The sequence below is a fragment of the Nymphalis io genome, chromosome 30, assembly GCF_905147045.1.
Source record: "Nymphalis io chromosome 30, ilAglIoxx1.1, whole genome shotgun sequence".
NCBI lineage: Eukaryota > Metazoa > Arthropoda > Insecta > Lepidoptera > Nymphalidae > Nymphalis > Nymphalis io.
In genome coordinates this window covers 3,456,592-3,528,680 of record NC_065917.1, presented here as the reverse complement: position 1 = coordinate 3,528,680, position 72,089 = coordinate 3,456,592, and the positions used below count along the sequence as shown (strand labels likewise).

The 72,089-nt window shown below is 35.3% G+C and overlaps 6 protein-coding genes, 1 non-coding gene and 1 pseudogene across 8 annotated transcripts; 7 read left to right on the top strand and 1 right to left on the bottom strand.

The window, feature by feature from the left end:
- The first annotated feature begins 7,526 nt into the window (after positions 1 to 7,526).
- On the top strand, positions 7,527 to 10,075 carry LOC126780075 (protein artemis-like). The gene is made up of 3 exons (XM_050504336.1): positions 7,527 to 7,580; positions 8,162 to 8,615; positions 9,204 to 10,075. Exons 1-3 carry the CDS (start codon positions 7,553 to 7,555, stop codon positions 9,619 to 9,621), a joined length of 900 nt encoding a protein of 299 aa, XP_050360293.1. The 5' UTR covers positions 7,527 to 7,552; the 3' UTR covers positions 9,622 to 10,075.
- Positions 10,076 to 17,323: 7,248 nt separating this feature from the next.
- LOC126779844 (protein artemis-like) lies at positions 17,324 to 20,835 on the top strand. The gene is made up of 5 exons (XM_050503967.1): positions 17,324 to 17,693; positions 18,269 to 18,722; positions 19,311 to 19,524; positions 19,977 to 20,052; positions 20,768 to 20,835. The coding sequence occupies exons 1-5, from the start codon at positions 17,405 to 17,407 to the stop codon at positions 20,833 to 20,835; spliced, it is 1,101 nt and encodes a 366-aa protein (XP_050359924.1). The 5' UTR covers positions 17,324 to 17,404.
- A 6,694-nt stretch (positions 20,836 to 27,529) lies between these two features.
- On the top strand, positions 27,530 to 30,342 carry LOC126780034 (protein artemis-like; annotated as a pseudogene).
- Positions 30,343 to 31,290: 948 nt separating this feature from the next.
- LOC126780123 (U-Kazal-Dg21.2-like) lies at positions 31,291 to 35,219 on the top strand. The gene is made up of 6 exons (XM_050504390.1): positions 31,291 to 31,409; positions 31,493 to 31,526; positions 32,870 to 32,919; positions 33,423 to 33,638; positions 34,115 to 34,300; positions 35,151 to 35,219. The coding sequence occupies exons 1-6, from the start codon at positions 31,361 to 31,363 to the stop codon at positions 35,198 to 35,200; spliced, it is 585 nt and encodes a 194-aa protein (XP_050360347.1). The 5' UTR covers positions 31,291 to 31,360; the 3' UTR covers positions 35,201 to 35,219.
- An 85-nt stretch (positions 35,220 to 35,304) lies between these two features.
- On the top strand, positions 35,305 to 42,803 carry LOC126780065 (uncharacterized). The gene is made up of 5 exons (XM_050504325.1): positions 35,305 to 35,422; positions 39,818 to 40,367; positions 40,716 to 40,861; positions 41,679 to 41,822; positions 42,629 to 42,803. Exons 1-5 carry the CDS (start codon positions 35,395 to 35,397, stop codon positions 42,718 to 42,720), a joined length of 960 nt encoding a protein of 319 aa, XP_050360282.1. The 5' UTR covers positions 35,305 to 35,394; the 3' UTR covers positions 42,721 to 42,803.
- An 8,037-nt stretch (positions 42,804 to 50,840) lies between these two features.
- Positions 50,841 to 58,523, bottom strand: LOC126780084 (uncharacterized). 2 transcript variants are annotated; one of them, XM_050504348.1, is made up of 5 exons: positions 57,846 to 58,523; positions 55,214 to 55,411; positions 53,389 to 53,561; positions 51,642 to 51,867; positions 50,841 to 50,964 (listed from the first exon to the last, which is right to left on the bottom strand). In XM_050504348.1, exons 1-5 carry the CDS (start codon positions 58,010 to 58,012, stop codon positions 50,889 to 50,891), a joined length of 840 nt encoding a protein of 279 aa, XP_050360305.1. In that variant the 5' UTR covers positions 58,013 to 58,523; the 3' UTR covers positions 50,841 to 50,888. The 2 variants fall into 2 exon arrangements, with proteins under 2 accessions (XP_050360305.1, XP_050360306.1); XM_050504349.1 differs by having other exon boundaries at positions 55,214 to 55,405.
- Positions 58,524 to 59,000: 477 nt separating this feature from the next.
- On the top strand, positions 59,001 to 71,543 carry LOC126779906 (uncharacterized). Its single transcript, XM_050504086.1, has 13 exons — positions 59,001 to 59,295; positions 60,715 to 60,816; positions 60,945 to 61,069; positions 62,254 to 62,405; positions 63,379 to 63,506; positions 63,673 to 63,779; positions 64,823 to 64,939; positions 65,704 to 65,837; positions 66,811 to 66,916; positions 67,856 to 67,884; positions 68,420 to 68,666; positions 68,976 to 69,090; positions 69,679 to 71,543. Exons 1-13 carry the CDS (start codon positions 59,140 to 59,142, stop codon positions 70,612 to 70,614), a joined length of 2,454 nt encoding a protein of 817 aa, XP_050360043.1. The 5' UTR covers positions 59,001 to 59,139; the 3' UTR covers positions 70,615 to 71,543.
- Positions 61,500 to 61,692, top strand: LOC126780174 (U2 spliceosomal RNA). Its single transcript, XR_007670456.1, has one exon. It is a non-coding gene; the product is annotated as a U2 spliceosomal RNA (small nuclear RNA).
- Positions 71,544 to 72,089: the final 546 nt, after the last annotated feature.

Below are 72,089 nucleotides of genomic sequence, written 5' to 3'. Positions count from 1 at the left end.
ATTTTTAAATCAAGAAAACATAATTTAATAATAAATAATCAATTTATAATTAATTAATTAAAAATGCATGAGTAAATTAAGGCTCTTGAGAGTATAATATTTCTTTTACTTGCAGTTTGAATTTTTTAAGGGAGAGATGAAATATATCACATTCAATAAATGTTTTATTGTACTGTTTAGATGATCTATTAATAAATGCATTTGCTGCATATTTAGTCTTTGTCAATGGAAAATCAAAAATAGATTTATTGCGACTACCAGGGCGAGGACACTTGATATTTATTTTAGAAAGGAGATAAGGGGAATCAAATATGTTGTGGATCAATTTATATAAAAACACCATATCACGTTCAAGTCGTCTCTGTTCAGTTGTCGGTATCTTTTCTATTTGATTCAAATTATTTATAGACGAAAATTTTAAATATTTTAAAAACTTTTCCTGAATATTTTCGATGAATTCTATATATTTACTATACCGTGGATTCCAGACAGTGCAAGCGTATTCTAGAATAGGTCTCACAAATGATTTATATAAAAGAGCAAAAGTTGAAACACGCTTAAACTCTCTGGAAATCCTCAGCACAAATCCTAGCATACGAAACGCTTTAGAAGTTATGGAATTTATGTGTTCATCGAAAAGAAGTTTAGAATCGAGTGTTATTCCAAGATCTTTGACCACTGATACACGTTTTATATCATCTTCCTTAAATCGGTAGTTGTAAATGATCACTTTTCTTTTTCTGGTATATGTTATACAATTACATTTCTTTATATTCAAAAACAGCGAATTGGTAGTACAATAATCGCTAAGTAAGTTCAAATCTTTTTGCAGACTAATACAATCATCAACACTCTTAATAATTTTATAAGTTTTTGTATCATCAGCATATAATAGAAATTTAGAAGATGCAAATACCGAAACAACATCATTTATATATATATTAAAAAGCAGTGGTCCAAGATGTGAGCCTTGAGGGACTCCAGATGGAACTGGTAGAAAAGATGAGCAATATCCTTTCACAGTAACGGCTTGACTTCTATTCAATAAATATGACTTGATCCATCTAAGGAGGTCACCATGTACACCGATGAACTCCATTTTTGCTATTAAGATAGAATGAGAGATTTTGTCAAACGCTTTGGAGTAATCGGTGTACACAAAGTCCACCTGATATCCTTTGTCCATTGCAGTCAAAACATAGTCAGTGAATTCACACAAATTAGTTTCAGTTGATTTCTTGTTAATAAATCCATGCTGCTGGTCAATAATTATGGGACGTATGCTTGGAAAGATTTTGTCATAAATTATACGTTCAAAAAGTTTTGGAATTGAAATTAATTTCGAAATAGGACGATAATTTTTGATATCATGTCTATCTCCATTTTTAAAAATAGGCACAACATAAGACTGTTTCCAAATTGAAGGCATAGTACATGTATGAAGGGAAATACAAAACAATAAATGTAAAGGAAGAAAAGAAGAGAATGATGAGGTCTACTCTCCGACCTACCATGCTCCAAGCTGCTCAAGGCTCCGAAAAGTTCCAAATGGAACTTCAAAATCAATTCACCGCGTTGGAAACCATAAGCAGCATTGATGAGAGAACCGACACGCTGGTCAAAATACTGCAAAACACATCCCGCAAGTGTTTTCCGCCACAGAGAAGAGACAACGCACCAAAACTCTCTGCTGAGACACTCGAGCTCATGAGAAAACGACGAGAACTACCATCGTTTTTGTCAGATAAGGCCTTAAACCGAACAATAAAAACGCTGACGCGACGCGATCTCCGACGCTCCAATACCCGTGCCATCAAGGCTGCGATTGAGCAAAATCGGGGATCGAAAGTGTTCGCTCGCAAGTTTGGGAGGCCGCGTCTGACAAAACTTAAAACTGAAAATGGTGGGGTCGTTACCTCTAGGCCTGAGATTATCGGAGAAGTAGAGAGGTTTTATGGGCAGTTGTTCTCTTCAAGATCGGATAAACCCGTGGGAATCAGTATTGATGACCAGCGCGCCCCTCTTATGCGCCATTACTCCGAGGAGCTCCCGGTCGTTGACCAAGGAGAGATTAGGGCGGCTCTAGAACAGCTTAAAAACAACAAAGCTCCGGGAGATGACGGAATCACAACAGAGTTGCTTAAGGCAGGCGGGACTCCGGTCCTGAAAGAGCTAGCAAGCCTCTTTAATTCCGTCATCCAACATGGCAAGACCCCGGAAACGTGGAGCGGGAGTGAGGTGGTACTGTTTTTCAAGAAAGGTGATAAAACCCTCTTGAAAAACTACAGACCAATCTCCCTCCTGAGTCACGTGTATAAGCTGTTCTCAAGAGTCGTCACGAACCGTCTCGCCAGACGACTTGACGAGTTCCAGCCCCCAGAGCAAGCCGGCTTTCGATCAGGCTACAGCACCGTGGACCACATCCATACTGTTCGGCAGATTGTGCAGAAGACCGAAGAGTACAATCAGCCGCTGTGTATGGCATTTGTGGACTACGAGAAAGCCTTCGACTCCATCGAAACCTGGGCAGTGCTCGACTCATTGCAGAGATGTCATATCGATTGGAGATATATCGAGGTACTGAGATGTCTGTACAACGCCGCTACAATGACTGTCCACATCCAGGACTGTAAGACGAAGGCGATCCAACTGCGCAGAGGGGTGAGACAGGGGGATGTAATATCCCCGAAACTGTTCACCAACGCGTTGGAAGACGTTTTCAAAACGCTGGATTGGACTAGGTATGGAGTCAATGTAAACGGCGAGTACATCTCACACCTTCGATTTGCCGACGATATCGTCATCATAGCAGAGTCGCTGGAACAACTCACCGAAATGCTGCGTAGCCTAGGCGAGTCTTCCCGGTGTGTCGGTCTCGGTATGAACTTGGACAAGACCAAGGTCATGTTCAATAGGCATGTCGTTCCGGGACCGATATACGTCGAGGGGAAACCTCTCGAAGTTGTTAGTGAATATACCTACCTAGGACAGATAATACAAGTCGGTAGGAACAACTTCGAGAAGGAAGCCGATCGAAGAATTCGCTTGGGATGGGCAGCATTTGGCAACCTTCGTCAAGTCCTCAAGTCGTCTATACCGCAATGTTTGAAGACGAAAGTCTTCAACCAATGCGTCTTACCTGCCATGACATACGGTGCCGAAACGTGGACACTAACTGCGGGACTAGTCCACAAATTCAAAGTCGCTCAGCGTGCTATGGAGCGAGCTATGCTCGGAGTATCTTTGAAGGATAAGATCAGAAATGAGATTATCCGGAAAAGAACCGGAGTCACCGACATAGCTTGCAAAATTAGCAGGCTGAAGTGGCAGTGGGCTGGTCACGTATGTCGTAGGACCGATGGCCGTTGGAGCAGACGAGTCCTAGAGTGGAGACCGCGAATCGGCAAGCGCAGCGTAGGGCGCCCTCCAGCCAGGTGGACCGACGACCTTAAGAAGGTGGCGGGCACCAACTGGATGCGGAAGGCGGAGGACAGGGAGCTTTGGCGCACCTTGGGAGAGGCCTATGTTCAGCAGTGGACAACGACTGGCTGTTGATTATATGATTGATTAAATGTAAAGGAATAGATATAGTCATATAGCATTTACTTAGAAAAAGAGGTGGTATACCGTCGGGTCCGCTACCTTTTTTAATATTTAAGGTTTTCAAATACTTACGAACATCAGCAAGTGAAATATCAACAGATGACAAATTAATTGTATTAGCATATCCACTATTATTTTGACTGTTACAGGAAAAATTGTTAAGATGTGTACTATGTTCAAAGGATGTATAGAAATATTCATTAAATAGATTGCTTATTTGCTGACCGTCACTTGTTGAGATATCGTTATAATATAGCCGCTCAGGTATGTCATTTGTATTCTGTTTGGAGTTTAAGGACATGAAGGAAGACATTGCATTGACCATTGAGTTTCCAATATTCTCACAGAGCTCAGCGGATGTGGACGAAGGAGACCAAATAGCACTGGGAACATTAAAATCACCAACTATTAAAAATATATCTTTCGGATTCAATATCACTAATTCAGGGATACGTTCATAAAAGTTCAACTGATCTTGAAATTGTGAACCCGACTGAGGAAAATAACAACAAAAAAATCTACAATTAACGGGCTTACCTTTTGTCCTTAAAGCTACGCATAATGAAAAAACGTCACAGGAAACAATATCGTTTGACGGCAAAAAGACAGGGTCTTTAACAACGAGTCCGTTACTCACCGCAATCAGGACACCGCCTCCCATTTTATCGTTACGTTCATTGTAGTTACGATCACATCTATAGACCGAGTAGCGACTATCAAAAATTTCTGAATCAAAAAATCCAGGTAATAACCACGTTTCAGTTAGACAAATTATGTCATGTTCACAATTTAATATATTCGAAAAAAACTCAGAAGTTTTTGTTCTAAGACCTCGCACGTTTTGGTACAAAATCGCTATTTTGGATACCATTGCGAAATAAGTAATTTATAAATCATATAAGACTTAAGAATTATACTAAATACATTTAAACTGACCATTTCATCTAAATTAATTATAATAATTCTCCTTTCTAAAATTATACAAATAGAATAAACCTTAAACAGATTTAGCAGTTTCATCTCTCTCTCAAAGCCTAATAAAATTACAATCAAATAGAAAAGCCAACATAATTTTAGTAAATTTATAAAGAAGCCACCAAACGTACTTATATATAATATGTTGGATAAATTAATTGCGCGTATTACAATTTTTTTAAATCACATTCGTTAAGTATATGAATAACTGGGCTACTGTCAGTTTTTCTAGCCATAATAGAACAGTTTTTTACCCAAATATACGTATATTTTTTATCGCGAGCTATTTCTTTTGTTTTACGAAGAAGCGCCTTATTAGCACTTGTTAGATGATCGTTAAAGTAAACACGTTTAGTATTTCCCACGTAGCCAAGGTCGCAAGCCCTGATATTCTTCTTTGCTCGTAATCTAGCAAGGAAATCATCCTTCTTCCATCTAGACAAAAATCGAATAATTACGGGTCTTGGTTTTTTAGAATCATTGTTTTTAGGGGCCACGCGGGTTATAAAATCGATGTCCGAATGACTGTAAGCTGAGTGATCCACCAGTTCCGATAACTTATTCATTGTTGTCATTAAATTTTCGTTTTTGGATTCGGGAAGGCCAATAATCTCAACATTAGAACGCCTGGACCATTGTTCCTTATTATTAATTTCATTTTGGAGGTTTATCATAGATAATTGGCAGTTTTTTACATCGGAATATAATGCATCACACTTTTTTATCCCATTCTCGGCTGTTTCTAGTCTCTTAAGAATCGCATCATGAGTATCACTTAAAAATTTCACAGAGTTTTGGAGTGACAAAATTTCCTTTTTAACATCCTCAAGGATATTTTGAAATCCAGAAAAAGCCTCTTTAAACTCAGATTTAATAATATTTCGAATTTCATCTCTTGATATTTGTAGCGCAGTGAGATTTACCTTATGTGTATTTTTTTCAGAAGACGTACTCTTATCAGTTTTTTGCTTGGACCGCTTTGTGACATTGCGAATTGGGGTATCAGATTTGTTGTCCCGAGAATTATTTGAGGTACACGATGAACACCGCCAGGAGAGTCTAAGATCATCGTCCGGTTTTAGTTCTTGATCTTTTAGCTGTAGCATACAAGCTACATGGAATTCCCTATCGCAAGATGTACATACAATAGGATCTTCAGCATCTTTTATTGATTTGCTACAGCAGGCGAACTCCATATTATTACTTCGTAACCAAGAAAAAAAAAAAAAGTAACGATGCGCACAAGTGAGATTTGAACCTGTATCGACTGAGTATGCGGTGCGTTCGAAACCTCTGTTCCAACAACTGTTTAAGTTGACCGGGCAAAAATAGTTATCAGTTTTGTACGTTGTTTATGTGTGGTCAATGACCTATCGGTTGCGGTATGTTTTTTCAATATGAAGCTCATTAACGTCTTGACGCACGAAGTAGATCACGATGCACTTGTCCAACGTTAAACATATGTAAATCACTTTTATATTTGCAAAGTTATTGTTGAAAACTATTATATTTTGGCACTGAAATTGTTATAAGTTTACTTATTCTTTTAAACGAAGATATACTACGTATTTAGATCTTAATTTTCGAGAAAACTGTTAGCAAAATCACTGATTTTTACAACAATATTAAAGCACCAATAGTCAATACGTCTTGTCACTATGTAACAAACAGTGCAATTGTTGTAAAACATTGTTTTTTTTGCATTAATTTTAATAAATATATGTTGTGAAATCATTAATTTAACTCGGGCCCAATTAGCTCGAAAGATCAGAGACGAAAGTCTTACTCTTGTCTTATTTTCAAAATAATAACTTGAGTGTTGCTATGCATAAAAGTAATCTATATTTTGAGTTTTATACTAATGCTTAAAAATTAAATAATATTTTTTTCGTTACTTTACTTTGCATTATAATAATATCTCTATCGGAAGTTTAGGTAACTTTATATTCTTTGCAAATATTTTATATTTCATATTATATACAAATTAATAAACAAATACCTGTTTTAAAATATCTTAATATTGTTACAAAACTAAAATATATTTTTTTAAATTACTTATATTAATTTATTTATTCTCCATTCGTTTAGAGCACCTCTCTAATATACAACAATAGGTCATAAATCACCCGTTGAACAAATGGGACGTTTGAGTCATCAAATTACGCGCGCTAGTTACATATTATCTGCTTCACTTTATATGTATAATGTCATTGTTGTTATTATTGATTTTGGTTATATTATTGGAATCGTAATAGTTAAAATGACTTCTAGGAAACTAGTACATATTATCATACACATATTCTTAAATAAAAAATAGCCAAACAAGCACAAACTAAATTGATTATTTAATTATTTTGAGTAATGAGATAATATGAATTAAAAAAAATACTTCGCGTTTGCGTTGTAATTCTCAACATCTTTTCATCATTATTTTAATAATGTTAAAAGTATTATTTTAAGTTTACAGAACACCTAATACGAATGGAGTGCAATATTTTGCTTTTCAAAAAAAAAAATACAACAATTCGCCATAGATAATAACTTCTAATGGAAGAAGATTCATTACCAATACTGTCGCGTTCGAAATTGACAGTTAAAATTTCAAATTAAAATCATTTATCACTGTTGGCAATACCGAATACGATCAACAAAAGAAAAGGGTGTAAATCGAAACTGAAGCCATTACCTAAAAAATAAAGCCAGTACTGATACATAAATACTTTTATATATTAAAAATGATGTCATCCATACGGTATCTAATGAAAAGTCCTTTCCATGGAAAAATTAAAGAGATCCCGGGTGTGTATGTTGATAACTTCGAAAAAGCTGAACGTCGAAACGCTAGAGCTTACTTCCTGAGCCATTATAACTCAGACCACATACAAAGGCTACATTCAGCTCAGCTATTAGACGTTTTGTTGAAGAAGAACATCACATATAAATTATAAATGACGACAAACATGATGAGAGAATTATGAAATGCGTTCGAGCTCTAAAAATGGGTATGTTATTGTTATCGTTCAAAACTTAATCATTATACATATCTTTGCTCGAAACATTGTACATTATCATAACGCCGATGATAAACGCGTTTTTTGTTGAAGATTCTTACTCGTAGACCAGAGTGCGAAAGTTGGAAGTGTATACTTCTTGCTTGCTTCCTTTGGAAGCACGTAAAGCCGTTGGTCCTGTGCTTGAACTCTTTTCCGTTTTGTTGTATTTGCCATCGAATCGGAATATGAGATTTAGGGAATAGAGAGTGCATATATGAGACAACTCTGTGCCGAGCTACCTCTGTGCCAATACAAGCTTTACGAGCCATGGAATTGTACACACTTCTAACTTCTAGACTCAGTTGCTACTGAAAAATTTTCGACAATAAAAATCAATAACTTCTTGGTAGCCCGAATTGGGCCCAGGGCTTTTTAACCCAGGACCTCAATATCTGCGGTCTTATATAAGCCACTAGACCAACAAGACGTGTAATACGAAGTTACACAGTAAATTATTATAAACAAAGTTGTTTATGAGCTAACAAGTGCTTTTGAATTGTTACAATTGTTGTTTTATTTCAAAATTTTAGGTTCGACACAAATATCTTTGCCTGGTTTGCCTGAAAAAGACATACCGGAATTGTGTCTCACTGTCACATTGATACCAGCCAGTCACAGCGCTGCATCAACAATGTTTTTATTCTCAACAACGACACATAACATTCTGTTTATCGGAGAATACCATATCAATCGTAAAGACTTGCCAAGCTTCAAGCATCTGCATGTTGACGATAAACCCATAAAATTGGATGCGATGTACGTTGACACAACCATGCAGCATTTGGATTGCGAAAACTTCACGAAGCGATCTAACGGTGTACAAAGAATGATATTTGAAATTAGATGTTGGTTGAACTGGAATGAGAATAATGCAATTGCAATACACACATCTGATAAATATGATTATGAATTTGTCTTTAATGAGATATACAAACAATTAAACATGAAAGTATTCGTGCATTCGGAAAGATGGAGTTTTTACAGGTAATTTTTGATTATTAAATAAATTATTCAAATTTTGTTACTTTAAGCAAATTTTTAGAATTTTGCATAGATATATGGGAATTGATATATAGTCAAGTCTTGACTATAGACTGTTCTAATTAAAGTAGGAGTGAAAACTTAACCACTTTGACATTGGATGTACGTAGTGGTTAAATCCACTCTTTAGACCACTCCATCTCCAGACTCCATGTCTTTAGACCTTCGATAAGAATAGAGTATAAAATTGGTAGTGGTGGAGTATAAAAGTTATGGTGTGGTAGACAGCGGCAAAACTGATGGTAACTGGTCACCACTGCCTGTAGACATTTTGTATAATGTAATGCAAATCTGAATCTGTGTCACCATGTGTCTTGGGAACTAAGATGTTGTGTCCCTTGTAGCTCTGCTATACTCTGACTCACTCACTCATTAAACCGAAATGCAATGAACTGATGAGTGGATGGTCACAACTTGTGGCTTGCACAAAACCCTACCACCGAGTAAAAAGTTTTAGATATATAGTACAAGTTTTTCTTCATATTCAATATATAAGTTATGTTATCTTAAAGAGATGTGTTTGTTTTTCAGTTCAATACAGGAATTAGTGCCCGGGGTGACAAATAACGAAGAATCTACTAGAATACATTTATGTAGAAACAGAAGCGAGGATAGTTCACACACCTCATGCGTACAGAAATGTCATAATAATTACTTACTTGTAGATGTATTCCCTATGCCATGGCAGAATTACAAAGATGGAAAATGCTCAGTTTCGCGCGTGACCCAGGAGCAGCGGCTGGACGTGTGTTTCGCTACTCATTGTACTTTAAGAGAGATAGATTATTTTGTTGATTATTTTGCACCGAATAGAATAATTGGTTATCCTCATGAATATGCAGGAAAGCTTGAAAGAAATGAGCTCTGTTATTATAGTAGAATTGGCAAAAAAAGAGTTAAGATACCTAAAAGAGTCGATGATGATTTGAAGAAATTGATGTTTGGATAAATAAAAATGATGCTGTTTTGTAATTAAGAACAAGGTGACATATTTGTTATATAGATGAACAAGTTCTTCAACATATGCAGCATCGTAAAGTCTATTCCAACTGAAGGAGTAAAGACAAATAAATTTTGATATGACAACATTGGTCGAGATTTTTTAAAGTCGTATATTATACCATGATTTTTTTTGTTTATATTTTAAAGTACATAATGCATATTTGAATTATACATATAAGATATTTAAATTGTAAGGTAGCAGCAGTAAACGAAAATAGAAAAAAAGATTGTTTTGCTAACTCGCAAATAGCCACACTAACTGAAAAAGACAGTAAGTAAAACAATTATTTCGAAATCACAGACAGTCACTCCAATGATATTTATTTGTTTATGTAAAGATGCGTTATAAATAGTATTATATTATAAATATATTAATCGAGAATTGTATGTAGTGTGTTATATAACAGATCTATTAGCATATTGCATGGAATATGTAAATATAAGGTTTTTTTTTCTTTACTCCTTCCGCCCTCGGGATATAGTACAATTGTATATCTAATGTGTATTCTACTATGTTATATGAAATAATATGATGAGAGTGTTTTTGTGTGTGATATATATATCACGTATTTGTATCTCAACGGACGTGTTGTCCGTGCCTGTGGAGTATCATATCTTTAATTTATATTAACGTAACTGCCATTACTAGCAGTATCACAATCTACGATTTAGGATTAAAATAATATAAATATATGGTATTCAAGTGTGATCATTAAAATGTAAAAGGTATAAAAATCTTATGTACTAACTTTGATAAATAATATTAAAGTAATTTGTTATCAAAAATTTGGTATTTATTTTAATATCTCTGGCAACATCTATAGGATTTTGTTAGTATTGGATAAATGGAAGATATATATTTATATATTTTGTATAAAACTGACTGCCTCGTTGGTCTAGTGGCTAGATATAAGGCCGGAGATCCTAGTTACAAACCCCCAGGTCCAATAAAAACTTAATGTTTTTCTGTCGAAGATTCTCAGCAGTGACCTGGAGTCCCGACCGAGAAGAAGAAAGAGGCGATATGCGCTCCTTCTCCGCCCGCCGCGACTAGGGAGGTACTTAGAACCCTGGTAATCTGCCTAGAGAAGAAAGGCCTGCATGGGCGGGCCGAGGCCTATTTGCCCGTCCGATAACCCTTAACATAAAAAAGTTATAAATCTTATTTTACTCGTAAATAAAGGCAAATTAGGTATACATACATCGTTGAAAAATATAATTAATTAAAAAGTAAAATTAGTAAAATTAAAAAAATTATCAATCGTATTATTACATAATTACAATTACATAATTAAATGATCCGTTCAAATTATAATTTGTGATAATTTTTTTGCTATAGTTCGTTTTTATCTTTGGTAGGACAATGAGACTCGCTCGACGCGTGCTGCGTTTAGACTGTTGTTTTATTTTAGTAAAAGTTAGTTTGGTACGACACTTTTTTCAAAGGTTTTTTTGATAAAGATGCAAATATTATAAATATATAAATGTCGAATATTCATTATTTTGGTTTCGGTATAGATTTTAATGGTTGGAGTAAAATATGGGTAATTGAAGAGCATTTTGATAATTTTGATTTTGTTTTATGCAGCTTGGACGTCAGCTAATTTTGTTTTGACAGCACTGCCCCATACTTAAATTAAGTACGAAATATTTGGTTTAACCAGGACGTTATAGATAATAATGTGTCGTAACCGACGCGAGATACAGCGCATCATATTTAGGAAAGAGCCAAGTAGTAATGAAAGCTTACTTATAATGCATTCAGTATGAAAGCATTATAAGTAAGCTTATATTTTATAGCAGGTATATTGTTGTCTATTCGCAGGCCTACGTATTTTTCTGTATTTTTTGTTCCAATGGTATATTGTCAATTTTAAAAAAATTAAAAAAAAAAAAAACCGAATCCTATTTTATCTATGTATTAATATACGTCAAAGAGAGCAAAGGTCCTTCCTTCCTATGTGTATCCTTGTGGTACACCACATGTAATAGGTAAAGCATCACTTGGGAATTTTTCTATTCGGACTACTTGTGTTCTGTTTGTTAAATAAGATTCAAATATTTTTAAGGCATTACCAGTGATCCCTATACTTTCTAGTTTTTTTTTTAAGGTTAATTTTGACTGGCAGTATCAAAAGCTTTCTTCAAGTCAATAAAGATTCCTAACGCTATGTTTTTATTATCTTTATTTTTATTTTGTTTGATTTTTGTGATAAGATCAATGGTTGCTAACAAGTAAAACAGAAATTGGCCGATAATTTCCTGGATCACATTTTTGTCCCGATTTGTAAATAGGTAGTTGGAGTTTTTGACCTTTGCAATTTTCATTGTGTCAGTAAATACTCCGTTCATAAATAATGTATTGAAACATTCAGTCAAATCTTAGTGCTTGTCCCATCTGCCCCGACACTACAATAATTTCGTTATTAGTCGTTAAATCAAAAATAGATAATTTAGAATTAGTTTCAAGGATGTTTGTTAAGGCATTGCTAATATTTTCATGGAATATTTTTGGTATTTTTTGTGCTAAGAGGGGCCCTATTGTGGAGAAGTAATCATTAAATGCATTACATATTTCGTGAGGCTCAGTAATTAATGTTGAGTTTAATAAGATTTTTGGAGGAGCACAACTTTTTGTAATTTTGTGATTTACTAGTGTTTACTAACTTCCACATCCTTTCTAGTTTTTTCGAACATCTGTTAAATTCTTTGCAATAGTAAGATTCTTTTGTGTCTGCAATTAGTCTAGCTACATGATCTTTCATTTAAACAAATTCTTCCTTCAACGTGTTATTATTTGTTTTTTTTTGGATTTGTGAAAATAGGATATTTTTGTTACTAATTTCATTGATTACATTTTTGTTAATCCAATCTTTTTTGGGTGGGTTCAGAACTTTAACCTTCGTTATTTTTTTTTTGTTCTATGATAAACTTTATTTTCGCTTCCAAACGTGAATAATCACTTCCCAATTCCTCGTGTCCTACTTTATTTGATTGTAGTATAAAGTTTATTATAGTCTATGGCATTATATTGAGAAAGAATGTTTTGAGTTGGTTTATTTTTTTTAATTTCTAGGTGAATCTGCCTATGATCGGACATAGAAAAATCCAGTATAGCCATATGAAATTTATCATTAATTAAATTGGTACTAACTTGATCAATAATTGATTTTTTTTGGTATCGGATACTCTGGTAGCGTATTTTTTGTTTGTACTGTGTAGTCATCTTTTCTTTAGTTAACTTTTTTTCTGTCGCAGTTGCGACAGAAATAAACATCGATAAAGTCTGAAGTTAGTGTTACCGTACCGTTGTAGACAGCTCCTACTTCAACTGCATATCTTTCCAGCCGTACCCATAGATAGTTATTACCTCCTAAGTATGTAGATTCAGATAAACTGTGTTTCAAATTATTATGTATATATATATATATATGTATATATATATATATATATATATATATATATATAGAGACTCGACCTCCATCCAAATCGTTCCTATAATTATAGTAACGTGAATAATAAGTTAATTGTAATTCAAGCACTTGTTTTTCGGATTTGATCCAAGTTTCTGTTATTAAAATGACGTGAGTAGTATGTGGTATTGATTGTAAAATACATTTGAGTTATCAAATCTTCCTTTCTTACGTATGCTCCTTGCATTGAGAATGTAAGGTGTGGCTTGTTGATTTTTAGGTCTTGGTAATCGTTGGTGACTTGATAGGTAATGCTACTTACAGCGATTTCTGGATTTGTATTTACTGCTTGGAGTTTTTTGGAGTAATTTTTACTATGATAGGTGTCTCGTTGATATATTTTATTGTAAGATCGGTCTCACCATTATTTTCGTGACGTGACGCGACAACTCATCTTTCAAGCTTTTAAGGTATTTTTGTTGAGAAGGTGTCTGATCCGAATTTTATGTTTAGTTTTTTTTCATGTTTGGAGCCATCTTGGCTTATCATAAAAATGCATCTTAGTCGAAACTGAAGAGCAAGTGGTTTGCCTCAGTATGCCAGATTTGACTTTGAAAAACTAACAAACATTGCAAGTTTTATAATCAAGAAACGATTCGTTTTCATCATTGGCTTGCAAATTACGGATTAAAAGGCTTTCAAAACCCGGGACCGACTCATAAAACACAAATGAGTTTTTCTGTAAATAAATAATCAGTTGCTGCCACAACTTTGAAACAAGCTGCTACAAGTTTGAAAAGCACTTAAAGTCATCATCTGTCAGGCATCGATTTAGTGACGCGAGGCCTCTAGGCACTTTTCCATTTGAAGTGCACCATTCGGAAGGTGTTATAGTAAAATTAATAATAATAATAACTTCTTCAAGACGATTTCGGCCACGGCGGCCAGTCTCCAGAGAGATTAGCCAACTGCGCAGGAGATATTATAGTGCACAAACACAGGTGCATTCTCTATTCCCTAACTCCCTAATGTCAGGAGGACATTTTATAAGACGAAGCTGTAATTCATTGCAGCAAGTCGAGTTTTATTATTTATATGATTACCAATCGCTCCTATCTATTCGAAATAATAAGGATACAATCTAGCAATACCCTTTTTTAGGTACTTACTAATATTCCTATTAAAACAGAAGCTCGAGGGGTCAGATCGAACCTGCGACTTTTACATCGCTAGGCGGCCCGTGAAGCTTTGTACTATTGACGCTACAATGTATGCCTTTTTAGTTCTGTCGCTTCCCTATTTCCCGGCAAGTTTGAATTTGTAACTGTTCTATATTCGAATGTGTTTAAATTTTGAATCTCAAAACAGTTGAAAGTATCGGGTTAATGCTATTGTTTAGTCACAGCTTCGATTGGAATCTCTCAGGTTACTTACGAAAATGAATCTTTTTAAGGAAAATGTTCGTGCTATAATTTTCTACAACTTTAGAAGAGGCCTGACACGGCTTCAGTGTTTTGAAGAGTTAACATTTGTGTTCAGTGATGAAGTCCCATGTCTGCGGACTGTCGAACGCTGGTATTTAGAATTCCAGCGTGGACATACTAGTGTTAGTGACAAATCTCGCGAAGGACGCCCAAAATCCGCCTTCACTGAAGATAACATCATTGTCGTGAGACGACTAATTCTCGAAGATCGTCATGTGTCGTATCGAGAGATAGAGGCTCTATTAGGCATCTCAGGGACAACCATTCAGAAGATCTTGCATGAAGCACTTGGTGTGAGAAAGCTAGTTTGCCGTTGGATACCGCATCTGCTTTCCAACGATTACAAGGCGGCCCGCGTCAGATGGTGTAAGAAAACTCTGCAAAGGTTCAACCGAGGAGAGTCAAATCACTTCTACGACATCATCAGTGGTGGCAAATCTTGGAAGCCAAAGCCGACTAAAGTTGTTCGTTCTCGAAGCACTTCAAAGAAGATGGTGGTCACGTTCGTTGGAAAAACCGGCCACGTTGCGACTATTGCACTTGAAGATCGTAGAACGGTTAACGCAGAGTGGTATACCACAGTTTGTTTACTACAAGTCATCGCCGAACTTCGAAAATCTAACTCAAAGCGACGCATCATCCTGCACCACGACAACGCAAGCTCACACAGCGCTCGTCAAACGATTGAGTATTTGAAGCAAGAAAAAGTAGAAATTCTTGACCATCCTCCATACAGTCCTGAACTAAGCCCTAACGATTTCTTTACATTCCTAAATTTAAGAAAAGTCTTCTGATCAAAGGTTCCAGTCCGGTGAAGAAGCAGTCGACGCTTTCAAGTCAGCCATTTTGAACACCACCACTTTAGAGTGGAATAAATGTTATAATAACTGATTTGAGCGAATGGAAAAGTGTATTAAGCTACGTGGTGAATACCTTTAAAAACAATAAAAAGTACTATAAGGTTCTAGTTGTGTTTTTTTCTTCAAATGACAAAACTTAAAAGGCATGCCTCGTATTAACATGAGCTATGATTTTGCTTTAAACAGCCAAGATTAATTTCAGTTTGTCTAAATAAAAACCTTTTTGCAGACCATCGTCTAAATATATAATCCGAATTTAATTCGAGACAGACTTCTTGATAAGAATCCGAAGAAACTCCAATATATATACAAAAATACCAGTACTACACGTTCGCTTCATATGACCGTCGTCTTATAAAATGCAGCCATAGACCGAAGTATTTTTGACATAAAAGACAATAATTGATTTATTTTGTAATTGTATAAAATTTAATTTTAAAACTTTATAACAAATTTTATTGTTTCGTAACACTTTCGCATTTATAATATTAGTAAATGTTCATACTTCCTATCCAATTAAGGACGGGTAGCGACATCTCTCAAACTCCAACTTAACCAAACACAACGTCATACATTTTATCGGCCGCGATTAGTTAAATTTAAATCTTGTACCCGCACCCCTTCTCCTGTTTACTCCTTCTCCTCTGTACATTCGTTTAAGACATTACATGCAATTTTGATTGAGAGCCTAACGCATCTTTTATTTCTCTACACCTTCGAAACTACGTTACGCCTTGAATTGACATAACACTTGAGTTAAAGTAGTGAGGAGGAAATTATAATAATAACAATAATTTATTTATTCAAGTAACAAACCTCATATACAAAAGTACAAAAAATAAAATAAAGACTACTATCTATTATGAATGAGTGGGTTAATGAATTAATGATAAGGTAAGGAACGACATATTTCATTGTTGTAAAACATTGTTTTTTTTGCATTAATTTTAATAAATATATGTTGTGAAATCATTAATTTAACTCGGGCCCAATTAGCTCGAAAGATCAGAGACGAAAGTCTTACTCTTGTCTTATTTTCAAAATAATAACTTGAGTGTTGCTATGCATAAAAGTAATCTATATTTTGAGTTTTATACTAATGCTTAAAAATTAAATAATATTTTTTTCGTTACTTTACTTTGCATTATAATAATATCTCTATCGGAAGTTTAGGTAACTTTATATTCTTTGCAAATATTTTATATTTCATATTATATACAAATTAATAAACAAATACCTGTTTTAAAATATCTTAATATTGTGACAAAACTAAAATATATTTTTTTAAATTACTTATATTAATTTATTTATTCTCCATTCGTTTAGAGCACCTCTCTAATATACAACAATAGGTCATAAATCACCCGTTGAACAAATGGGACGTTTGAATCATCAAATTACGCGCGCTAGTTACATATTATCTGCTTCACTTTATATGTATAATGTCATTGTTGTTATTATTGATTTTGGTTATATTATTGGAATCGTAATAGTTAAAATGACTTCTAGGAAACTAGTACATATTATCATACACATATTCTTAAATAAAAAATAGCCAAACAAGCACAAACTAAATTGATTATTTAATTATTTTGAGTAATGAGATAATATGAATTAAAAAAAATACTTCGCGTTTGCGTTGTAATTCTCAACATCTTTTCATCATTATTTTAATAATGTTAAAAGTATTATTTTAAGTTTACAGAACACCTAATACGAATGGAGTGCAATATTTTGCTTTTCAAAAAAAAAAATACAACAATTCGCCATAGATAATAACTTCTAATGGAAGAAGATTCATTACCAATACTGTCGCGTTCGAAATTGACAGTTAAAATTTCAAATTAAAATCATTTATCACTGTTGGAAATACCGAATACGATCAACAAAAGAAAAGGGTGTAAATCGAAACTGAAGCCATTACCTAAAAAATAAAGCCAGTACTGATACATAAATACTTTTATATATTAAAAATGATGTCATCCATACGGTATCTAATGAAAAGTCCTTTCCATGGAAAAATTAAAGAGATCCCGGGTGTGTATGTTGATAACTTCGAAAAAGCTGAACGTCGAAACGCTAGAGCTTACTTCCTGAGCCATTATAACTCAGACCACATACAAAGGCTACATTCAGCTCAGCTATTAGACGTTTTGTTGAAGAAGAACATCACAATATATACGACCGAGCTGACAGCAGCTATTATAAATGACGACAAACATGATGAGAGAATTATGAAATGCGTTCGAGCTCTAAAAATGGGTATGTTATTGTTATCATTCAAAACTTAATCATTATACATATCTTTGCTCGAAACATTGTACATTATCATAACGCCGATGATAAACGCGTTTTTTGTTGAAGATTCTTACTCGTAGACCAGAGTGCGAAAGTTGGAAGTGTATACTTCCATTCCTTTGGAAGCACGTAAAGCCGTTGGTCCTGTGCTTGAACTCTTTTCCGTTTTGTTGTATTTGCCATCGAATCGGAATATGAGATTTAGGGAATAGAGAGTGCATATATGAGACAACTCTGTGCCGAGCTACCTCTGTGCCAATACAAGCTTTACGAGCCATGGAATTGTACACACTTCTAACTTCTAGACTCAGTTGCTACTGAGAAATTTTCGACAATAAAAATCAATAACTTCTTGGTAGCCCGAATTGGGCCCAGGGATTTTTAACCCAGGACCTCAATATCTGCGGTCTTATATAAGCCACTAGACCAACAAGACGTGTAATACGAAGTTACACAGTAAATTATAACAAACAAAGTTTTTTATAAGCTAACAAGTGCTTTTGAATTGTTACAATTGTTGTTTTATTTCAAAATTTTAGGCTCGACACAAATATCATTGCCTGGTTTGCCTGAACGAGACATACCGGAATTGTGTCTCACTGTCACATTGATACCAGCCAGTCACAGCGCTGCATCAACAATGTTTTTATTCTCAACAACGACACATAACATTCTGTTTATCGGAGAATACCATATCAATCATAAAGACTTGCCAAGCTTCAAGCATCTGCATGTTGACGATAAACCCATAAAATTGGATGCGATGTACGTTGACACAACCATGCAGCATTTGGATTGCGAAAACTTCACGAAGCGATCTAACGGTGTACAAAGAATGATATTTGAAATTAGATGTTGGTTGAACTGGAATGAGAATAATGCAATTGCAATACACACATCTGATAAATATGATTATGAATTTGTCTTTAATGAGATATACAAACAATTAAACATGAAAGTATTCGTGCATTCGGAAAGATGGAGTTTTTACAGGTAATTTTTGATTATTAAATAAATTATTCAAATTTTGTTACTTTAAGCAAATTTTTAGAATTTTGCATAGATATATGGGAATTGATATATAGTCAAGTCTTGACTATAGACTGTTCTAATTAAAGTAGGAGTGAAAACTTAACCACTTTGACATTGGATGTACGTAGTGGTTAAATCCACTCTTTAGACCACTCCATCTCCAGACTCCATGTCTTTAGACCTTCGATAAGAATAGAGTATAAAATTGGTAGTGGTGGAGTATAAAAGTTATGGTGTGGTAGACAGCGGCAAAACTGATGGTAACTGGTCACCACTGCCTGTAGACATTTTGTATAATGTAATGCAAATCTGAATCTGTGTCACCATGTGTCTTGGGAACTAAGATGTTGTGTCCCTTGTAGCTCTGCTATACTCTGACTCACTCACTCATTAAACCGAAATGCAATGAACTGATGAGTGGATGGTCACAACTTGTGGCTTGCACAAAACCCTACCACCGAGTAAAAAGTTTTAGATATATAGTACAAGTTTTTCTTCATATTCAATATATAAGTTATGTTATCTTAAAGAGATGTGTTTGTTTTTCAGTTCAATACAGGAATTAGTGCCCGGGGTGACAAATAACGAAGAATCTACTAGAATACATTTATGTAGAAACAGAAGCGAGGATAGTTCACACACCTCATGTGTACAGAAATGTCATAATAATTACTTACTTGTAGATGTATTCCCTATGCCATGGCAGAATTACAAAGATGGAAAATGCTCAGTTTCGCGCGTGACCCAGGAGCAGCGGCTGGACGTGTGTTTCGCTACTCATTGTACTTTAAGAGAGATAGATTATTTTGTTGATTATTTTGCACCGAATAGAATAATTGGTTATCCTCATGAATATGCAGGAAAGCTTGAAAGAAATGAGCTCTGTTATTATAGTAGAATTGGCAAAAAAAGAGTTAAGATACCTAAAAGAGTCGATGATGATTTGAAGAAATTGATGTTTGGATAAATAAAAATGATGCTGTTTTGTAATTAAGAACAAGGTGACATATTTGTTATATAGATGAACAAGTTCTTCAACATATGCAGCATCGTAAAGTCTATTCCAACCGAAGGAGTAAAGACAAATAAATTTTGATATGACAACATTGGTCGAGATTTTTTAAAGTCGTATATTATACCATGATTTTTTTTGTTTATATTTTAAAGTACATAATGCATATTTGAATTATACATATAAGATATTTAAATTGTAAGGTAGCAGCAGTAAACGAAAATAGAAAAAAAGATTGTTTTGCTAACTCGCAAATAGCCACACTAACTGAAAAAGACAGTAAGTAAAACAATTATTTCGAAATCACAGACAGTCACTCCAATGATATTTATTTGTTTATGTAAAGATGCGTTATAAATAGTATTATATTATAAATATATTAATCGAGAATTGTATGTAGTGTGTTATATAACAGATCTATTAGCATATTGCATGGAATATGTAAATATAAGGTTTTTTTTTCTTTACTCCTTCCGCCCTCGGGATATAGTACAATTGTATATCTAATGTGTATTCTACTATGTTATATGAAATAATATGATGAGAGTGTTTTTGTGTGTGATATATATATCACGTATTTGTATCTCAACGGACGTGTTGTCCGTGCCTGTGGAGTATCATATCTTTAATTTATATTAACGTAACTGCCATTACTAGCAGTATCACAATCTACGATTTAGGATTAAAATAATATAAATATATGGTATTCAAGTGTGATCATTAAAATGTAAAAGGTATAAAAATCTTATGTACTAACTTTGATAAATAATATTAAAGTAATTTGTTATCAAAAATTTGGTATTTATTTTAATATCTCTGGCAACATCTATAGGATTTTGTTAGTATTGGATAAATGGAAGATATATATTTATATATTTTGTATAAAACTGACTGCCTCGTTGGTCTAGTGGCTAGATATAAGGCCGGAGATCCTAGTTACAAACCCCCAGGTCCAATAAAAACTTAATGTTTTTCTGTCGAAGATTCTCAGCAGTGACCTGGAGTCCCGACCGAGAAGAAGAAAGAGGCGATATGCGCTCCTTCTCCGCCCGCCGCGACTAGGGAGGTACTTAGAACCCTGGTAATCTGCCTAGAGAAGAAAGGCCTGCATGGGCGGGCCGAGGCCTATTTGCCCGTCCGATAACCCTTAACATAAAAAAGTTATAAATCTTATTTTACTCGTAAATAAAGGCAAATTAGGTATACATACATCGTTGAAAAATATAATTAATTAAAAAGTAAAATTAGTAAAATTAAAAAAATTATCAATCGTATTATTACATAATTACAATTACATAATTAAATGATCCGTTCAAATTATAATTTGTGATAATTTTTTTGCTATAGTTCGTTTTTATCTTTGGTAGGACAATGAGACTCGCTCGACGCGTGCTGCGTTTAGACTGTTGTTTTATTTTAGTAAAAGTTAGTTTGGTACGACACTTTTTTCAAAGGTTTTTTTGATAAAGATGCAAATATTATAAATATATAAATGTCGAATATTCATTATTTTGGTTTCGGTATAGATTTTAATGGTTGGAGTAAAATATGGGTAATTGAAGAGCATTTTGATAATTTTGATTTTGTTTTATGCAGCTTGGACGTCAGCTAATTTTGTTTTGACAGCACTGCCCCATACTTAAATTAAGTACGAAATATTTGGTTTAACCAGGACGTTATAGATAATAATGTGTCGTAACCGACGCGAGATACAGCGCATCATATTTAGGAAAGAGCCAAGTAGTAATGAAAGCTTACTTATAATGCATTCAGTATGAAAGCATTATAAGTAAGCTTATATTTTATAGCAGGTATATTGTTGTCTATTCGCAGGCCTACGTATTTTTCTGTATTTTTTGTTCCAATGGTATATTGTCAATTTTAAAAAAATTAAAAAAAAAAAAAACCGAATCCTATTTTATCTATGTATTAATATACGTCAAAGAGAGCAAAGGTCCTTCCTTCCTATGTGTATCCTTGTGGTACACCACATGTAATAGGTAAAGCATCACTTGGGAATTTTTCTATTCGGACTACTTGTGTTCTGTTTGTTAAATAAGATTCAAATATTTTTAAGGCATTACCAGTGATCCCTATACTTTCTAGTTTTTTTTTTAAGGTTAATTTTGACTGGCAGTATCAAAAGCTTTCTTCAAGTCAATAAAGATTCCTAACGCTATGTTTTTATTATCTTTATTTTTATTTTGTTTGATTTTTGTGATAAGATCAATGGTTGCTAACAAGTAAAACAGAAATTGGCCGATAATTTCCTGGATCACATTTTTGTCCCGATTTGTAAATAGGTAGTTGGAGTTTTTGACCTTTGCAATTTTCATTGTGTCAGTAAATACTCCGTTCATAAATAATGTATTGAAACATTCAGTCAAATCTTAGTGCTTGTCCCATCTGCCCCGACACTACAATAATTTCGTTATTAGTCGTTAAATCAAAAATAGATAATTTATAATTAGTTTCATGGATGTTTGTTAAGGCATTGCTAATATTTTCATGGAATATTTTTGGTATTTTTTGTGCTAAGAGGGGCCCTATTGTGGAGAAGTAATCATTAAATGCATTACATATTTCGTGAGGCTCAGTAATTAATGTTGAGTTTAATAAGATTTTTGGAGGAGCACAACTTTTTGTAATTTTGTGATTTACTAGTGTTTACTAACTTCCACATCCTTTCTAGTTTTTTCGAACATCTGTTAAATTCTTTGCAATAGTAAGATTCTTTTGTGTCTGCAATTAGTCTAGCTACATGATCTTTCATTTAAACAAATTCTTCCTTCAACGTGTTATTATTTGTTTTTTTTTGGATTTGTGAAAATAGGATATTTTTGTTACTAATTTCATTGATTACATTTTTGTTAATCCAATCTTTTTTGGGTGGGTTCAGAACTTTAACCTTCGTTATTTTTTTTTTGTTCTGTGATAAACTTTATTTTCGCTTCCAAACGTGAATAATCACTTCCCAATTCCTCGTGTCCTACTTTATTTGATTGTAGTATAAAGTATATTATAGTCTATGGCATTATATTGAGAAAGAATGTTTTGAGGTGGTTTATTTTTTTTAATTTCTAGGTGAATCTGTCTATGATCGGACATAGAAAAATCCAGTATAGCCAGTATATGAAATTTATCATTAATTAAATTGGTACTAACATGATCAATAATTGATTTTTTTTGGTATCGGATACTCTGGTAGCGTATTTTTTGTTTGTACTGTGTAGTCATCTTTTCTTTAGTTAACTTTTTTTCTGTCGCAGTTGCGACAGAAATAAACATCGATAAAGTCTGAAGTTAGTGTTACCGTACCGTTGTAGACAGCTCCTACTTCAACTGCATATCTTTCCAGCCGTACCCATAGATAGTTATTACCTCCTAAGTATGTAGATTCAGATAAACTGTGTTTCAAATTATTATGTATATATATATATACATAATGTATATATATATATATATATAATGTGTTTCAAATTATTATGTATATATATATATATATATATATATATATATATATATATATATATAGAGACTCGACCTCCATCCAAATCGTTCCTATAATTATAGTAACGTGAATAATAAGTTAATTGTAATTCAAGCACTTGTTTTTCGGATTTGATCCAAGTTTCTGTTATTAAAATGACGTGAGTAGTATGTGGTATTGATTGTAAAATACATTTGAGTTATCAAATCTTCCTTTCTTACGTATGCTCCTTGCATTGAGAATGTAAGGTGTGGCTTGTTGATTTTTAGGTCTTGGTAATCGTTGGTGACTTGATAGGTAATGCTACTTACAGCGATTTCTGGATTTGTATTTACTGCTTGGAGTTTTTTGGAGTAATTTTTACTATGATAGGTGTCTCGTTGATATATTTTATTGTAAGATCGGTCTCACCATTATTTTCGTGACGTGACGCGACAACTCATCTTTCAAGCTTTTAAGGTATTTTTGTTGAGAAGGTGTCTGATCCGATTTTTATGTTTAGTTTTTTTTCATGTTTGGAGCCATCTTGGCTTATCATAAAAATGCATCTTAGTCGAAACTGAAGAGCAAGTGGTTTGCCTCAGTATGCCAGATTTGACTTTGAAAAACTAACAAACATTGCAAGTTAAATAAAAGCTTATCAAAATGTTGAACTTTTGTATGTAACAGTCCAGTTTTATAATCAAGAAACGATTCGTTTTCGTTATATAATAGAATTGTCATCATTGGCTTGCAAATTACGGATTAAAAGGCTTTCAAAACCCGGGACCGACTCATAAAACACAAATGAGTTTTTCTGTAAATAAATAATCAGTTGCTGCCACAAGTTTGAAAAGCGCTTAAAGTCAGGCATCGATTTAGTGACGCGAGGCCTCTAGGCACTTTTCCATTTGAAGTGCACCATTCGGAAGGTGTTATAGTAAAATTAATAATAATAATAACTTCTTCAAGACGATTTCGGCCACGGCGGCCAGTCTCCAGAGAGATTAGCCAACTGCGCAGGAGATATTATAGTGCACAAACACAGGTGCATTCTCTATTCCCTAACTCCCTAATGTCAGGAGGACATTTTATAAGACGAAGCTGTAATTCATTGCAGCAAGTCGAGTTTTATTATTTATATGATTACCAATCGCTCCTATCTATTCGAAATAATAAGGATACAATCTAGCAATACTCTTTTTTAGGTACTTACTAATATTCCTATTAAAACAGAAGCTCGAGGGGTCAGATCGAACCTGCGACTTTTACATCGCTAGGCGGCCCGTGAAGCTTTGTACTATTGACGCTACAATGTATGCCTTTTTAGTTCTGTCGCTTCCCTATTTCCCGGCAAGTTTGAATTTGTAACTGTTCTATATTCGAATGTGTTTAAATTTTGAATCTCAAAACAGTTGAAAGTATCGGGTTAATGCTATTGTTTAGTCACAGCTTCGATTGGAATCTCTCAGGTTACTTACGAAAATGAATCTTTTTAAGGAAAATGTTCGTGCTATAATTTTCTACAACTTTAGAAGAGGCAGGCCTCTTCTAACGGCTTCAGTGTTTTGAAGAGTTAACATTTGTGTTCAGTGATGAAGTCCCATGTCTGCGGACTGTCGAACGCTGGTATTTAGAATTCCAGCGTGGACATACTAGTGTTAGTGACAAATCTCGCGAAGGACGCCCAAAATCCGCCTTCACTGAAGATAACATCATTGTCGTGAGACGACTAATTCTCGAAGATCGTCATGTGTCGTATCGAGAGATAGAGGCTCTATTAGGCATCTCAGGGACAACTATTCAGAAGATCTTGCATGAAGCACTTGGTGTGAGAAAGCTAGTTTGCCGTTGGATACCGCATCTGCTTTCCAACGATTACAAGGCGGCCCGCGTCAGATGGTGTAAGAAAACTCTGCAAAGGTTCAACCGAGGAGAGTCAAATCACTTCTACGACATCATCAGTGGTGGCAAATCTTGGAAGCCAAAGCCGACTAAAGTTGTTCGTTCTCGAAGCACTTCAAAGAAGATGGTGGCCACGTTCGTTGGAAAAGCCGGCCACGTTGCGACTATTGCACTTGAAGATCGTAGAACGGTTAACGCAGAGTGGTATACCACAGTTTGTTTACTACAAGTCATCGCCGAACTTCGAAAATCTAACTCAAAGCGACGCATCATCCTGCACCACGACAACGCAAGCTCACACAGCGCTCGTCAAACGATTGAGTATTTGAAGCAAGAAAAAGTAGAAATTCTTGACCATCCTCCATACAGTCCTGAACCAAGCCCTAACGATTTCTTTACATTCCTAAATTTAAGAAAAGTCTTCTGATCAAAGGTTCCAGTCCGGTGAAGAAGCAGTCGACGCTTTCAAGTCAGCCATTTTGAACACCACCACTTTAGAGTGGAATAAATGTTATAATAACTGATTTGAGCGAATGGAAAAGTGTATTAAGCTACGTGGTGAATACCTTTAAAAACAATAAAAAGTACTATAAGGTTCTAGTTGTGTTTTTTTCTTCAAATGACAAAACTTAAAAGGCATGCCTCGTATTAACATGAGCTATGATTTTGCTTTAAACAGCCAAGATTAATTTCAGTTTGTCTAAATAAAAACCTTTTTGCAGACCATCGTCTAAATATATAATCCGAATTTAATTCGAGACAGATTTCTTGATAAGAATTCCAAGAAACTCAATATATATACAAAACTACCAGTACTACACGTTCGCTTCATATGACCGTCGTCTTATAAAATGCAGCCATAGACCGAAATGTTTTTGACAAAAAAGACAATCATTGATTTATTTTGTAATTGTATAAAATTTAATTTTAAAACTTTATAACAAATTTTATTGTTTCGTAACACTTTCGCATTTATAATATTAGTAAATGTTCATACTTCCTATCCAATTAAGGACGGGTAGCGACATCTCTCAAACTCCAACTTAACCAAACACAACGTCATACATTTTATCGGCCGCGATTAGTTAAATTTAAATCTTGTACCCGCACCCCTTCTCCTGTTTACTCCTTCTCCTCTGTACATTCGTTTAAGACATTACATGCAATTTTGATTGAGAGCCTAACGCATCTTTTATTTCTCTACACCTTCGAAACTACGTTACGCCTTGAATTGACATAACACTTGAGTTAAAGTAGTGAGGAGGAAATTATAATAATAACAATAATTTATTTATTCAAGTAACAAACCTCATATACAAAAGTACAAAAAATAAAATAAAGACTACTATCTATTATGAATGAGTGGGTTAATGAATTAATGATAAGGTAAGGAACGACATATTTCATTGTTGTAAAACATTGTTTTTTTTGCATTAATTTTAATAAATATATGTTGTGAAATCATTAATTTAACTCGGGCTCAATTAGCTCGAAAGATCAGAGACGAAAGTCTTACTCTTGTCTTATTTTCAAAATAATAACTTGAGTGTTGCTATGCATAAAAGTAATCTATATTTTGAGTTTTATACTAATGCTTAAAAATTAAATAATATTTTTTTCGTTACTTTACTTTGCATTATAATAATATCTCTATCGGAAGTTTAGGTAACTTTATATTCTTTGCAAATATTTTATATTTCATATTATATACAAATTAATAAACAAATACCTGTTTTAAAATATCTTAATATTGTGACAAAACTAAAATATAATTTTTTTAATTACTTATATTAATTTATTTATTCTCCATTCGTTTAGAGCACCTCTCTAATATACAACAATAGGTCATAAATCACCCGTTGAACAAATGGGACGTTTGAGTCATCAAATTACGCGCGCTAGTTACATATTATCTGCTTCACTTTATATGTATAATGTCATTGTTGTTATTATTGATTTTGGTTATATTATTGGAATCGTAATAGTTAAAATGACTTCTAGGAAACTAGTACATATTATCATACACATATTCTTAAATAAAAAATAGCCAAACAAGCACAAACTAAATTGATTATTTAATTATTTTGAGTAATGAGATAATATGAATTAAAAAAAAATACTTCGCGTTTGCGTTGTAATTCTCGACATCTTTTCATCATTATTTTAATAATGTTAAAAGTATTATTTTAAGTTTACAGAACACCTAATACGAATGGAGTGCAATATTTTGCTTTTCAAAAAAAAATACAACAATTCGCCATAGATAATAACTTCTAATGGAAGAAGATTCATTACCAATACTGTCGCGTTCGAAATTGACAGTTAAAATTTCAAATTAAAATCATTTATCACTGTTGGCAATACCGAATACGATCAACAAAAGAAAAGGGTGTAAATCGAAACTGAAGCCATTACCTAAAAAATAAAGCCAGTACTGATACATAAATACTTTTATATATTAAAAATGATGTCATCCATACGGTATCTAATGAAAAGTCCTTTCCATGGAAAAATTAAAGAGATCCCGGGTGTGTATGTTGATAACTTCGAAAAAGCTGAACGTCGAAACGCTAGAGCTTACTTCCTGAGCCATTATAACTCAGACCACATACAAAGGCTACATTCAGCTCAGCTATTAGACGTTTTGTTGAAGAAGAACATCACATATAAATTATAAATGACGACAAACATGATGAGAGAATTATGAAATGCGTTCGAGCTCTAAAAATGGGTATGTTATTGTTATCGTTCAAAACTTAATCATTATACATATCTTTGCTCGAAACATTGTACATTATCATAACGCCGATGATAAACGCGTTTTTTGTTGAAGATTCTTACTCGTAGACCAGAGTGCGAAAGTTGGAAGTGTATACTTCTTGCTTGCTTCCTTTGGAAGCACGTAAAGCCGTTGGTCCTGTGCTTGAACTCTTTTCCGTTTTGTTGTATTTGCCATCGAATCGGAATATGAGATTTAGGGAATAGAGAGTGCATATATGAGACAACTCTGTGCCGAGCTACCTCTGTGCCAATACAAGCTTTACGAGCCATGGAATTGTACACACTTCTAACTTCTAGACTCAGTTGCTACTGAGAAATTTTCGACAATAAAAATCAATAACTTCTTGGTAGCCCGAATTGGGCCCAGGGATTTTTAACCCAGGACCTCAATATCTGCGGTCTTATATAAGCCACTAGACCAACAAGACGTGTAATACGAAGTTACACAGTAAATTATAACAAACAAAGTTTTTTATAAGCTAACAAGTGCTTTTGAATTGTTACAATTGTTGTTTTATTTCAAAATTTTAGGCTCGACACAAATATCATTGCCTGGTTTGCCTGAACGAGACATACCGGAATTGTGTCTCACTGTCACATTGATACCAGCCAGTCACAGCGCTGCATCAACAATGTTTTTATTCTCAACAACGACACATAACATTCTGTTTATCGGAGAATACCATATCAATCATAAAGACTTGCCAAGCTTCAAGCATCTGCATGTTGACGATAAACCCATAAAATTGGATGCGATGTACGTTGACACAACCATGCAGCATTTGGATTGCGAAAACTTCACGAAGCGATCTAACGGTGTACAAAGAATGATATTTGAAATTAGATGTTGGTTGAACTGGAATGAGAATAATGCAATTGCAATACACACATCTGATAAATATGATTATGAATTTGTCTTTAATGAGATATACAAACAATTAAACATGAAAGTATTCGTGCATTCGGAAAGATGGAGTTTTTACAGGTAATTTTTGATTATTAAATAAATTATTCAAATTTTGTTACTTTAAGCAAATTTTTAGAATTTTGCATAGATATATGGGAATTGATATATAGTCAAGTCTTGACTATAGACTGTTCTAATTAAAGTAGGAGTGAAAACTTAACCACTTTGACATTGGATGTACTTAGTGGTTAAATCCACTCTTTAGACCACTCCATCTCCAGACTCCATGTCTTTAGACCTTCGATAAGAATAGAGTATAAAATTGGTAGTGGTGGAGTATAAAAGTTATGGTGTGGTAGACAGCGGCAAAACTGATGGTAACTGGTCACCACTGCCTGTAGACATTTTGTATAATGTAATGCAAATCTGATGTGTCACCATGTGTCTTGGGAACTAAGATGTTGTGTCCCTTGTAGCTCTGCTATACTCTGACTCACTCACTCATTAAACCGAAATGCAATGAACTGATGAGTGGATGGTCACAACTTGTGGCTTGCACAAAACCCTACCACCGAGTAAAAAGTTTTAGATATATAGTACAAGTTTTTCTTCATATTCAATATATAAGTTATGTTATCTTAAAGAGATGTGTTTGTTTTTCAGTTCAATACAGGAATTAGTGCCCGGGGTGACAAATAACGAAGAATCTACTAGAATACATTTATGTAGAAACAGAAGCGAGGATAGTTCACACACCTCATGCGTACAGAAATGTCATAATAATTACTTACTTGTAGATGTATTCCCTATGCCATGGCAGAATTACAAAGATGGAAAATGCTCAGTTTCGCGCGTGACCCAGGAGCAGCGGCTGGACGTGTGTTTCGCTACTCATTGTACTTTAAGAGAGATAGATTATTTTGTTGATTATTTTGCACCGAATAGAATAATTGGTTATCCTCATGAATATGCAGGAAAGCTTGAAAGAAATGAGCTCTGTTATTATAGTAGAATTGGCAAAAAAAGAGTTAAGATACCTAAAAGAGTCGATGATGATTTGAAGAAATTGATGTTTGGATAAATAAAAATGATGCTGTTTTGTAATTAAGAACAAGGTGACATATTTGTTATATAGATGAACAAGTTCTTCAACATATGCAGCATCGTAAAGTCTATTCCAACCGAAGGAGTAAAGACAAATAAATTTTGATATGACAACATTGGTCGAGATTTTTTAAAGTCGTATATTATACCATGATTTTTTTTGTTTATATTTTAAAGTACATAATGCATATTTGAATTATACATATAAGATATTTAAATTGTAAGGTAGCAGCAGTAAACGAAAATAGAAAAAAAGATTGTTTTGCTAACTCGCAAATAGCCACACTAACTGAAAAAGACAGTAAGTAAAACAATTATTTCGAAATCACAGACAGTCACTCCAATGATATTTATTTGTTTATGTAAAGATGCGTTATAAATAGTATTATATTATAAATATATTAATCGAAAATTGTATGTAGTGTGTTATATAACAGACCTATTAGCATATTGCATGGAATATGTAAATATAAGGTGTTTTTTTCTTTACTCCTTCCGCCCTCGGGATATAGTACAATTGTATTTCTAATGTGTATTCTACTATGTTATATGAAATAATATGATGAGTGTTTTTGTGTGTGATATATATATCACGTATTTGTATCTCAACGGACGTGTTGTCCGTGCCTGTGGAGTATCATATCTTTAATTTATATTAACGTGACTGCCATTACTAGCAGTATCACAATCTACGATTTAGGATTAAAATAATATAAATATATGGTATTCAAGTGTGATCATTAAATTGTAAAAGGTATAAACATCTCAAATATTTTCTTATTAAACTTTGATAGATAATATTAAATAATTTTTTATCAAAAATTTGGTATTTATTTTAATGACTCTAGCAACATCTATAGGATTTTGTTTGTATTGGATGAATAGAAAATATATATATTAGGACCCGCCTAGTCTTAGTACCCGGGACTAGTTTTTTAGTGGCCTGGAGTCTGAAAGTTAGAAGTGTGTACACTCCCATGTCTCAAACACATTGAAAGACGGCGATACGCCTGAACTCATTCCGGACGTGTCGGATTGCCGTGCCATATAAGAGTGAGAATAGTGCACTTGTTTTTGCGCATACACTTGTTCACTATAATATGTCCTGCGCAGTTGGCTAATCTCTCTTGAGATGTCTATGGGCTAATCAATAATTAACATCAGAAAAAAAAATTATAATCTTATTTTACTCGTAAATAAAGGCAAATTAGGTAGGTATACATACATTGTTCAAAAATATAAGTAATTAAAAAGTGAAATTAGTTTAATTAAAAATTTTATCTTTCGTGTTTAATTACATAATTAAATTATCCGTTCAAAATTATAAAGTTAATTATTAAACTTCAAACGACTCATTAAAACGGCTAATTGACTTCTTAAATTCGTTAATGATAACGTTCAGAAATTAATTTCAAACAAATATGTCAGTGACGTTAGTACTTTTATTTTTTTTAATTTCTGATTACGCTGGTAAGTTATTTTAGTAAACATCAATCAAAGTATTAATCTATTGTGCCTTATAATATTTTTTCACACATATTTACTTTTTTTAGATTGTGCACGTCCTACGCGTTATAATCATACCAGGTATATATAAAAATTAATTATTAGCCATGCGTTGAAGATGTTAAAAAAAAGATTATATACACCATTTAATGTCTATGCTGTCCTTGAGGAGTTCCTTCGTTTGGAGCCAATCATGGCTTATCATAAGAAGGCATCGTAATCGAAACTGGACAAATGTATTAAATTTCAACTCCGTAGGATAAGAGGGAGTTGTTTGACTCAGTTAGCAAGATTTGACTTTGACAAACTAACAAACATTGCAAGTTAAATAAAAACTTATCAAAATGTTGAAGTTTAGTATGTAACAGTCTAGTTTTTTAATCAAGAAACGATTCGTTTTCGTTATATAGTAGAATTGTCATCATTAGTGTGCTAATTACGGATCAAATGGCTTTATATCAGTTGCTGCCACTAGTTTGAAAAGCACTTAGTCAGGCCTTCATTTAGTGAAGCAAAGCCTCTAGGCACTTTTCCATTTGAGGTGCACCATTAGGAAGGCGTTATAGTAAAATTATATTATTTTTGGCTAGGACCCCTGACCGGTGCCTTGTAGGCCTAGGCATAAATCCAGGGCTGCCTGCCTATTGGTCCTGCAGTGCTATTCTGTAAGAACTTACTTCACTCACCCGTGAAATAATGACAAACTGTTATGATGTGTGTATTCGTGAAACGTTACAATTATTATGCTGACATTTCACAAACGATTTCAGCGGTGACTTTCGAGTTAGTTCGCACAGAATACTACCCTAGTGCGCCTGAACCCACTCCGGTCAGGATGGACTGTCGTCTTATAGAATGGTGAATAGAATAAAGAGTATATCCTGGCTAGCATTAATGTCAGGAAGTCATTACTTACAGCCTTAATTGATTTGTATTATTCTAAACAATGTTCCCTTCCTCATATGCAAAATATAAGCAAATACTTTAGCAGTGCGCGTTTTTAAGAAATATATATTATTATTATAAAGAGAAAAGATTTGAGTTTTTGTATGTTTGTTTGTAATGTATAAAGTCAAAATCTACTAAACCGATTATAAAATATCTTTCACATATAAAGATCTGCATTATCAGCGAGTAACATGGAATATATATTTTTTTTAAATTAAGATATCTATGAAAATTGCAATTATATAACCCAAGACATCAATTTTCTTCCTATAAAAGTCATTATTGGCATAAAAAAGATAATTGTTAAGCCTAGACGAAGCGCCTTTTACATTGCTAGGCCGCCCGTAAGCCATTGCACTATTGACGCTATTGAATAATATGTCGACAGAGCTAGACAGCTCGCTAACACGAGCTATCATTGTGCGTTAAACAGACAAGATTAACTTCAGTTTCATTAAACAAAAACCTTTTTGCAGACCATCGTCTAAATATAATAATCCAAATTTCATTCGAGACAGATATCTCGGTAAGTATCCGAAGAAATTCCAATATATATGCAAAAATACGAGTATTACCCGTTCGCTTCAGAAGACCGTCGTTTTATAAAATAGCCAGCCAGCCATAGTACTGTTTGAAAAAATATAAATAGTATTTGTATAGAATTTAATTTAAAATGTACTGACATTTCACGACGACATATTAGAAAATTCTTCAATATTTCGTTAAGTATCGCACGCATGTGTAAATGGGGCATTATATCTTAATAGTACTCCATATACGTTTTAATTATTACTGTTCAGTATTCGGCACAGACCCTAATCATTCAGCCTGGCGTTCTATCAATAACAATACAGAAACTTAATCTAATCAAATATATGATAATGATTCTATAGACAATTACTTTTATTTTATTAGGCGGTAGGGCTTTGTGCAATCATCAAATTGCCCATTTGCCCGTCCACCTATCTATTTCGTAAGAAACTACTCTATATACATTCCTAAAAATATATATATAACACCAAAAACCAGATGAAATATGGAAGCCCATGATGGACGAGACGTGGGTCAACCGTTTCAATAAGCTATTCAACCCTACGTGGATGGATTATTGTGACCCATACCATTGCAACGATTACCACAAGATAGCGTGCGGGTTGAACAGGAAAACGATGCGTTTCAAATGGTTCCAGAGCGGATGTCATATTATATTACATAACAAGTGTGCAAACTATCGAGGAAATTTGAGTGAGTATTCATTGTTTTGTGAAGCATATTTATATATGTATATAGCATCTTTAGTGTAAGACCGACTCGTATGCCGTGATGACAAACGGTTTTTTTTTTATAGAGTAGGTAGGCGGACGAGCATGTGGGCCGCCTGATGGTCATCAATGCCCATAGCTATGGCATTGTAAAAATGTTAACCTGCGCTTACATCGCCAATACCGCTACCAACCTTGGGAACTAAGACGTCCCTTGTGCCTGTAATTACACCGGCTCACTCACCCTTCAACGCTCTCATATGACGTCATGTCTCTCCACTGCTTCTCTACTCCCTTGTGTGATGTTGTGCTTTAAATTAATATAATAAAATATGAAATTATATACTTTTTTTTTTACTTAATGTTTATTTATTGTTTTTTTTTCAATAACCATGAATTTCGACTTAACACAGCCTTTGTAATAAAAATGTACGTATAAAACCTTTTCTTTTCTTTTAGAATACGATATGGTGGACACAAATTTCTGTATGCAATATGTCATGTTTTTACGAAACGGCTGTCCGTCGCATTGCCCAGACGATTTGGACCCCGTGTGTGGAGCTAGCAGTATTGACAAACATGTTGTACTTTTTAAAAATAAATGCTTTTTCGAACGTGCGAACTGTCAAAGTGGCATTTTAGAAGGTATGTTTCTTATGTCACTTCTGTTTGCAAATCAAATCAAATTATGCTTTATTCAAGTTAGAACTTACGAGCACTTTTGATTAATGAATCAAATGAAAATGAAAGTCATTTGACATCATTGAATAAAATTTAAAGCACGTACGGAACGTAGATTCTACCGAGACGATCCGGCAAAAACTCCGTAGCTACTCATTTTCGAAAAACAAATTACATAGATTGTCGGAAAAGAGTAAAAATCGATTATTACTTTTATTATTATTATTTATCTTTGCTGTCAATCAGTTTTTTAGAACTATAAGTTATTTACAAACAGCACTAGAAAATCCCTATAAATGATATGACAAATCATTTCAAATGTCACCGCACTTTGTCAGCGATGTTCATTAAAAACTCACTTCGTATTTCACTCGTGAAATGAAAAGTGATTTACTGTGATAAGGCCATTTTGGTGTGTAATTTAAATATTATATTTATTATAGAGAATGTCCTACTTTCGGATATTTTACGGATGGTATTCGTTTCGAGTTTCGAAACTTTGTTCTTACAGAGCTCTTTTGTAAATAGTCTAATGCCCGCTTTATATTTGCGGCGTTAAAGCCCGTGAAAGCCGTGAAACACAAGTGTTTTATAGACTAGATTCGCGCTCTCCGTTCGGTGGATTTTAGTCCCGCGACGAATGAAGTGGGTTCTGAGTGTGGTGGGCAATATTTTTGCGCCACGCAAACCGCAGCTACAACTCCTGGTCGCGATTTAAGTTATTTAAATTCGAGTGTAGAGATACATTATTGTCAATATCATTAGTGGATAAAGAAAATCTATTAAAGTTAATATAATAACAATTTTTTTGCAGAGTACGAAAAGGTTGACTTGCGAGTATGCAGCTACGTTATAAATTTGTAATTAAATAAATTAAATAATAAAAAAAAGGGTTTTATTTTCTCGAAAAAAAAATTCAACTGCCAAAAAAACAAAGACATTATTTGAAAATGGAAACGAATGTTTGAGTGGTTGTTTTATAATGCTCGGTTGCATTTAATCATAGCGAATGTTTTTGTGTGTTAAAATGTGCGGATAGTTTTTAGATTGCATTTGACATGTTAGTAATCGCGATTTTAATTTTAGGTACGTTATTTTATATAATATAGATACATTAGATAGATAGATAGATAGATAGATAGATAAAGTCTTTATTTGGATCACACCACATGAGTAAAAATAAGAAGATAAAAAAGAAATGACAAAAGTAACACAGAGTTTAAGTTAATTTATGTCGTAGAAAAAAATAAATAAAAAATTAACTAACTTACAAAAATATTTACAAAAATATTTTGCATCTAATTTTGTTTAATCTATATCTATTAAATATAATTGGATGTAAAATGGGAATTGCATTATTATGGAAACACAATGAAAAGAGAAAAAAAATAAATAAATAAAAATTAACAAAAATTAACTGTAAAGTGGTGTGGCATCCAAAATGGACAACCTCTCAGTTGAAGCTGGCATAATGTTAACCCAGCACTGATTTTCAGAGGCCTCCATATGACAGTGACGGACGGCCATGTAAACGTGACAAAGAGTAATATCAAATATTAAAGTGGTAGATTATTACGTATAAACAAGTTATTAAATTACAAGTTAATAAAACTTAAAACTAAAGTCGTTATCTGAAATACATATACGATTATAAAAAAATAGGAGATTAAATCCGATATACAAATTAAAAAGTTGACATTTAAATGTCAACTTTTTAATATAATATTAGAACATGTAATATATTTATATCCTAAAGCGTATTTACTCCAAGTACCCCACGTGGTTTGGGGACTTGTAGGGGCAGCAGGCTAGGCGTCTTTCATAATAGATCCCATTTTTATTTGAGTTTCCTAAAGGAAATTGAAAAATCCGCCGTGGAGTACCGGCTTAGAATAGTACTCCCCCAATCTCATCCCGTGGGTGTCGTAAGAGGCGACTGAGGGATGGGGAAAAGGGGGGATGGGCAGCAGCGTCCCCCCTCCCATAAACATCTTACCCCCTACTGCGCTCGCCAACACGCCTGCCCAGCGCGGCGAGTATGGGCAAACCCCTCCCTTAATGGCAGATGCGCCCAAAAAAAGGCCCCCAGTTACCGGCAAGCCCGCTAGGCCCGACCAAGGTAGCGGTCGCGGTATCGGCAGGGCAGGGGGTGCTAAGAATCACCGGTTCACGGCAGGCTACCGTATAAAGCGACTGAAAATGGCAACGTATAATGGACGCTCGATGAGGCTGGACCATCACCTCGCCGAATTAGAAGTAGAGTTAAGTCATATAAACTGGCATATACTGGGGTTATCTGAAGTCCGAAGACAGGGGGAGGACACGAAAACTCTAGAGTCCGGTAACTTACTCTACTTCCGCGAAGGTGATAACCTCTCCCAGGGTGGTGTCGGTTTTCTAGTCAAAAAGGATCTCATTAGCAGCATTGTGGAAATCAGTAGTGTGTCGAACCGGGTAGTGTACCTTGTCCTAAAACTTTCCGACAGGTACTCCCTGAAGGTTGTACAGGTATATGCGCCAACTTCGACATACTCTGATGATGTGGTCGAAGCGATGTACGAGGACATCGCAAAGGCCCTCAACGACACCTCGAGGGCCCACTACAATGTTGTTATGGGAGACTTTAATGCTAAAGTGGGAGTACAAGATAGCGGTGAATCGAAAGTCGGACCTTACGGCTTGGGCTGCAGAAATCACAGGGGGCAAATGCTGGTAAACTTTCTCGAAGCGCAGGGGCTTTTTTTTGATGAATTCTTTCTTTCAAAAGAAGCCCCAGAGGAGGTGGACCTGGCGAAGCCCCGATAACGTGACAAGGAACGAGATAGACTTTATCATTTCGAATAAAAGGCACATATTTAGAGATGTTTCAGTGATCAACAGGTTTAATACCGGAAGTGATCACCGCTTGGTTCGAGGCACTCTAAATATCAACTTAAAAGCCGAAAGATCGAGAATGATGAGGTCTACTCTCCGACCTACCATGCTCCAAGCTGCTCAAGGCTCCGAAAAGTTCCAAATGGAACTTCAAAATCAATTCACCGCCTTGGAAACCATAAGCAGCATTGATGAGAGAACCGGCACGCTGGTCAAAATACTGCAAAACACATCCCGCAAGTGTTTTCCGCCACAGAGAAGAGACAACGCACCAAAACTCTCTGCTGAGACACTCGAGCTCATGAGAAAACGACGAGAACTACCATCGTTTTTGTCAGATAAGGCCTTAAACCGAACAATAAAAACGCTGACGCGACGCGATCTCCGACGCTCCAATACCCGTGCCATCAAGGCTGCGATTGAGCAAAATCGGGGATCGAAAGTGTTCGCTCGCAAGTTTGGGAGGCCGCGTCTGACAAAACTTAAAACTGAAAATGGTGGGGTCGTTACCTCTAGGCCTGAGATTGTCGGAGAAGTAGAGAGGTTTTATGGGCAGTTGTTCTCTTCAAGATCGGATAAACCCGTGGGAATCAGTATTGATGACCAGCGCGCCCCTCTTATGCGCCATTACTCCGAGGAGCTCCCGGTCGTTGACCAAGGAGAGATTAGGGCGGCTCTAGAACAGCTTAAAAACAACAAAGCTCCGGGAGATGACGGAATCACAACAGAGTTGCTTAAGGCAGGCGGGACTCCGGTCCTGAAAGAGCTAGCAAGCCTCTTTAATTCCGTCATCCAACATGGCAAGACCCCGGAAACGTGGAGCGGGAGTGAGGTGGTACTGTTTTTCAAGAAAGGTGATAAAACCCTCTTGAAAAACTACAGACCAATCTCCCTCCTGAGTCACGTGTATAAGCTGTTCTCAAGAGTCGTCACGAACCGTCTCGCCAGACGACTTGACGAGTTCCAGCCCCCAGAGCAAGCCGGCTTTCGATCAGGCTACAGCACCGTGGACCACATCCATACTGTTCGGCAGATTGTGCAGAAGACCGAAGAGTACAATCAGCCGCTGTGTATGGCATTTGTGGACTACGAGAAAGCCTTCGACTCCATCGAAACCTGGGCAGTGCTCGACTCATTGCAGAGATGTCATATCGATTGGAGATATATCGAGGTACTGAGATGTCTGTACAACGCCGCTACAATGACTGTCCACATCCAGGACTGTAAGACGAAGGCGATCCAACTGCGCAGAGGGGTGAGACAGGGGGATGTAATATCCCCGAAACTGTTCACCAACGCGTTGGAAGACGTTTTCAAAACGCTGGATTGGACTAGGTATGGAGTCAATGTAAACGGCGTGTACATCTCACACCTTCGATTTGCCGACGATATCGTCATCATAGCAGAGTCGCTGGAACAACTCACCGAAATGCTGCGTAGCCTAGGCGAGTCTTCCCGGTGTGTCGGTCTCGGTATGAACTTGGACAAGACCAAGGTCATGTTCAATAGGCATGTCGTGCCGGGACCGATATACGTCGAGGGGAAACCTCTCGAAGTTGTTAGTGAATATACCTACCTAGGACAGATAATACAAGTCGGTAGGAACAACTTCGAGAAGGAAGCCGATCGAAGAATTCGCTTGGGATGGGCAGCATTTGGCAACCTTCGTCAAGTCCTCAAGTCGTCTATACCGCAATGTTTGAAGACGAAAGTCTTCAACCAATGCGTCTTACCTGCCATGACATACGGTGCCGAAACATGGACACTAACTGCGGGACTAGTCCACAAATTCAAAGTCGCTCAGCGTGCTATGGAGCGAGCTATGCTCGGAGTATCTTTGAAGGATAAGATCAGAAATGAGATTATCCGGAAAAGAACCGGAGTCACCGACATAGCTTGCAAAATTAGCAGGCTGAAGTGGCAGTGGGCTGGTCACGTATGTCGTAGGACCGATGGCCGTTGGAGCAGACGAGTCCTAGAGTGGAGACCGCGAATCGGCAAGCGCAGCGTAGGGCGCCCTCCAGCCAGGTGGACCGACGACCTTAAGAAGGTGGCGGGCACCAACTGGATGCGGAAGGCGGAGGACAGGGAGCTTTGGCGCACCTTGGGAGAGGCCTATGTTCAGCAGTGGACAACGATTGGCTGTTGATTGATTGATTTTGATTGATTGAAGGAAATTGAAGACTATATCTAATTAACATCACACAATTGTCTTAAACTCATTATTATTGCGTCATTTTCAACTTAATTTTAACTTAAATCATCATTTAAAAAAAATCCTAATTTAAACGAATGAACACTTTTAATATACTACGTACGTAGATGTAGTAAAATACAGTATAGTTATAGTAATATAATATATCTATTATATTATTAAAACACCCGACTGAAAAAAAACTTGTTGCCCCGGGGCCTCCCTCTAAATCCAGCCCTAAAAGTCAGCCAGAAAGACAAATAATGTATTTAACACCGTAATTCAATGATCAAATTTATAAGTGAAATATTCCTTTGTAAATATTTTCTCTAGCGTCTCGCCCTGCTTCATCACAGGTAAAAGTACTCCATTCCTACTTTAAGTAAAACATTATTTTTAATTATGTTCAATAGCTCTGTCAGTAAGAGAAACGAGTTTTAAAATTACATCCGCAACATTAAAACCGAAAGAAAGAATAAATGTTTTGAGACAAAAAATAAAAGAGGATATTCTTAACAAAAGAACAAAAGATTTGTACCCTGTGGACGTGAAAGACACAGCACTGGAAGATTATGAATATATCCAAAATGAAAACCTACCGATTACGCCCGTTATGGATTTCGATTCAAAGAAAATTAACGAAAAATTTAAATTGCGACCTATAAAAAGTAAAACGTTAGCTGTCAAAGATGACACGTACAATACCGCGAATTTGTCAAATGTCACAGGTAATGTATTAAGGTTGAAGTCGAACAGATCAAAGATACATCTTCATAAAGCAAAACGGGTCCGATTTAAGAAACCGTTAGAGATTTTCTACAGACGTATTTACAACGAAGATATGTTGCACGAAAGGATAGAATGGGTACACTGTCAGGATATGATCACTCCTATGCTGGCTGGTATAAAGGTTAACACAAGTAATCCAAAAAGGCTATTTGTAAAAGATCCCGTCGTATTAAGGTACAGAATATTTTTGACGTTTTGTGTTTTTTAACTGACTTATGTCAATATATTTGTGTTTCTTTCTGATATTGACTTTAAGCAATGTGTAATCTATGGAAGTTTTGATTTTTCGAATTTTATTCATTCACGCTACACGCTAAGGGTGATTAACGGAAAGCGACAAAAATAATTTAGAAAAAGAAAAAAAGCATGGATAGCAACCGGTGCGGAAATTGTAATGAAAAATGTAATTAAAATAATAAGTTAAAATTAATAAACATTCGTATGTAATACATAAAGTACATCACCCAAGACAGAGTAAAAAGTAACAAAAATATTTTTTATTCATCGTGTTTTTTTTTTTAGATTTTTTCAACTAATAAACGTAAACACATCATCATACAGCCGAGACGATATTTATTCCATATTGTATCAAATCAGCAATCTACAACTGAGACTCTTTCAATGGGATGTCGTTCCCTTGAATATTCTATTAAATGTTATTATAAAAGGTAAGGGAAGAAAATAACAGATATAAAACTCGTGTGCATCGGCCGAACGCGGTTGCGACGAAGGGCGCGAAGTATCAAACATATGAAACCGCCTTTAGCGTCCAGTTGTAGTGACTAAGGCGGGCCTAACGCGACGGGGCCGAGCGATTAAGCGCGCGTCGTTTTTAAACGTTCCTATCTACGCATTACGGGCCAAGGCAACAAGCGACCTAATGCGGCGGTGTTATCAAACCAATTCAGTCATATCGCTCGGTGTCAGTGCGTCTGCTAACAATTTAGCGCTCGTCACTGTGACTATCGCGCGCCTCCGCCCTTGCGCCCGCCTTAAGCCTTACTTCGTATCTCACTCGTGAAATGAAAGTGACTTACGGTAATAAGGCCATTTTGGTGTGTAATTTTTCACCGCGAATTCACTGTGAACGCACAAAATAGGTCGCGTTTGTTCCTAAAAATTGTATTTGCCTAGTAACTCGTGACTAATTTTATTATGCGTATACTCAACCTTTCTTTATGAGACAAACGTGTGTTAGTCATGGTGTCGCGGGCCGCAAACCAAAATATTTAGATAATTATTTCTTAAGTTTCGGGATTATACAAATTAAAAAACTGTACGGATACATCGAACACTGCAGTGTCCGTGGCCACAGGCAGCTGCTTAATTCAAATTATTTAGGTGTTAATAAAAACCTTTGAAATTTAATATAGTTCAAAACAAAGTAACATCAAGGGGGCCGACCACAAAAGCCCGGCGGACAGAGTACAGCTGAATTAAGGACACAGCAAAGTCGACCAAACAGTAATATGACTTTATTTCCAGAGAGAAAACACACATTTGTCAACTTAAAACAGGGTATCCGGGAGTTGTTCAACAATTGGCGATTGGACATAAGTAACACGAGCAGCTTGTTGCGACAAGCGCGTATTTTCCGACCACCGTGCGTCAAGGTTTCCACATCCGATGGTAATTTCTTAGAATACTATATTATCTACTAACGTTTCGCACGCGGTTCCACCCGCTTAGTTCCCGTTCCCGATGACGGGGACAAAATATAGCCTACGTTATCCGCTGATAATGTAGCTGTGTATAGGTGAAAGAATTTTTAAAATCGATTTAGTAACAAACAAACAAACTCACATTCGCATTTTTAATATTAGTTAGGATTATGATATACGTATACTAATATTATAAATGCGAATGTAACTGTGTTAAATCTTTTGCGAGATCCAAAAGGCCAGTTTTTCACGAATCCATAATGAATACCATAGACTACTTTAGTTTTCGTCGAATGTCATGTCAATTGAAGGTCAAAGATGTTTATTTACTTTTACACCTTCATCGATATAAGCTATAATGCTAAATATAATGATTTGACTGCCTCGTTGGTCTAGTGGCTGGATATAAGGCCGCTAATCCCGAAGGCCTGGGTTCAATTCCCAGGTCGGGCCAATGTTATTGGATTTTTCTTTCAGAAAATTCTCAGTAGCAGCCCGGGGTCTGGAAGTTGGAAGTGTGTACAATCCCGTGCCTCGAAAAGCACGTAAAGCCGTTGGTCCTACGCCTGACCTCTTTCCGATCTATCGGATTGCCCTCCAATCGGATTATGAGAGTTAAGGAATAGAGAGTGCACCTGTGTTTGCGCACACACTTATGCACTATAATATCTCCTTCGCAGTTGTCTAATCCCTCTTGAGATTGGTCGCCGTGGCCGAAATCGGTCAGGAGGACCTCATAATGTTTTGATAAATTAACGAATTTTAATTTTTTAGGATCAACAAAATTACCAAAAGTTACAAAGTACACGAAGAGGAATTATCAAGAGACAACGCAGTGTGATGATGACGACGACTGTAAATATTAAATACCCCACACTTGTGTCCGTATATTTAACTAATCGTAATTGTATTACAATAATAAATCGTTTTTATGTTACGATCCCTTGAAGTTCTGCCTTTCATTTTTTACGTCACTTACGTCATTTCGAATTTTATATGATCGTTCTTGAATTACGCCTCGTACTCAATGCCACCATCCGTAAGGAAAAATAAACCTTTCTAGAATAATCAGTCATTAGCTTAGGCAAAAATGGTCCTCTGCGAGCCGGATCTTTCTTTTATATAGTTACCGGATATAAGACCTAGGTACTAAATTTTGTGGCGTAGAAGGGAGAAAGGGGGAGGGTTGTAAGATATGAGTGGATTTCTCTTAAAAGTTGTCAAATAATTCATTATTAATTAATGTATTCTATTTAAAAATACATATATATTGTTAGCTATAAATATTAATTTTAAGTAAGTAAGAAACACTTCTTTCGTCCTTGGGAACTACAAAGTTCTTTCCTTCTAAACAATGCTATTTAGCAGTAGAATAAGGTGGTACCCACCCAGACGGCCAATCGCCCAGTAAAATACGAGTTTGTTAATTCAAAAATGGGAATAAAAAAAACAAAATTAAGAAAAAAAAAACTGTTTATTATAACCAGCACACCTTAACAGCTTCGCAAGAACATAATTTAGACTAGTTTATACATATATATATAAAAACATTATTCAATAACCAATTAATGACGCGTCTAGGACAATAAGATAAAATAACGTTGATAAACCAATATACAACATACATATATATTCTTATAGCGATATCGTTTCCAAATTTATTACATAAATTTAAACATCGAATCACACGCATTAGAAACGTTCCATTTTTAAATATGACAGTTCTTTAGCCAATGACTGAAATTACAAGGTCACGTCAATCAAAGACGAGATGAGATGGAATATATGCGTGTAAGTGACGGAGAAAGAGATAGCAAACAAATAGAATCGATCGATGCGATTTGATGAAGTTTAACAGTTACTGGCCAAAGAAATTTCACCTTTATCATGTGTTACCATAATTCGTTTTAACAAAAAAAAAAAAAAAACAGTAACATACGACATTTTTCAGTTACAAATTGCCTTTTCTGATAACGTTTAGCATTTTTTAACAATGATATGTGCATGTATGTACAAATCATTTAAATTATAGACTTGATTATGTTTAAGATTCTCTTTTATCTAACCTCCCTTTAAAACGATCTTTAAACAATATCAGCACCAAGAAACTGTTCAAATGTCGACTTCCAATGAATTATATCGAAGACACTACTGTAATTCGAAAGGTCGTAAGTAATATTCGTGTCATTCGGACGATAAAAACTGTTTTTCACATATAATACTTATATAAAATGTCAATTCCGTTCGACATACGACATTGCCGATCTTATGTGAAATTTACTTTGGACATACGCCCTTTTTCACGGACAGTAGCGAAACGCAGTTTGAATTCACAAAACAATACGAATGCAAATGAGAGCGAACATTTCGCAAACCAATATCCTTATAAGCATATAATAAGTCTATAATGAAATTTTTATCCTTACATACATTACATGTATCAACTTTAAACCATCAGTTGATAATCATTTTAGGATTAAACAATTATAAGGATTAACACGAACATCACTATGGGTGTGCTTTTTATTGCTCGACTCGCAGCAGTTTTTAGAAAAAGCTTCGACAATTTAACTTCAACGCAAACATCGTTGTAGTTTAATAAAGATTACAACAGTTTTTAATTAAACCCCTATATTTATTAAAAATTATTACAACAATAGAGAAAAAAAAAACAAATTACACCTAAGCGAATAATTAATTATAATGAAATTATTAATAATAATAATAATAATAATAAAAAAAATAGCTATTCAATAAAAATTAAAATATGGCAACACCCATAATTGCACCATAGATAAAAAAATGACACTCTAGAGATCATGATAAATTCAACAAAAATATATATTTACATTTTTTTTAAAAAAAAAAAAAGCATTTTTCAAACTCCTTATAAAATGCAAACAATAATGAAACATTAACTATTCAAAGTAACATGGATACATTTCTCGTTTTAAGCGAATATTATACATTAAATATCAAAGTTAAAATTATTGTAGAAGATATTCCAATGGCAGGACGCATAAAGATTTCCATACTCCACGCGATTCGCCAATACCTCAGCTGTATTATGGTCTCGATTAATAAATATTTATGAATAACACAACATTAATCAACTTCAATTAATTTTACTTCAAAATCCATCGATAATAATTTGAAATAAACAATTTAGATCACGAAAAATAAAGTCACGTCGATTCGAGTTCGAATTTTTTTTTTTTTTTTCATTGGTAGATACCAATAGAATAGTCTATGGCTTCATTGTTTTCACTAATACAACATTTCGAATAATTTAATACAGAAAACACTTTAGGTATAAACCATTAATGCGACCATTCATGTTTTCATTTTAAATCATAAAAAACAAACCGATAAATGCTTAAAATTGGCATTACGAAAACGGTCCGTTTTTTTATACGAAGTACGATCTCTTTAATACTCGTCTACACGCCGTATAAACAATTAAAAACGCGGTAATTTTTTTGATATGTATAAATATGATTCGACATTAAAATCACACGAAAAAAAAAATCCAATTATTAACTATAATTAATGTCAACAAGATAATTATAATATACGAACACACTAAATGTACTCATTTTCACTTTCAATGGATATTTTTTTATATGAATGTAATATGGTAAACAGCAAAGGAATCCTGTCATTGTGAACTGGCGAATGAATAATAGAAATATTAACCATCTTACATGACAGACACATGGCACATACCATGACCCTTGTGCCTGTAGTTACACTGACTCGGGGAAAATCTGCGTGCTCGTGTGGCTTAGCAGCTTAAGTTAATAATATGCAACGATAAGCACAGAGTATAGATTTAAGGAGCATCTTATAATTATTATCCCCCTCCCTATCTGCCCCCCCTAACAGCGCCCTCTGAACTCCATACATTTTGAGGAACACTTTTTATACATAAAGCTACTACTCCTTACCTCTATAGTCCATCGTACATCCAAGCAACAAACAAATGCCATACAGCATATTTAATACCATGAAAGACAAACCGGATTAAACGAAAGTAATCAAACAATTATATAAACAAATTCCAGAATGATTGATAGGAACTTAATTTTTTTTTTTTTTTTGGAAAACACTTCATAATAGGACTTAAGCCTGATTCTCATACAAAAATAGCGTTAAAATTTTGAAAATAAATACGTCCCATGGACCTGATTATAGCCGAGTAGTTACATTTAATATATATATATGTTCATACTTTATAATATTAATAAAAATAGCACCTCATTAAAATTAAATTAAGCATGAATGAAATTAATGAAACAAAATTAAGAAGAATGCGTTGATCATTCAAATAATGACTGTACATTTTTTTTTTAATCTGCATATAAATAGACAAAGACCAAACAGTTCTCAGCCATTTTCTTCTCTGATTTTTTTTTATTGTTTTCAAGTTATTAACGAGTTTAAGTGTTGAAGAAAACAAGAAAAATATTCGAAACGTGAAAATGCATGTTCGTTTATTTTTTTGTTTTCTTTGTATGTATGTCTAACTCTTGCTTATATAGCTTAATTCTTTTTTTTTTAGTGTTCAGGAAGAAATATCTTTTCACTTTTTAACTTCCGCTTGCAATACTTAGTTATCATTTCATCTATTTAATTTCCGTTTAAATAAAGTGTTTAATAAATAACCCTCGATTTGGAGCCGCACATACGCTTGATCAAAATAAAACCGAAAATATGGTAACGTTCGAATTTTGAATGCTACACATACTTTAAAATAAAATTCAAACTAACAATTAAATTTCAAGAGAATGGCATTAAGGTCTTCAAAGTACGATTACGTCATCTTAAATTCCGAATTTAAATAATCAACGCATTTTTAATTAAATCGAAACGTATCGGCCTTGCCAGCGCAAAAAAATAATGACTAACATTTACCCTAAGTATTTTTTATATAAGTTGTAAACTAAGGGATACGTTGAGTTAAAAATTAGCATTTTAAATAAAAAAATTATAATATTGCCAGTAGTAAATAAAACACAACTTCTCTAAATTTGGTTCGTCATTAGTGATTACTTTATACCTTTACTAATATTATAAATGCGAGTGAGTTTGTTACTATAATTACCGGACGTACGCGAGTGAGTTGGTTAGCGGAAATTTTGCATACACGTTATAAGGGGTATAGAAAAGGACATCCTATACCAACCTCACCATATATATTTTTTTATTATATTTGCCGGGAAGCCAAATGACTACTCCAACTGATGGTAAGTGGTAGTAGAGTCCAAACGCAACGACGACCAGTACAGTCGAGAAGAATGTTCTGGACTAGCCGACTTCGCCTTGCGTGCCCGCAAGATGCCTCTTCACGCCTCGTTTAAAGGAAAGAATTATTCTATTCAAATTGTACAGAATACTTTACAGTGCAAATACGTATGCACAGATAACCAATCGCGTCTGTTTATTGATCCAAATAAAAAAAAAAAATTAAAAAATGCAGTTTTTTTTTTTAATACCCAATAATCTACTTTTACACTCTCACGTATCCTTTAATAAACATTTTAAGACATATAGAATAACATTAATATAACGTTCATTCTTTTAAATCCAAAACAATTTGTACATTTTTTTTTTAATAATATCGAATTTTAATTTACGTTTTTATTACCGTTAATTTTAAAATGACTCACCACAAAACTGCGTGGTTTAGTTGATGTTTATTTTTTATTTTTTGTTGGCCGTATAATGTTATTCCATAGCCTACATTACTTACCATAGACTATTTTTATTTACCTAACACTTGAAAGATCTTCAGAAAAACTTGAATTTTATCTAAGTAGATGTTTTAAAGAGATATTAAACCTAATAATTATAATAATACCGACCTTACCTACCTTAAAATTTTGTACTGAAATACGATCTTCATTCTTTACTCTATGCTCTATGCCATAGATTCACTTTAAATTTAGAATGCATACAGTAACAGTAACAGCCTGTTAATGTCCCACTGCTGGGCTAAGGCCTCCTCTCCCTTTTTGAGGAGAAGGTTTGGAGCTTATTCCACCACGCTGCTCCAATGCGGGTTGGTAGAATACACATGTGGCAGAATTTCAATGAAATTAGACACATGCAGGTTTCCTCACGATGTTTTCCTTCACCGTTAAAGCACGAGATGAATTATAAACACAAATTAAGCACATGAAAATTCAGTGGTGCTTGCCTGGGTTTGAACCCACGATCATCGGTTAAGATTCACGCGTTCTTACCACTGGGCCATCTCGGCTTTTAGAATGCATGTGCATTCCTATATAACGTCATATACACACGAATTCGAAATTCAATTTTTATTGGGACGCTTTTGGATTACACCTCGTAGACAAAACTACCTTACGCAATACGAAACGATTCTAAGTAATCACATACTAGAGTTTAATAAAAAAAAGGTCCTCTCCGAGCCGGATATTACGATGATTTTATGTCACAACTCAAATTCTAACATCCTCATAAACGTTTATAAGCACATCTCTCTCTGCCATCATTGATTTGACGTACGAAAGAAGAAGACAGCGTTATCTTATAGATCACCAACTTAACATGTATAGGTGTAATCACCACGAAAGAGTTAACTAGCAAAAAGTTTTTATATATTAAGTTAGTATATATGGCATAGAGCATTTACACTACACTACGATCACATTCGAAACCAATCACAGATTTTGACCCTGCCACTTATGTATTGTAGTCATTATTGTGTTATATAATATATATATAAATATATATATATGTGACCAGTTACAGGACCAGTTCTCCTAACAAACTTGGCTTTAGCCGTTTACACACGCGGCTGCCGCGGTTTCTGCAAATGCGATGTAAAAATATTGAATACGATTCATGACGCGTTTAACGCCCGCAGCGTGTGCGATTGTTTGCAGGTCTATGCACTCCCTCTAGTGGGCAACTAGTAGAATCACGCGGGGCGGATGAGAGCTTCGCGCGCTTTACGACTCATTGATTTTTTTTTATAGAATAGTAAGGCGGACGAACATATGGACCACCTGATGGTAAGTGGTCACCAACGCCCTTAGACATTGGCATTGTAAGAAATGTCAACCATCGCTTACATATCCAATACGCCACCAACCTTGGGAGCTAACATTTTATGTCCCTTGTGCCTGTAATTACACTGGCTCACTCACCCTTCATACCGGAACACAACAATACCAAGTACTGCTGTTTAGCGGTAGAATATCTGATGAGTGGGTGGTACCTACACAGACGAGCTTGCACAAAGCTCTACCGCACCACAATTATATCGACCATATGTAACCGATGGTTTCGTCAGTTCAGAAACAAAACAGCTGTTCCTCCACCGCGGCGGGTGCGGGTGGAAACCGCTCTGGGTTCTTAGCCTAACACGACGATTTAGTTGCGTTTCGAAGTCGATACGAATACAATCGGAAACATATAACCGTTTTCGTTTTATGTTATTCGTAGGCGGTAGGCGGTCGTCTGGTATGTGGTCACCACCAGAAACAACTTCCGTCGTATTAAAATTCAACGTTAACACAATAATGACGTACAATAACCAAACACCCCCAATTCCTCTCCAAAAAAATTTCAAAACCCCGAATTACACTATCTATTATACCTAACTATAATTACTACACGGAAAACTGACACCATTCCCGTTGGAATAAAGTCGAAAATCTTATGTACTAGGACGAGAATTTTTTTTTTTTTAATTTCATATCAATAGAATTGGTGCAATTTATAAACGTTTTTTTTTTTTATGTCTTTAAAATTACATAGAAGAAAATATTCTCGATTAGTTACGCGGTTATATTATAGTACACGAGTGTGTGCGCAAACACAGGTGCACTCTCTATTCCTTAACTCTCATAATCCGATGGGACGGCAATCCGACACGATCGAAAAGAATTCAGGATCAGGACCAACGGCCTTACATGCTTTTCGAGGCACGGGAGTGCGACTTAGAATTTTTCGATAAAAGAACACAATAACTTTTTATCGGCACGACCTGGGTTTTGAACCCAGGCCCTCGGAATCTGCGGATATCTAGCCACTGGATTAATTAAGCAGTCAATTGTACTATATTGTTTAATTAATCACTTCCTAAACAATTTTTCTTCCATTTTTTCTGTCAACGGTACTCAATATAAAAAAGAAATTTAAGAGCAACCGATAGCCTACGCTTTTCATGCGCTTTATATAATTAAATTTGAAGATCCTCCGACCCATCAAACTACACAAACGAATCCTCTATGCACCAATTCTATTGAAACGAAATACAAAACTTTCGGTAACACTAACAAATTAAATGAATAACGTCATGTAAGAAATAAGGAATAAACTGGTACGTATCCAATTTAGTTGGATAATACACTTTGAAATCAATCTTGCTGCTAAATTTTACTGAACAAGACACGCTTAAATTTAACTGGTTTTTTTTAAGCTAGCAACACTGTTGAATTAGAATTAAGAAGAAATGCTTCTTTATTGAAAAACTGAATTTGAGTTGATTTCATATATAATAGAATGTAGTGACAGAAGTATTTCATTCGGAAAGATTGTATACCAAAATGTATGAATTAAAAAACTTAACTTTTGTTATAATAACCTATAAATATCTAGCTGCTGAGCTAAGTTATTTTCACCTTTTTGAGGAGAAGTTTCCGCCTCATGCATATTTCCTACACCGCCGAGCATAAGATGAATCATGAGCTCAATCAATATAAAACAAGTTTCCATTAATAGCCAGAATGGCGCTAGGGTGACATTTTACATTTATTGTATTAAAAGAATGATTTCAAAAAAGGTCGTCTATCTTTCTCGCTCTAACATAAGGTAGTTCCCCCCCCCCCAAATGTCCCCCCAAAGCGATATTTAATTCATACATTATGAGACAATTTACAAACAAATATACTTCTCACTACATCTACTATCTACAAATGTTTAAGTAAAAAGTTTCTAACGAATAAGGTTCAACATCTTGTGTACCGTTTCATGTTGTTTTTTTTTTTTTTTATTTACCCATCTATGTTGTCTCTTCTTTCTTGTTCGACTTCTTTGCTTCATGTGGATTTATAATGTGGGACATTGTCATGTGACGCCTGCAAGAGGAAATGTTATAATCATGTTTTTTTTTATATAGAATAGGAAGGCGGACGAGCATGTGGGCCACCTGATGGTAAGTGGTGACAATAGATAGATAGATATTCACAATGTAAGAAATGTTAATCATCGCTTACATAGCCAATCCGCCACCAACCTTGGAAACTAATATATTATGTCCCTTGTGCCTGTAATTACTCTGCCTAACTCACCCTTCAAACCGGAACACAACAATACCAAGTACTGCTGTTTTCCGGTGGAATATCTGATGAGTGGGTGGTACCTACCCAGACGAGCTTGCACAAAGCCCTACCGCCAGTAAATAATAATATAATCATTTTTAGCGATTTGGTTTTAACGGAACGTTGACTTTATGTCACTGTATGTATGTGTATTCCACGAACCCGCACTGCAGCAGCGTGGTGGAATAAGCTCCAAGCCTTCTCCTCAAAAAAAAAAAGAAAGGAAGCGGCATTTAGCCCAGCAGTCGGACATTCACAGGCTGTTACAGATACTAATATTAAAAATGCAAAACTTACACTGTCATAGTGTTGAAATATGTTACGAAGTAACCTTGAATACAAAGGACAATGCCTACTTTTTACACGCCCCCACCCCCACATGCGGGAGAAAGTTATATAATATATAATAAAATATATATTTATATTATAAACACCTTAAGCCTCTCTCGCCACGGAAAGACAAGCTGCAAATTGAACAATTCCATTCCATAGATTTCTCTTTCTCGTTATCCGTCTTGTCTATGGTTTGTTTTCGATCATCCATCGGCTTGTCTATGGTAGACGGTGTTGTCTTGTCTTTGGGTTCCTTTGATTGACATTTAGTTTCGTTTTTCTTCGTTGATTTCTTCTCTGGTAATGGCAGCTTGAATTTCTTTAAGTCTGTAATAAATTTAAATTATATTTACCAAGTAATAATGTCCTCCAGACCGTTTTCGGCCACGGCAGCCAATCTCAAGAGAGATTAGCCAACTACGCAGGAGATATGATAGTGCACAAGTGTGCGCAAACACAGGTGCACTTCCTATTCCCTAACTCTCCTAATCCGATGGGACGGCAACCCGACACGACCGAGAATTTTCTGACAGAAAAACCCGATAACTTTTTATTGGCCCGACCTGGGAATTGAAACCAGGACCTCCGGGTCTGCGGCCTGACATCAAGCCACTAGACCAACGAAACAGTTTACTAAGTACATATTTTATGTAAATGCCTTATATACTTGATATTAGTGACTTTTCGATATGTATTATGTTTGGAATATTCAGGTAAAATAATAAATACGATTTTAATTCGGTTGAGAAATGTAATTAATAAGAACAATGTGACATAACAAAGAAATAAAACAATAGAAGTAACAAAAAATCAACAAATGAATTTGAAAATTATAATTTTATCTTAAAAATAATAATAATAATATATTGGGACATTATTCACACACGGCCATCTGATCCCAAACTAAGCAGAGCTCGTGCTATGGAAACCAGACAACTGATATACTAATTTTCTTTTGTAAATACATACTTATATAGATAATTACAACCAGACTCGGACAAACAGACATGTTCATGCACACAAATGTCTGTCCTGGGTGGGAATCGAACCCACAACCTTCGGCGTGAAAGGCAAGTATCTACCAACCACGCCAACCGGCTCGTCAAATGCAATGACATTTCTTTCTTATCTTATATACAAATATATATATATACATACTTATTTACAGAAGTAGCCCCGAGTCTGGTATGCCCAGTGGTTACACTCCCGTGTCTCGGAAAGCACGTAAAGCCGTTGGTCCTGAGCTTGAATTCTTTTGGAACGTGTCGGATTTGCCGTTCCATCAGATTACGGGATGCATTTTTTTTTTATTTGGATAGGTCAACTTGCAAATGGACCACCTCAACACCGCCTATAGACATTGCCGCCGCCAACCTTGGAAACTAAGATCCTCGTACCTGTAGCTACACTGGCCCAATCATCCTACAAACCGGAACACAACAATACCAAGTATTGCATATCTAACGAGTCCTACGACCAAAAACAATTGGTATGGGAGTACCCTTGTGTTTGCACACACAGTTGTGTACTATAATATATTACGACCAGTTGGCTAGTCTCGCTTGAAAACGGCTGACATGATATTTTTTTTAATATATTCGCCGGGATGACATTACTCCACCTGATGGTAAGTGGTAGTAGAGTCAAAACGCGACGACGGCCAGTACAATTGGAAAGAACGATCTGCACTAGCCACCCCCGCCTTGCCGGGCCGCAAGATGCCTCTTCACGCCTCGTTTGAAGGAACCCAGGTTGTAAGGGGGAGTGGGGGTTTGACCGAATCATGACCGAAATCATCACCTATAAGTGGTGATAACCACAATGAATTGCATCATTCCTGTTACTTACCGATCGGCGTTATCACAACGTTCGGCACGCCCATCACCGCGTGCGAGGGAGACGGCGTCACGCGGCTCTCGCGGCTGAAGTCCAAGTCCGCCACGCGGCTCAACGGCGCTTCATCGCTCGAGCCGTCTGATTCGCGCTTCGAGCGCTGCTGTTTCTTGACACGCTTGCGAAACCTGCAATATAAAAATATATTATTTTTTACATTTTTTCAAATATATGTATATTTTGTTACCATTTTCACCAAATTAGGACCTACATATATTCACTTTAAATATTATATATCCGTAACAGCATGTGAATGTCCCACTGCTGGGCTAAAGGCCTCCTCTCCCTTTTTTGAGGAGGTTTGGAGCTTATTCCACCACGCTGCTCCAGTGCGGGTTCGTGGAATACACATGTGGCAGAATTTCAGTGATACACATGCATGTTTCCTCACGATGTTTTTCTTCACCGTCAAGCACGAGATGAATTATAAACACAAATTAAGCACATGAAAATTCAGTGGTGCTTGCCCGGATTTGAACGCACGATTATCGGTTAAGATTCAAGCGTTGTTACCACTGGGCCATCTTGGCTATAATAAATTATTAATTATTTACATTGATTATGTTTGATATATTATTATATTTGTTTTTTCATGTCAAAGAATTGGATATGAGGATATCGTCCGAGCAACCGTTTAAATATCTAAATTTATTTAGATAAGAATTACAAAAACGATTCCGCAAATAATGCTTTATTATAGAATAATTATTGATTAGCATAAAAATGGTTATAGTAAGTCAACCTTAAAAGATAGAAATATGCTATCACTGACTTTTTTTTTTAAGAAAAAATTCCGTCATACATGATTGTTGCGTAACTTTAACCGTTTACGCAGCGCACGCAACTGAAGCTCTCCAACGTGATAAATTTTCCCGTTTTTGCAACTTTTTTTATTGATATTCCACTCGTATTGGTCGTAGCGTGATGTTATATAGCCTAAAGCCTTCCTCGATAATTGGGCTATCCAACATTAAGCTATTTCCTGAGATTAGCGGGATCAACCAAACAGACTCTTCAGCATATATAAAATATTAGCATAGATGATTTCATTTAATTTCAACGAAAACTATATGATTTACAAACAAAAAATAAACATAAAAATTCTAATTGTTGATGATATAATGTTTCGATATTTTAATTAAAGCATGTACTAGATTACCCGTGACTATGCCCGCGTAAATTGGACAGGGGATAGGTGTTAGGTAACTTATATGTTAAGTCAGGGTGTAAGCTATAGCGTCACGGTAGCATGCGAAAGCGATCCCATGGCGCTCCTCGTTAAAACGGAGAGGGTACCGCTGGTTTTTTAGTGGGTATTCCGATGTAGGTGCGCACTTGGCGCCTTGGACATCACATACCACCACCATATACTACTGTTCCCGCGGGGGAAACGCGTAACGCGTTTTTCTAGCGATAAAAAAAGGGTATAAGCTATTGACAATCCCAATATCGTTAGAATCTGTTCTTATCGCGTGAAAGAGTAACAAAGATCAAAAACTCCCGTTTATACTATGCAAAGTATTATTACTGCATTATTTTATTTATTGATTAAGATTCTCTAGGATTAATTACACTACGACATTCAAAGAAAATAAAAAAAAAAATCTTAAGACTACATTCATTACCTATTAAGGAGAATATCGTGCAATGGAAAAACGAGATATTGCGTACATTATAAAATTTAGTATATTTGCTTATTATAATGAAAAAAATTATATAAAAAAAAAACAATAATTTTATTTCAAATGTCTTTCAAAACCCGAGGAAGGAGCCATCTTACCTTTTCCGGGGCCTCTTATAAACTGTTGTCGTTTTCTTCTTAGTTTCCTCATTGTTATTATTATTAATGAATTTCTCGCACATAGCACTGCCAAGTTCCAGGGCTTCCAAGTCCGTACTGCTCGATATTGAACTCTTGTCGCAAGCGAATAGATCAGTTTCATTGCTGAGTTCATTGCTGTCTATTTGATCACTGAAACTATCAATTAATTAATTAACTTGGTTGTATGGCGTCGAGATGGCCCAGTGGTAAGAACGCGTGAATCTTAACCGATGAACGTGGTTTCAAGCCCGGGCAAGCACCACTGAATTTTCGTGTGCTTAATTTGTGATTATAATTCATCTCGTGCTTGACGGTGAGGGAAAACATCGTGAGGAAACCTGCATGTGTCTAATTTAATCGAAATTCTGCCACATGTGTATTCCACCAACCCGCATTGGGGCAGCGTGGTGGAATAAGCTCCAAAACCTTCTCCTCAAAAAGGGAGAGGAGGCCTTAGCCCAGCAGTGGGACATTTACAGGCTGTTACTGTACTGTAAAAACCAACCAAAGAGCAATACTTATTATTGTCGAAAAGTGAGCCAGTATAACAGGCAATAACATATTTGTATCCAAAGTTAGTGCACGGTCTGCCTAAACATGTCTGATTGATCTGATATTTGTTTGCAGCTGTAAACAAAGTCACAAAGTAATCACACAATTCATACATACATATACGTATATATAAAATTGAAAAAACCACTCATCATGAGATCTATAACGTCTGCCCGATTAACTTGAAATTTGTCACAGTTACTCTTTTTTTTTTGTCGCTGGAAAAACGCATTACGCGTTACCCCCCCGGGAACAGGGGGGTATGTAATGTAAAAAACCAGCGATACCCTTTCCGCCTTAACGAGGAGCGTCACGGGATCGCTTGAGCATGCTACCGTGGCCACAATTACTCCTTTCCCAACATAGACGCTCACAAAGAACGGATTTTACGCAAATCCCATCCAAAATCTAGATACGCGGTCGCGTGTCAAGCCAAGTTCAAGCTAACAGAACTGGCGAGCAGCACCGCGCGTAATATTACACGAACCATTTGGAGCCACTTTTGACCCCCTCATAACTCAAAAACTATTTCACATAAATATGTCAAATTTGGCTCATATATTGAGACTTGCGAGATACATATGTGTTACAAATTTCATAAACACACCTCAAACGATTATTTAGATATAAACGTCCAAAAACCGTCATTTTTATCACTGACTGACATATAGATCAAAACTCTAACCCAGTTCCAGATGACCTAGAAAGATCAAATTTGGCATCCAGATAGTTAGTTGAGTGAAATTAAAGGAATAAATAAGAAACTAGTTATTTTTCAATTAATTGATTCTATTAGGAACACTTCCTCATAGTGCCTGTAATGTAAGAAATAGCAATCAAAATTGATGACAGCCGTTCTTTATGTGATTTTTAATTTAATTTCAATAATTATTTGTGAGTAACGGTTTTACAATACTGATGTGGGCTAAATATTGAAATAATAATTAATACTAAATCTCAGTTAATAACATAATAAATACGAAAGGCAACTACACTCATAGATATAAGTAGTAATAAGAACTAAAACTGATATGTATGGATTAAAAAAAAAATTAAGGGTCGTATTCCACTCGTTGTATATTCACCTTGAAGACCTTAAAATCCACATAAAGACAGACTATGTATATTGCTGATTCTTACATTGCAGGCACTATAAATAAATGTTCCTAATAGAATCAATTAATTGAAAAATTATAATAAAATGATAAAAATTTACTTAATAATTTTTGTACAAAAAGTAATGATATCCCATCAAAAATATAAATGTGATTCGAGTCAAGTTCAATATTAATACATTTTTCATCTTATCAAACCCGTGTGAAGTACAAACAAATAACAAGTAATTTATGTGGAAGATATTCGTAACAGGAAGGTATAATCGTAAATTAGTCATGTTAGTATGTCCACTCCAACCATACCCTTGCTTCCTAAAACATGGTCGAAGCCAGAAGCCAGAAAAATTGTTTTCTTATGATCATTTTGAGTTGCTTTTAATAGAAATGGATTATGATGATAATTTAGTAGTAGTAGTAACAACAGCCTGTAAATAGTCCCCTGCTGGGCTAGGTCTCCTCTCTTGCTAAGGAGGGGGTTTGGAGCAAATACCTCAACTCTGGTTGCGGTTTTAATATTGCAGTTTGTATATACACATATGGCAGTCTTCCATTTGAGACATGCAGGTTCGAACAATTGTTTTCTACACCGCCGAGCATAAGATTAATTATAAGCAGAAATTAAGCACACGAAAAGTCAGTGGTGCTTGTGCACATATAAACACATCTTCTCTGGTCAATCTCAATTCGCATAAAATATTAATTCATACATATTCGTCAAAATAAATTATGTAAACAGTTATTAAAAAAAAATGACTTTTTAATAGTTTGGTCATAATACAATATAAGCTATGGCAGCTTATGGTCAAATAACTCGAATTTAGATCAATTTAAAAATTTAAAAAAAAAGATTTCGTATTGTTTTCGAAATTATTTAAATTGATAGGTTATACAAAGCAATTAGAATTAAATATCATAACAATTACCTGTAGTCAGATTCACTTTGTGTTCCTGTTTCCAATTTCTTTATCTTAAATGTTATATCAATCCTCTTATATATTTCCTCGGTTATATTCCGACATTTTTCATATTTTAAATCTGTATTATCACTAGAAATATTCCAGAAGGATTGACTGTCTTGCAAGGTTGACATATTTTCTCCTTATTAGAATCTTTTAAGGATCTACGGATGGCGTATTACATCAGCGCTGGTATTTTTCCCGCTTAAGTTGAGCAATTGTTCCATTTTTAAAAACGTTACAGCTTAAATTATGTTACGAAACAATTAAAAATCACTTGCAGTATTATGGCGGGATTTCTTAAAAAAAAGTAAATTTCAATATATATCACATTCGAGAAGTGTAATAACTAAAACATAAATGTTCTTCTAAATATTTCGCTCCACGAATCCTATTTAAAGCACCAAAAATCACTATTTCCACAACAAAGAGACATCTATCAAGATTTTTATGGCACATTAGCGAACGTCATGGACCTCAGATTGCCCACAAACTAAAATAGGTATGTTTAAGACTAGATAAAATAACAGTTGGTTCACTTTTAAAGATACTATCAACAATAATAAAACACAAATAAGTTTATAAACTAAATTAAAAACTACAACAGTTGCCTTTCGGCTTTTTTTTTTTGATTTTTTTGACGTTTCTTTAAGTGTTGCTTGACACTAATTGCTCATAATTTTTAATGAAAAATCATTTTTACCATAGACAACGCACCTTTAACTTCCTTGTTGAAAATAATAACCTTGAAAGTGTTTTGGAATTTAACATAAGATTACTTGGAACCGATGTTTTCTAGTTATTTAAGTATATAAAAAGAAAATTGGAATAATTACCTGACGCTCAAGTTTAGTTACAAGCTATGTCAAAACTGATATATTTTCTTCAAAACATAGACAATATGTAGCACGTTCTTTAAGTCCTATACAATTATCATAGTAACTCATTTTCAACAAATTACATAACTTATTAAAAAAATATTATATTGTTATTTTATATTAATTACAGAAATTATGGTTACTCTAAAAGAAACAATAAAAAAAATAATCAAATAAGCGTATTTCCGAACGAAAATGTAAAGTTACCGCCAAACGGCAATAATTTGTTTTGACATTAATAAGTTTTACTTTTGGCTCGAACATGATTACCTAAAAGCTAAATTTTAATGAGTTAAATAATTTCATTTTAGTGGCTATGATTATTTTATTGTAGCTAACGAAACATTATTTTGTAGTTCGTGTACTTGTAGTGTTTTTTAATCATGGCTTCTAAGAAAATGTTAAGAGCAAGTAAATTTATTGCTACATTAGCTGAAAAACAGACGCCCTGTGCGTTTTGCCAGCGAATGGTGGATGAAGAAACAACGTATGGTAAATTATATCGGATTGGTGATATTCATTGCCATTATTTTTGCGTGGTAAGTTCCTGACTATTAACTGTTAATAGTTTTCCATGCTATTAATATTGTGTTATTATTGTTGTCTATTATTGTATATTTGATATACTATAGAAACGGCATCCTAAGACAACTTCCCGAGGTCACATTTCTATGAAATATGAAGTAAAATGGTTACTACTAGAGAGTTATCTGAACTGTAAACATTCCAATAATTTATAAAGTGGATTTATATAATGTAAGAATGGTGTTTATTTATATATTATGTTTTATTCTCAATACTTAAATCCTATTTATTTTACCAACCCGCATTGGAGCAGCGTGGTAGAATAAGCTCCAAACCTTCTCCTCAAAAGGGAGAGGAGGCCTTAACCCAGCATTGGGACATTAATAGGCTGTTACTGTTTTACTGTTTACTTAAATCCAGCAGATTCATTTGAAGTATTATTTACACCAAACAATTGCTCTGGCAAGAGTGAAACAATTAAGTTAAAGATTTAATATACAACTGTGGTACAATTCATATACAATTAAATTGCTTGCATTGAAATTAGCAACATATCTTATTTAAGATCTAGTCTATTTATCAAGATATTTATTTGATTAAAAAAAAAAAACAATTAAATTTTGATGGTTATGTTTTCCTATTTATTATTACAAAAATAATGATATATAACATAGAATATGTATGTGTTGATATTTACATATACTCTATCACTCATTTATATACTGAAATTAATATAATTTTAAATAAGTTAATATGATACTTAAAATCTAATATTATTACACCACGAAGAGAAAAAAAATACAAAACATGTATACAGCCTAAATAAAAGTAGCATACAATTTTGGTGACCTTATCGCTACATTGTGATCTCTTTCAGTCAACCAACGGTGTAAGTAATAACTCATAGAATATGTATATAGGAGGTAGGTTACATAGTAACTTGGATTTATTATTTGGCAATAATTAATATAAATAAATTAAGGTTTTTCAATAAATACATAAAAATTCAACCACTATTAAAAGAAGCCTGTAAAATGATGATTCAAAAATTCTCATAAGTCTGCTGGGATGTTGTATTTTACAAGATAACTTGGTGATAGGGCTTTGTCCACCCATACTGGTTTGTACCCATCTGGGAAGATACCACCGACTCATCAGATATTCTACATCTAAACATAAATAAGTGTTGGGTTTAGATTTAAAAGGTGAGTGAGCTAGTGTAACAACTACAGGTCACAAGGGACATAACATCTTGGTTCCCAAGATTTATGGAGCATTGGTAATGTAAGGAATGGTTAATATTTCTTACAGCGTTGATGCATATGAGCTGTGGTGATGGCATACCATCAGGTAGTCCATAAGCCGGTCCGCCTACTTATTTAATAAAAAAAATTATTACTGAATACACTATAATATTTTTTGTTTGGTTACAGTTATTATCTTGTTGCCTAATACAAAGAGGTAAAGACGAAGATGGCTTATTTGGGTTCCTGTATCCCGATATACTGGCCGAAATTGAGAGAAGCAAGAAACATGTAAGATTACCTTTATTTACTAACTAGTATATTTTATATATGGTTTTTATTTTCGTTTATTTAGGTCTTGTCTGTCATTTTTATATGAATATTCAAATGTATCAAATATATTATTATAATTATTTCAGAAATGTTCATACTGCAGTCGTGAAGGTGCTACGTTAGGTTGCAGCGTCTCTCAATGTAGGAAACAGTTCCACTTGCCATGTGGGCGGGAAAAGCAAGCTGTGTCATTATTTTACGGAAATTATAAGTAAGTTTTTTTATATTTTACTCTAAAAATAATTACTTTCACTGAATAAAAATAGAGAAGGTTAATAGTTCTCAACAAAAAGAGGAGAGGAGGCCTTTAGCCCAGCAGTGGGACATTCACAGGCTGTTACGGTACGGTACGGTTACGGAATAAAAATAAAAATAATTGCGTTGTTTTACATAATAGATAAAAAATTAAATTTTCTCATATATAAAGTTAAGTCGAAGTAGTTTTGCCGTAATCTTATAGATGGCACTGTATCAATTGAACGATATTTCTGCATAGCGCTGGCAATATTTTCTCTTATATGTAAAGTTAACTATTGTCGTAACATCATAGATGGCGCTGTACCATTCGAACGAAATCCTGCATCGCGCTGGCTAGATTTTCTCGCGAATAATGACGTCCGTGGGTTGGTTCCCTTCGAGTTATCGCTTCTCGGCCTTTTGGCTAAGATCAAAGTGTAGTATCTGTTCTTTTCAGCTTAATATCTGAAAGTTCCCGCACTGCGGGACCAGTATATTAAACTGATTTTTGTACCACGACGGGATGTTCGGGGCTCGCTCCACTCCCGTCACGGGTCGGCCCGGCATTGCAGTGCCGCCGGGATCGGCCCACAGAATTCACTTGAAACTAGGGATTGAATTATAACTGACAGTCACGGTCCAAGCTTGTATTTCTTTTTATATAGAATAGGAAGGCGGACGAGTATGTGGGCCAAATCTCAAGAGAGATTAGCCAATTGCGCAGGAGATATTATAGTGCACAAGTGTGTGCGCAAACACAGGTGCACTCTCTATTCCTTAACTCTCATAATCCGATGGAACGGCAATCCGACACGACCGGAAAGAGTTCACGCGCAGGACCAACGGCCTTACGTGCTTTCCGAGGTACGGGAGTGTATACACTTCCAACATCCGGGTGGGTACAGAGAATCTTCGACAGAAAAACCCAATAAATTTTTATCTATACTAGACCAAAGGGGCAGTCGAACCCAATAACAGTTGCAGATTAAACTAATCTTTTTTATTACACATAACATATTCGCTCTATTTCTCTAATCTCGCCATTTTGGATTCGTATTTAAAAATGTGATAGTACCGCCCCACTTACTCAGACTTTCACAACTCCCTACCACCAAGTGAAATGAAATTAAATCAATTGAAATAAATAAATATTTCCAGATCATTCTGCAAGGATCACGCACCGAAGCAGAAAATATCTGAAACGATCATGGCCAAAGCGAAAGTCAGAATGTCGATCAGTAATAAAATTAAGCGTGAGAAACGGATGCAGAACTCAAAAAAAGTTAACAAGGAAATCATCAGCGAGACTGGTGTGTTTTATTTTTTATATTTAATCTGTGGTTGTTTTTTTTTTATATTTTACTACCTAATATTAATGTATGTAATGAAAATTCCTGCAACACACTTATAAGTTCCTTTTTTTTTTCAAATTTAGACTTAATTTCTTTTTTATGGTATAGATGGTAAGTGGTCACCAATGGCTTTGTAAGAAATGCTTATATTGCCAATGCGTCACCAACCTTGGTAACTAAGATTTTACGTCCCTTTATCCTAACTTACCTTTCAAACCGAAACACAATAATACCAAGTACTGCTGTTTTGCGGTAGAATATCTGATGAGTGGGTGGTACCTACCCAGACGAGCTTGCACAAAGCTCTACTATCAGTATATCTTGCTTAATATATTTTTGTTTATAACAAGTTTTCGCCCACATATTAAAGGGTATATGTGTAAGATAAAGAAGCCTATAAACTTTCTTTGGGTTCAAGCTTGCTTAATAACAAATTTCATCAAAATCGGTTCAGTGGCTTTCGCATTTATTAATTAAAGTTTTATTCACATCTGGTTTAAATTTATTAAATTGCAAAGCTAAAAAAGCCAATATGTTAATATATATATATTGTGGTTGCATCACTCTGTCTTCTATCGGATACATTTCGGAGAATGTGCTCAGGAATTACACGAACTGATTCCTCCAGCCCCTTTTTACTATCGAACGGCCAGGCAAACGCGACCAAAGCGCCATAGGTACACAGTGGAAATTCCCCGCCTACGTACGAAGCGCTTTGAGTCAACATTCATCATTCGCACTGCGAAACTATGGAATGCTTTGCCTGAGTCCGTATTTCCTGATAGGTACAATGTTGGTGTCTTCAAATTCAGAGTAAACAGGTTTCTTATAGGCAAGCGTGCTACATCTTAGACCGTGTCGATGCTTAACATCAGGCAAGTCAACGGTCAAACGCTGGCCTATTAATTGTAAAAATGTTTTTTTTTTTCAGATGGTCCAGAGTCAGTGGAATCTGTCTGTGTGATATGCTATGAGTCAGTGGACGGGTTCCCAACTAATCAGACATTCTGGCCACCGTGCTGTGGGAGGGATGCGTGGTTCCATAGAAGCTGTTTGGAGGTAGTTTTATATGAATCGTTTATTTCATTATATATATGTTCTACATGCTACTACTTACTTATACTTATATAGACTTCTTTGATATATATTTTGGTTGTACTAAGTAATTTATATGAATTTTGTTTTTTTTTAAACACACATTCACCTTTAGTTATTTAATTTCCAGCGAATGGCTCTAAGCGCCGGGGTACATTACTTGAAATGTCCGCTGTGTAACGACAAAGACAATTTCTACAAAGCAGTTTTGGATCAGGGCTACTATATACCGGATAGGTGAGTTTGCTTTCTTAAATTGGGAGGCAGACTGGCAGATGGGTTACCCAATGCTAAGTCACCACTGCCGATAGAAAACATCGTGAGGAAACCTGCATGTGTCTGATTTCATTGAAATCCTGCCACATGTGTATTCTACCAACCCGCATTGGAGCAGCGTGGTGAAATAAGCTCCAAACCTTCTCCTCAAAAGGGAGAGGCCTTAGCCCAACAGTGGGACATTAACAGGCTGCTACTGTTATGTGCTCGGCAAAGTATTCTTTGTTTTCCAAATTCGGAAGCTGCGGTAGCCATATATAATAATAATAATAATAATATCTTGGGACATTTTTCACACACGGCCATCTGATCCCAAATTAAGCTTGTGCTGTGGAAACCAGACAACTGATATACTACATATACTACTTTTCTTTTGTAATACATACTTATATAGATAATTACACCCAGACTCAGGACAAACAGACATGTTCATGCGCACAAATGTCTGTCCTGGGTGGGAATCGAACCCACAACCTTCGGCGTGAAAGGCAAGTGTTCTACCAACCACGCCAACCCGCTCGTTATATGATTTTATAGCTTCTCGTTAGCGACACTATTTATTGTTACGGCCTTGTCTTATTAGCTTAGTCACACTACTGCACTTTACTTCAAGAACGTTAGGTTTTGAATTATAATTAAAGACAATCAGTAAATTTGTATTACAATTGTTTATTAGCCAGCACACCTTTCTTGCTCGGTATCTAGCAAACGAATGGCTGGTTTTTCGAGTCAAAATAAAACATATTATTAATCAAAATAAATATTTCAATCTAAACGAAAAGAATCAATTGAAGTACTAAAATATTATAGTTTTATGATTTATTAAAATATTGTATATTTCCGCTTTATTAAAACAATGATATATCTAAAGTCGGCAACATTACACTTTAATGAATGATTTGTGTTGTATAGGTTAAGATATGAAGGGGCCAACATGTCCAAAGGGACAAAAGCCTCCAAAAAAAAAAAAAAATTAAATTTAACATTTCTTTTTTAAATTCCAGGGATGCGGCTTGGGAGCTTGAACAGAATGCATTCTCAGACATATATGAGCGTTCCGTCGTGTGTTCCGTTGAAGACTGCAAGTGTCCGATGGGTAGAGAATATGATGCAGATTCCGGGTAAATACATTATGTAATGCAATATTGATTCTATTCCCATTGCTGTGCTAAGGTCTCCATTTGAGGAGATGTTTTGGTATTTGTACCATCAAACTGCTCCAATGCTACACATGTGGCGGATTTGGAGTGCAAGTTTCCTCAATTTTTCTTTATCAAACACGAGTTAAGCATAAATTCAGTGATGTTTGAACCCGTGATCATCGGCTTAGATTAATGCATTCTAACCACTGGGCTATCTCAACTTTTTAACTTAACTAATAAACATAATAATTTTTTAATTGGATTTTTTTTTATAAAAAAAAAAAGATTGGTTATGTTAGTTGTTTGAGTACTTTTTCGAAAATCAATGCATTTTTCTTTGTGGAGTGCTTCCCCTGGTCACCACTAATGATATTCCGTCGGGGGAGGCTATCATATGTAATGAAATAGGACATTTTTGAATTGCTTAATTAGTATTTCGACGCTAATGTAAGAGTTAGAGTTGGGGGTGCACGCTTCGGAGCGTCACGGTAGCATGTAAAAGCGATCCCGTGGCGCTCCTCGCTAAGACGGAATCTATACCGCTCGTTTTTTAGTGGATATTCCAATATTCGGGGCGCACTCGGCGCCTCGGACACTGGCGAGCCACACACTCCCCGGGGGGGAAACGCGTAATGTTTTTCCAGCGTTAAATAAAAAGCGGGGGTGCACGCTCATACGGGACAACCGTAGTACGTACGTAAGTAGCTAGCGAATCTAATGAATGATATAACTTGACTACGCAGGCCGTGGGACATCTCGCTGTGCGTGCTGTGCGGCGGCGCGGGCGCGCACGCGCAGTGCGGCCGCGCGCCGCGCGTGTGCGCCGCGTGCGCGCCGGCGCGCCCGCCCCCGCGCGCGCTCAGCGCGCTCGCGCACGGTACCGCTATACGCACTCCTTGCTCTTCCGGAGTTCCGATAACGACTGCCTGCTCCGTCCCTTCCTTGTTATATATACAGTACACATTGACTGGTGGTAGGGCTTTGTGCGAGCTCGTCTGGGTAGGTCCCACCCACTCATCGGATATTCTACCGCGAAACAGCTGTCCTTGGTATTGTTGTGTTCCTGTTTGAAGGGTGAGTGAGTCAGTGTAGTTACAGGCACAAAAGACATGACATCTTTGTTCTTAAGGTTGGTGGCGCATTGGTGATATAAGCGACAGTTGACATTTCTTACAATGCCATTCTCTATGGGCGTTTGGTGACCACTTACCATCGGGTGGCCCATATGCTCGTCCGCCGTCCTATTGTATATAAAAAAAAGTATCAGCCTGTTAATATCCCGTTGCTGGGCTAAGGCCTCCTCTACCTTTAGAGGAGAATGTTTTGGAGTTTATTCCATATACTTAATATATATACACTTTATTAATTATTTATTTATTCTTATTTTTTGTTAAATTAAATTATATTCGAAATAAATAAATACTTCGCCAGTATTCGAGACGCTATTTTTTATGATATTGATATGATACTTGTACTTGCTGTTTAGCGGTAGAATATCTGATAACCTTGACTACCCCGTTGGTCTAGGGGCTTAATGTAAAACCGCAGACTCGGAGGTCCTGGGTTCAATTCCCAAGTCGGGCCAATAAAAAGTTTTTCTATCAGATAATTCTCAGTAGCAGCCCGGGGTCTGAAAGTTGGAAGTGTATACACTCCCGTGCCTCGGAAAGCACGTAAAGCCGTTGGTCCTGCGCCTGAACTCTTTCCGGTCGTGTCGGATCGCCGTCCCATCGGATTATGAGAGTTATGGAATAGAGAGTGCATTTGAGTTTGCACACACTCGTGCACTATACTATCTCCTGCGTAGTTGGCTAATCTCTCTTGAGATGTATATTAAATATGTTTTCCAGCACCGCTGCCATCACAAAGCGGTAATGCGCCGAGACGTCGAACGGGTCCGGTTATGCCGAGTCGAATGTCATTGAGACGAACCAAAGCGAGGTCTGCGCTAAATATGTACGTATTATATACAAATAATAATAATAATATCCTGGTACATTTTTCACACACGGCCATCTGATCCCAAGACTCAGGACAAACAGACATGTTCATGCGCACAAATGTCTGTCCTGGGTGGGAATCGAACCCACAACCTTCTGCGTTAAATGCAAGCATCTACCAACCACGCCAACCGGCTCGTCGAACTACTAATATTATAAATACAAACATTAATTTCATTGTTTTACTGAATAAATATTATTATTGAGGGAATATCATCTGTTTTGATATTAATGTTTATTAAAATAATTTACAATTAAAAAAATTTATATAAAAATAAAATAAAATTTTGTCAAAATTAATATATTTTTCATTATTATAAGTATATAGTATGCGTGCCACACACACATAAGAGAGTAGATAGCGGCCGAGAGACATGACGTCATAAGAGAGCGTCATGACGTCATAAGAGAGCGTCATGACGTCACGGCACACGAGTCGGTCAACTCAATGTGCGCCAATAGATGTTATACATAAAAACGAATTAAAACTTCACATATTTTACATATATGTATATATTTAGCACCTAGAAGTGAAAGTGTTTTGTTGAACCGATGATCGTGGGTTCAAACCCGGGCAAACACCACTGAATTTTCATGTGCTTAATTTGTGATTATAATTCATCTCGCGCTTGACGGTGAAGGAAAACATCGTGAGGAAACCTGCATGTGTCTAATATCATTGAAGCTATGCCACATGTATATTTAACCAACCCGCATTGGAGCAGCGCGGTGGAATAAGCTCCAAACCTTCTCAAAAGGGAGAGGAGGCCTTAGCCCAGCAGTGGGACATTCACAGGCTGTTACTGTTACACGAATGTTAAGATGAAATGTATTTTACAAATGTCTAGTGACAGTCAATGTAATATCTTATTTAAAACAAATGTTTTATTTTCAGTTCTTCAACATCAACTGAGAACAATGAAAGTGAGTACTGATTATTTATATTTTTATACCACAATGTTTATTTATATTCACTGGTGGTAGAGCTTTGTGCAAGCTCGTCTGGGTAGGTACCACCCACTCATCAGATATTCTACCGCAAAACAGCAGTACTTGGTATTGTTGTGTTCCAGTTTGAAGGGTGAGCGAGCCAGTGCAATTACAGGCACAAGGAACATAACATCTTAGTTCCCAAAGTTGGTGGCGCATTGGCGATATAAGCAATGGTTAACATTTCTTACAACGCCAATATCTATGGGCGTTGGTGATGTTACCATCAGGTGTCCCATATGCTCGTCCGCCTTCCTATTCTATATAAAAAAAAACATCCAAGTTTTTATAATAACTTCGCTGATATTTAAAACGCAATTTTATAAACTACAGTAAATACCACAGATAATACAAGATCTCGACCAATGATATCGCTTCAATTCAAAATCATAGTAGTATATTTATCATTACTCGTGTGCTTCGAATATTCTAGAAGTGTTTATTAATTATTATCTCAAATTGCTTTCAGCTAAATCAATAATTGAAGTCAGCCGTCAAGAACTCAACTTGAAGGCTCCAAAAGGTCGAATATCAGAACGGGCGCCATTAGAAAATGTTGAGAACAAATTACTGTCGCCATTGAAGTTGTTGAATAAAGACCTATATGATAGAATATTGAATGAGAAGAGCCTTGTACTAGATCAGAACGTTCTAGAAGAAGTGCGGCACAAGTTCAAACGTCCAAAGCCTTTGGTTGTTAAGAAGAAAATTATCAAGTGTGTATTGACTTTTTTTTTATGGCAGACTGGGAAATGTCTTCGCCCATAGACATTGACGATGTTAGAAATATTAACTATCGCTTACATTGTCAATGTTTCATTTACGACCTTACTTAGCTAAACAATGCCGTGTCTTCTTCTTTCCAATGACAAATCCATTATGACAGCGAGCAAAATCTGTGTTTTACTAAACAACTGATAAGCAATGTTTATAACTAAATCGTAATTTTTATAACTGACTTTTAATAACAGTCTGGGATTAACGGTAAAAAGAACCCTATTGATAATAACACTTTTATTTTACAGTGAAATCCTGGAACGTTTTATCAATAATATATCCAAAGAAAAAACAAAAACTAAGGAACCAATAAGGGAGTGGAACTCACCTAAGAAGTTGCATGATGAAGAAACTACTATGGAGGTGAGATATTTCAAACAATTATGACAACCAGTTTCATCCGTCTTGTAGTTAGTTTTTGTTTTTCTATAGAATAGGAAGGCGGACGAGCATATGGGCCACCTGATGGTAAGTGGTCATTAACGCCCATAGACATTGGCATTGAAATGTTAACCATCATTTACATCACCAATGCGTCACCAACCTTGGGAACTAAGATGTTCAATCTAGGAAGACTCCCCACTATTATAGCTGACATTGCAGACCTGTACGTTAGCCATTGGAAAAAGAGTGTGGCTTGTCATCGTGGATTGAATATATATATTTATGTTGTCTTGTAAGACTATAATAGGAACGTACAACAAAGAAACGTACAAAATGTTAGGAGTAGGAAGGATATATATACTTTTTATTATATTTATATGTTTATATATCAATTTCCTGGCGGTATCATTATGAAAATTTTGGTTTTTTGTTTTTATCTTTTTGGAATACTGAATTCCTGTGTCTGGATGGTGTCCGGCCAGCCTGTCCATGATTGAGTCCACTCTATTATTGATTAGACAAATATTAAGTAGTTATATTACAGGAAAATATTTTTTATATTCACAGGAAAATATTACAAACATCGAACCAAAGACAATTGAAGAAATAAATCTCGAATTGAACAATATCGAGGTGAATGATATATCTAAAGAAGTAGAAACAGAAAATGAGAATTTGTTGGACGATGACGATGACTCGAACAGCACATTTCAGCTCCCATCAGAATTTATTGCAGACTACAACAGCGACCAAAGCTTGCCCATATTCGATACACCGAAGAAATTGAAAAAAATCAACATCGAGAATGACTCGATTGAAATATCTGAAAACGACCAAGTAATTAACGTTGATCTAATCAAAACTGAAGGTGATATGTCGGTGAACAATGAAACAATAGAGAATAATAAATATGCATTAAAGTTCAGTACATTCAATAAAGAAGTTCTAGAGAATAATAATTTGGATATTGACATTGAAACGTTTAAAAATCAATATTTAAGTGAAGTTGATAGACAATTTAATACCAAACAGAAAGATAAGGTGAACGATGATTTGAAGGGCGAATTGTGCAATGCAGATGAACCGAAGTTGAAAAAACCGCCAAAACGTAAACTACGTACAACCAACAGTGTTGCCAGTAAACGACGTAAAACTACCAAAATGGTAGAAAATAAAAAAAACGAGAGAATCGAAAAGAGTAAACGTAAATCAAAAACACATTTGTCTATTCGTAATAAAAATATAAATCTAAAAATTAAATTTAGGGATGAGGAGTTGAAATTGAAAATATCGAAACGAAAGAGAAAAAATAAGAAAATAAACAAAGATTGCCCGAAAGTGTTGAGACAATACGTTTTAAGTTGTATGGATAATGTGATAAGCCGGCCCGATTATGATGTTGTTCCTTTGAAAAAACAATACTTAAAAACTGAAAAGGCGACCGATAATTTGAAGCAGACGTCATTGGATCATTTCTTTAAAATTAAACCGCAAAGGACTTGAAATCGATCTATAAATAAGCAAATCTAAATAAAAACTTGGTTGTAGAGTTTTGTGCAAGCCCGCTGGGGTAGCTACCACCCACTCACATATTCTACCACTAAACAACATCTTAGTTCTGAAGGTCGGTGGTTTATTGGTGATGCATGGAATAAATCTTGATTATGTTTCTTACTGCATGGGCAGTGGTGATCTCATGCCATCAAATAGTCCATTTACCCGTCAGCTTAGATTATAAAAAAGCAGGCAAAGGCCTCTCGGTGAAAGTTCAAGAGTTCATTCAAGAATGTTTAACTACACCGTATGAGAGGAATTATAATTAAACACACAAATTAATTGAAACAGTAATAGCCTGTTAATGTCCCACTGCCGGGCTAAGGCCTCCTCTCCCTTTTGAAGAGAAGGTTTGGAGCTTACTCCACCACGCTGCTCCAATAAATGTTTGTAGAATACAAATGTGGCAGAATTTCAATGAAATTAGACACATGCATGTTTTCCTTCACCGTCAAGCACGAGATGAATTATAAACACAAATTAAACTCATGAAAATTCAGTGGTGCTTGCCCGGGTTTGAACCCACGATTATAGGTTAAGATAATGCCGTTGGTCCTGTGCCTGAACTCTTTCCGGTCGTGTTGGATTGCCGTCCCATCGGATTATGAGAGTTAAGGAATAGAGAGTGCACCTGTGTTTGCGCACACACTTGTGAACTAAAATAAGTCCTGCGTAGTTGGCTAATCTCTCTTGAGAGTGGCCGCCGTGGCCGAAATCGGTCTGAAGGACATTATTATTATTTAAAATTTTCACGCGATGCAACTCTCAGAATATCTGTTCCTACATCTATTTTCATTTATTTTTCTGTGAAAAACTTTTTTATTCGAACGTCATTTAGATTTAAGGTGTTATATATTAAGAATAGCAATAACCTATGTTTATCACAATCATTATATAAATAAATTAAATTTTGAATACTGTAGCGTTTTTTTTATATCAGCATGTGTATATCCCACTGCTGAGCTAAGGCCTCTCCCTTTTTTGAGGAGGTTTTGGAGCTTATTCCACCACTCAATTTCAATGAAATTGGACACATGCAGGTTTCCTCACGATTTAAAAAAAAAACTAGGTTGATTAATATTTATATGAATATAATAGCATATACAGTTTAATGTTTTTTATTGAATCAATCGTTGTTAAGTAATAATGAATTCAACTACCTACATATATATTTTTTTCTATTTAATGCAAATATCACTATTTTTAGTGCCTCTATTACTTGATTAACCAACTGCTTGAATGTCCCACTGCTGGGCTAATGCCTATTCGCCTTTTAGAGAGAATTGAAGCGTATTCAGCCACGCTGTTACAATGCGGGTTGGTCGATATGGCAGTTCTTTTTTCTTCAAACTGCCCGAGTTGGCCATAATTTCATTGACCATAAAAATATTTTACGTTCAGAGAATTCATCTTTTATTTATTTA

Bases quoted from the DNA above. Each gene is read 5' to 3' on its own strand.
- LOC126780075 (XM_050504336.1), top strand. From the start codon at position 7,553: ATGAAATGCGTTCGAGCTCTAAAAATGG. The intron at 7,581-8,161 runs GTATGTTATTGT...TCAAAATTTTAG, and splicing joins CGTTCGAGCTCTAAAAATGG to GTTCGACACAAATATCTTTG. The intron at 8,616-9,203 runs GTAATTTTTGAT...TTTGTTTTTCAG, and splicing joins GAAAGATGGAGTTTTTACAG to TTCAATACAGGAATTAGTGC.
- LOC126779844 (XM_050503967.1), top strand. From the start codon at position 17,405: ATGATGTCATCCATACGGTATCTAATGAAAAGTCCTTTCCATGGAAAA. The intron at 17,694-18,268 runs GTATGTTATTGT...TCAAAATTTTAG, and splicing joins CGTTCGAGCTCTAAAAATGG to GCTCGACACAAATATCATTG. The intron at 20,053-20,767 runs GTAAGTAAAACA...GATTCTCAGCAG, and splicing joins CACACTAACTGAAAAAGACA to TGACCTGGAGTCCCGACCGA.
- LOC126780123 (XM_050504390.1), top strand. From the start codon at position 31,361: ATGTCAGTGACGTTAGTACTTTTATTTTTTTTAATTTCTGATTACGCT. The intron at 31,527-32,869 runs GTATATATAAAA...ACCTTTTTGCAG, and splicing joins ACGCGTTATAATCATACCAG to ACCATCGTCTAAATATAATA. The intron at 33,639-34,114 runs GTGAGTATTCAT...CTTTTCTTTTAG, and splicing joins AAACTATCGAGGAAATTTGA to AATACGATATGGTGGACACA.
- LOC126780065 (XM_050504325.1), top strand. From the start codon at position 35,395: ATGTTAGTAATCGCGATTTTAATTTTAG. The intron at 35,423-39,817 runs GTACGTTATTTT...TATGTTCAATAG, and splicing joins AATCGCGATTTTAATTTTAG to CTCTGTCAGTAAGAGAAACG. The intron at 40,368-40,715 runs GTACAGAATATT...TTTTTTTTTTAG, and splicing joins AAAGATCCCGTCGTATTAAG to ATTTTTTCAACTAATAAACG.
- LOC126780084 (XM_050504348.1), bottom strand. From the start codon at position 58,012: ATGTCAACCTTGCAAGACAGTCAATCCTTCTGGAATATTTCTAGTGAT. The intron at 55,412-57,845 runs GTAATTGTTATG...ATTAATTGATAG, and splicing joins CAAAGTGAATCTGACTACAG to TTTCAGTGATCAAATAGACA. The intron at 53,562-55,213 runs GTAAGATGGCTC...TTTATATTGCAG, and splicing joins TATAAGAGGCCCCGGAAAAG to GTTTCGCAAGCGTGTCAAGA.
- LOC126779906 (XM_050504086.1), top strand. From the start codon at position 59,140: ATGGCTTCTAAGAAAATGTTAAGAGCAAGTAAATTTATTGCTACATTA. The intron at 66,917-67,855 runs GTACGTATTATA...TTTTATTTTCAG, and splicing joins GCGAGGTCTGCGCTAAATAT to TTCTTCAACATCAACTGAGA. The intron at 69,091-69,678 runs GTGAGATATTTC...TTATATTCACAG, and splicing joins ATGAAGAAACTACTATGGAG to GAAAATATTACAAACATCGA.